At 45.0% G+C, this 72,089-nt stretch overlaps 1 protein-coding gene across 1 annotated transcript; it reads left to right on the forward strand.

Annotated features, from left to right (window-relative positions):
* The first annotated feature begins 21,063 nt into the window (after nucleotides 1-21,063).
* On the forward strand, nucleotides 21,064-51,470 carry Rhoh (ras homolog family member H). The gene is made up of 3 exons (XM_021163744.3): nucleotides 21,064-21,338; nucleotides 49,684-49,802; nucleotides 50,261-51,470. The coding sequence occupies exon 3, from the start codon at nucleotides 50,470-50,472 to the stop codon at nucleotides 51,043-51,045; it is 576 nt and encodes a 191-aa protein (XP_021019403.1). The 5' UTR covers nucleotides 21,064-21,338; nucleotides 49,684-49,802; nucleotides 50,261-50,469; the 3' UTR covers nucleotides 51,046-51,470.
* Nucleotides 51,471-72,089: the final 20,619 nt, after the last annotated feature.

Genomic DNA, 72,089 nt, shown 5'->3' on the forward strand with positions numbered 1-72,089 from the left:
ATCAGGAGGCAGATTCCTCTCATGGTGGGTGAATCTCTGTGAATTCAAGCCACCCTGATCTATATAGTGAGTTCCAGAATAGCCATGGCTGGGGGGGGGGTGGGATGAGAAGGAAAGCAAACAAACCACTAAAAACAGAAATAAAAAGAAGCCAAAACCCAAAACCATTCTCGGTGGCTGGCTAAGAGAACTTGCCGAATAACTGTTAAGGCCTGGGTTTGGATCCCGGTACCCAGCACTCTTCACTGTTGAGCCATCTCTCTAGCCCCTCAAGTAATGTGTCTTCAGGGACATGTATCACAGTAATTAATATTCACAGTGAGAAGAACTGGAAACAAGGGAAGCCCTTGACTGGGCTATGTTGTAGTCACACTATGAAATATCATACAGTCACTTGAAAGCACGAACCAATTCTGTTCCAGTTTTCTACTATATTGCCATTTAATAAAGTCCCTATAACTTACTGTCATAAAATAAAAATTTTTCTTGTGTGCGTGGATTCTGTGTGTCTGGAATTTGGATAATACAGAGCAAGATTACAAGCATGGCGGGAGCAGTTTGTCTGTTTCCATGGTGTCGGAGGCCTGTAGGCATAATGCTTAGGTGTACTGTGTGAAGATGTGTCTCTGTCCTTCCTTGCTGCCTAAGGCACCACTTGATTGGTTAAAATAAAACCTGATGGCCACTGAAACTCAAGACATGGAGGAAGTTGGATGTATGAAACTAAGGAGAAGTAACTAGCTGTGTAGCAGAACTTAGGTTAGTATAAACGGGAAAACTGAGTCCCACAAGCTAGTTGGGAACAAGCCTAGCTTAGCCTGGGCATTCATGAATAAGTCTCCATGTCCTTATTCAGGAACTAGGCTGAAATAGAAAAGACACAGGTTACAGAGGCCTCATGGGAAGAGGAAAACCGAGACCCTGACTCAAGGCAAGTTCTGGAAACATCTGAAGAGTCACGTACCAGAACGTCTAGCTGTTGTCCTAAGACCTTAGCCCAAGCCATCTTCCAGGACTCCTGTACCTGTGTACCCAGTGTAGCACCCTGGCTCCCTCACAACATAGCAGCTGGAAGAAGGTGAGAGAGAAGGCAGAAATGTTTCTTCTGTCATGGTCCCACAGTCTCTCTACAGCGATTGGGAGCGACCTCCCGGATTCCAGGAGGGCAGAGCCAGATTCCACACGTTTCCTGGAACGAGGCTGCTTCTTTCAGAATGCGGAACAGGATACTTTGTGGTTGTTCTGGACCCAGGCCCCACTGTAGGTCTGGATCAGTTCACTGGAGGACATTGCCTGCTGCGTTAGTGTTAAGGAGACAAGCACACAAAAGTCCAAAACACACACAGCCAGTGCTATGTTTGAAAAAGAGTCAGTGACAACTCTGATCCATGGGTGTATTCATGACTTTAAAGAGAGCCCAAAAGGTCTGTAGAGGTAAAAGCTGCCATTTACCTACAGGTAAGGTGGGCTAAGGGTAGTGTCTAGGGGAGGGAGCAGTGTGGAGAAGTGGGCAGTGCTGCAGTTCTAGGGGTGCTGAAGGGCTATATCTAGAGTTGTAGGAAGAAGGGGAGGGAGATGGGGAGGAAGAGGGAGAGAAGAGAGAGGAGGAGGAGAAGCAAAGGCCTTTAAAAAGTTATGAGACGTCTTTTCAAACTTTATGATAAATATCTGTGTGTGTGACTGTGTATACCCCGGCCTGTGTCTACAGACTGGAGGACAATGGTAGGTATGCAGGTCAGAGGTCAGGAGTTCTTCCTCTTTTTTTTTTTTTTTTTTCCCCTCTTTTTTTTTTTTTGGTTTTTCGAGACAGGGTTTCTCTTTGTAGCCCTGGCTGTGCTGGAACTCACTCTGTAGATCAGGCTGGCCTCGAATTCAGACATCCTCCTGCCTCTGCCTCCCAAGTGCTGGGATTAAAGGTGTGCACCACCATGCCCAGCTACTTCCTCTTTTTCTACCATGGGATCCCAGGTTGTTAGGCTTTCACTGAGATGTCCTCTTGTCCCCTTCCTTTATTTCTTGAGATAGAGTCTCATGTAGCCCAGGGTTGTCTCAAACTCGTTGTGTAGCCAAGGATAGCCTTGGACTTTTAGCCTTTACCTCCCGAGGGCTGGATTCCAGGCATGTACCACATCTGCCTTATGAGGTACTAGGGATCAAACCCAGGCCTTCATGCCTGCTAGGCAAGCACTCTGTCAGCTACATCCCCAGTCTCTAGGCTTTATTTAGCTCTTCTTAGGCTGTCATGGACCCTTGGCAAATCCCGTCAGGCCACAGGGGTAGGGCATGTTGTCATAACTCTGAGGGACAAACTACATGTAAGCTAGCCAGAAAAGGGCTTAGCTTCAGATCCTCTCTTAAATATAGCTGGGTATTAGGAGTAGAATTCCACGTCTCCCCAGATTCAGCTGTGGAAATCATAGCAGCAATTTAGAATGTTATCTAAGCTGAGGCCAGCTTCCAGCTTAGCCTAGTGCCCTGTGTGCTCGCTGGGGGGACCTTGGGCTGCCAGATACCTTGCCCATCGCCCCACACTCAGCAGTAACTGTCTCCCCTCCCATGCTTCCCTTTGGTCTTGTCTCATTTCTTCTTTCCTTTCCCAAAAGCAAGGACAAGACATACAAAGCACAGATTTGTGGTTTGGAGCCATCAGCATTTCTTCACTTACTAATAAATGCACAAGCAATGAAAGATTGTGTGTGTGTGTGTAACTCTGAAAATTACAAAAATACCAGGAGACTGCATGTGGGGGTGTATACGGAGAAGCTGAGGCAGGAGAATGTGGAGTCCAAGGCAGCTCCAAAAAGACAGGGAGCGACAGTGTTGGAGAGGATGAGGGAAAAGAAAGTCCTTGTACACCATCAATGGGGCTGTCGATCTGGCCAGTCATTATGGACAACAGTTGAAGGCATCTAGGGAAGATGAAAATATTATTCCCATAGGACCCAGCCATCCCTCTTTCTTCTGGGCATATCCCCAAAGCGGATGAGATCACTACTCTGCAAGGACATCTGAACACACACACACACACACACACACATGCACACACACACATGCACACACACACAGATGCACACACACAAACACACACACACACCCCGTGCTCACTGCAGCGCTGGCTGACACACGGAAACGATCTGAATGTCCATCAGCAAATGGAAAGGATAAGCTGTAACTATACAACAGAATATTATGCAGGGTTCTAAAAAGAGGAGCCCTGTGCCATGGTGTGGGTGAACCTGGAGGCCATTGTTCTAAATGAATTAGACCAGACTTGGGAAGAAAACCGCTGTACCATCTCAATTATGTGTGGAATTAAAATAGAGGAGGCAAGGTGAGATTTACAGAGATGGGGGAATAAAACAGTGTTAGCGTGGATGGGGTGGCGGGAAGGAAAGGAGAAATGTAGGCCAAAGCGTACAAACCACGGCAGTGCAGAGGAGCCTTACAAGCTAATGTGGAGCACGAGCCTGTGAGTAATAGTGTGAACAGAATAAAACAGTCCCCTCCCCCAGTCAGTGATTAATGTTTTGCTTCATCATATTGATGTGCATATGAAGTGTTTTATATTTTAGAGTAAATAATTCAAATTGTAATACTAACATTAAACGTGCAAGTGTCTTTACTTTTGTGGTGAGTATTAAATAGTTTAAATAGTGTGCGTATGCGTGTGTGTGTGTGTGTGTGTGTGTGTGTGTGTGTGATGTATACGTGGGCGAGTGCACTCAGAAGACAATTTTGTGAGATCAGTTCTCTTTCTTTCCACCTTTACATGATTTCTGGGTACCAAACTCCAGTCATCAGGCTTGTGTGGCGAGGGCTTTACCTGTGGAACCACTTCACATCTCACTAGTCCTAAATGGTCTTTTCTGATGTGTGTAAAAGTGATTAGATTAGTTACAAATATCCTCTTTGGGGGGTTGGGGTAGGGGTTGGGTTTCTCAGTATAGCCCTAGCTATCCTGAAACTCACTCTGAAGACCAAGCTGACCTGGAACTCAGAGATCCTCCTGCCTCTGCCTCCTAAGTGCTGAGATTAAAGGCATGCGCCGCCACCACCCAGCACAAACCTTCTCTTTAATATATAGCATCATTTGTTAATTGATGGAAAGACATGCTGACTCAAGTTCTCATCATTGTTAATGTGTTGAAAATCTGTTATTATTTCCAGAGCTGATTCTTAGGTTCCTTTTTATATCTCCATCTCCCTTTCTCTGGATCATTGTTCAGCATCTGAGCAAGGAGAAAGTGGCGTTCTGAAAACCAACATTTCCCAGGTGAATCTAAAAAGCACCACTCTCTTCTCCAACCCTGGTTACGGGCTGAAGGATTCATCAGTGAATCAGTGCGCTGGCTGATAGAAGACACAGGAAGGAGACCATCTAAAGGCTTGAGTAATTAAGACTTCTACTCCCCCTCCCCTCCCCCCGCACATGGAGTGATGTTTTCTGAGTTCCCTGTACTGGGCTTGCATCTTAAATCCCCAGTCAATGCAGATGCTACATAGTGTTTCTGCAGACCACACGGCAGGCTGGTCTTCTCCTCTGCCTCCCAGAACTTTTCTTCTGTCTACTGAGGAGGAGGGTATCTGGGTGGTCCTAGCTAGCGCTCAGTGTTGAGAGCCCTACTTCTTAGGCAGGTTGGTTATGGAAGGAGACAAACCAGTGGGGGGCTTTGGGGGAGATGGGGGAGAAGGCTGAGAAGAGCAAGGCAAGGGAGCGAGGCAAGGGGAAGAAGAAGGAGGGGCAGGCGAGCCTTTGTTGCTTTGTTTTTAAAGACTTCTTATTCAATGCAAGCAAGGCTCATGTGAGAATCTCTCTCTCTCTCTCTCTCTCTCTCTCTCTCTCTCTCTCTCTCTCTCTCTCGTGTGTGTGTGTGTGTGTGTGTGTGTGTGTGTGTGTGTATGTGTGTGTATGTGTGTGTGTGTGTGCCAGAGAACAATCTCTAATATCATTCCTCAGATGCTGCCCACCTTGGTTTTTGTTGGTTTTGTTTTGAGACAGGGTTTCTCACTGGCTTGGAGCTTGCCAAGTAGGCTAGGCTGGCTGAGCAGTGATCCTCCAGTCTCTGCCTCTCCAGCACTGAGATTACAACGCCTGGCTTTTATTGTTCTCTGTTTAATTTTTGAGACAGGGTCTGATGATGTCACCCTGGCTGTACTGAAGCTCCCTGTATAGCTCAGTATAGCCTCAAGCTCACAGAGATCCTTCCATCCACCTGCCTGTGCCTTCAGAGTCCTGGGATTAAAGGTGTGTGACACTGTGCCAGTCACTGCTCGGCTTTTGTACAGAGGTTCTGAATATCAAATTCAGGTCTTTGGGCTTGCATGGCAGGCAGTTTACTGACGGGACTGTCGCCCCGGCTCATTGTGCTGAGCAAGTGCTTGCACTTTCTAGCATTGAGTTCTCACTGTAAAGGCTAGGACAGGGTTCTCTAAGGATGCTCTTAGCTCTGTCTCTCGTTTCCTCTAGCATCTCATGCAAGAGGTTTGTGAGAGAGATCAGCTCTACTGTAGAAGCCTTACATGGCTTTGGTCTTTTCTGGGATCTTTGAAATTCAAATTAAATTGCTTCAAATAAATGTGTTTACAATGAATTAGGAGGAAAGGAAAAGAAAAAAATTAAGTATTTAATTTATGAAAATTTTAACTTAAAAAATAACATAAAATAATAAAAAGCATAGGATAAAGTAACGTGGAGGTGAACTCTTTGTTCAGAAATATGTACAACTGTTGGACCTGTTAGCAAGCCTGTAATCTCAGCTACTCAGGAGACTGAGGAGGCAGGAGGATCACCATTCTGAGGCCAAGGCTGTGTGATAAATTTAAACCCAGCCAAGGTAAACTTTGGGAGACTCTGACAAGAAGATCCAAACAAACAAACAAAGACTGGAAAAAAAAAAGCATATTTCTAAACAAAACAAAACAAAGCAAGACAAAACAACTTTACAGACCAAACCTTCCAGCTTTCTGAACTAGAAAGGTCCAATCCTCTGGAAAAGCTTGAAGAACTCTAAGGGGAATTCATGGTTCTGAAGACAGCTCGTGCTTTCTGATGAGTTTCAATGATTGTTGCCATAATACATGTTCTCAGTGTGAAAACAATGAACCATCTCCCTGTGCTAGTGTGCTCCACAAGAATCAAGCTCTTAGGGGTAACAGCACAAAGTCGGCCAAGACTAACCTGCAGAGGTCAGCAGGGGCGCCCTGAGGCTGGCTCCAGAGCTGAGCCCTCTGCCTTCTCACAGGAACATCAGATTTGGGTGGGGTGGGACCAGATGGGTTTGCCCAGTGACGGCTGGGGAGCTGCAACACTGGCAAGGTTCATAATGAAAACCCAGAATCCTTTGCTTGCGATCTTCTGTTTGCTTAGTGTCTGCAGCTGGCACTTCGGTTTGATTTCCTGTATGGTTCTCTGCCCTTCTTGTTTACAGCCTTCCGTCTGTCTTCAGCTGGGGAGTTTCATTTCGATCAAGATGAGCAGGTGATAGAAAGCTTAAGATCATTTGTAAGGGCTGTGTATGTGAGTGAGGGACTCACTTATGGGTTATTTTAAATACAAAAGCATCTTGGAAAACTGTCATTAAAATCACCAAAATAGCCGGGCATGGTGGCGCACGCCTTTAATCCCAGCACTTGGGAGGCAGAGGCAGGCGGATTTCTGAGTTCGAGACTAGCCTGGTCTTCAAAGTGAGTTCCCGGACAGCCAGGGCTATTACAGAGAAACCCTGTCTCAATAAAACCAAAAAAAAAAAAAAAAAAAAAAAAAAAAAAAATCACCAAAATAGTGGCCAAAACAGTAGCTACCATTTATTGAAATATTGAGTTGCACAGAGGTTGGCTGGTATACACTAATTCATTAATTCTCTCAATAATTTGTCAGGTACCCCATTTACCAGTTAAGGAAACCAAAGGCATATAAATAAAAACAGCTTCCTTGAGGTTTCTACAGGAATACTCCTCATGCTCAATTCTATTCAAATGTTACAGTATATATATATATATATATATATACACACACACACACATATATGTGTTTGTGTGTCTGTATGTGTAAGACTTCATAAAGCTAAAATGTGAATTGACAGGTAAACAGACTTCACCTTTCCTACCATGGGGTATCATGCAGCTCAAACGACGTGGCTATTCAGTTTTCCAGGACTAGATAGATACCTGCCCTGTGGCAGTTGGTTAAAATAAAATAAAACTAAACTGCAAAACAATGTGTGTTGTGTGGCTCTCTTCCTGGAAAAAAGAAAACACGGTATGCAAAAAACAGACGTGGCACAAGCTGTAGGAAGCTGTTCTTTTAAGTGTGATTGTGGCTTTCACTTCAAGGTCCAAGGTCCTTGTTCAAACTTGACCACCAAAGGAGGATGGTAGGAATAGGAGAACAGTTGTCATTATTGGGGACACTTCTGGCAGTCGGGCAGTGGCTTGGTGGCTTGGTGCTAGGGTGAAGGGGATGGATGGGGTGGGGGTGGGGCATATCCCTTACTACTATAATTCCAGATCTGTGTCATGTCACTGTTCCATCTTGAGCTCCGAGCACGTGGTTAAAAATGATTTTCTATGGCTCAGGAAAGGGAGTTAAACACGTGTACAGAGGTGGATAATTTCTCCTCAAGTTGCACATTTGATAAGGTGTCCATATGCTAATATGATGGATTTCACTCTTGCTCATCAGTCTACGGGGTGTCTAACATTCACAATTAAGAACAGAGAAGTGCAGCTGGTACTTAGAGCATTGCTTCCTGCACCACAGTGCTAGGCGAGCCTTTCACCCTGTGCACCTGGCCTCCTTGACTGTCCCATGAGGCCACTTTGACGATGGGCTTTTGTCAGAGTGCTCAGGAGCTCCCACTAGCACGTTACTGCTCACAGTCTTGCATGACCCATTGCGAGTCAACCTTTGGCATCTAAGTAGTTTGCAGACAGAATAAAGTCAACAGTGCCCTTGCTTGGCTTTCAGGAATTCCTGTTCCTGCAGGGGTTAGCCTCGGCTCACTTTGCTCTTGCCATCCTGAGAAGGGCAGGCCATCCCTTGGGTGGGGGCTTTCCCGAACCATCTCTTCTCTAATCGCTGCCAACTTAATACTTGGTAGGGAAACTGGGTCATCATCTCTTTCACCTTCATCTCCTTCATCTCCTCTTCATCAGGAGATCCTTTTCAGGTCACCCAACATGGTCGGTGTGGTCACGGCGTGTTTGGTTTGCATCGTTAACTGTCTCTCCGGCAGGACTCAGCAACTTAATCAAAGGCATGGCTCTTGGTTTCAAGAAGATGGAGCTGGGCGTGGTGGCGCACGCCTTTAATCCCAGCACTTGGGAGGCAGAGGCAGAATTTCTGAGTTCGGGGTCAGCCTGGTCTACAGAGTGAGTTCCAGGACAGCCAGGGCTATACAGAGAAATCCTGTCTCGAAAAACAAACAAACAAACAAACAACAAAACAAAAAAAAGAAGATGGAAGGGTGGAAGCTGATGGGAGCAGAGTAATGTCCATAGAAGAAGAGAAAGGCAGAGGATAGGTTGCTGTTAGACTGATTTTGAATTGAGACATAAATGTGCGTATTAATGTGCATATTAATGGAGACCCATGCAACACGTCAGCACATGTACACAGCTGTGCTAAATATGCTCACTAAGCACATATCGTTTCTTTATCATGAAAATGTTAAAACTCGTTAATTCTCGCTTTTTTGAATTTTGCTCAGAAGGCAAGACATTTTTAGCTGTGCCAAGAACCTGCACAGAGGCAAGAAAAAGTGTGTTCAAAGTGCAAGTGACGGGGCAGGCTGGGAGAAGACCGAGCTGAGAACACGGGCTGAGAAGTCTGGCGTTGTCTTGTAAATAGGAGGGAACAAAATATCTTATATGAGATACAAAGTCTTCCAGGGATTTAAAAAGGCAGTTCTGTCTGTTGGAGTGACTTCATTACAAACATATGTGTATGTGCGTATTTTTGTTCTACTGTTTTAGACAGGATCTCATTCTGTAGCCCCAGGACTGGCCAAGAATTCACTAGATTGTCTAGGATGGTCATGAACTTGTGGCGATCCTCCTGCCTCAGCCTCCTAAGTGTTGGAATTATAGACAGGAACACTCATGCCCAGTTATTTGATACTTTTTAATGTAAAAAAAAAAAACCCTAGTCTATGTAGCCCACCATTTCGAAAATGGGAGGATGGATGAAATAGGTAATCGGCAGTCAATCCTATGGGGGATGGATGAGATAGGTAGTTGGCAGTCAATCCTATCTCCTTAAATAGTTGCTTTAGTGGTTTCTCGAACATTCTGAACACACTGTAGTTGCAGGAGAACTCAGTCTCAGTCTTGCCTTCTCTACTGCTGTCTCTTCCATGGCGTCTCACTTCCTGAGCAACTCTTATAAAGCACATGATTTTCTTAACTGCCATGGTAGTTATCATTTATTGTTATCTGTGGTGCGGAGGGCCAAATCCAGGGGCTGTGCACATGTAAGGCAAGCTGTGGACTACTGGGATGGACTAACTGTACCACTCAGTTTCTGAATATTACTTTCAAATGCTCTTTCGTGGGTTGGGGGTGTAGTTGGTAGAGGGGTTGCCTAATATGCACAAAGTCCCGGGGTCGATCCTCAGCATGGGATAAAACCAGAAGCATGGCACATGAACGTAATCCCAGTATTAAGTGCGTAGAAGCAGGAGAATCAGAAATTTAAAGCCATCCTTGGCTATGAGCTCAAGGTCACCCGGGGTTATGTAAGATCTTGACTCAAAACAAAACAAGAGCAACCAAACCCTACCTGTACAACAACCCAATATCTACACTGTTGGTTATTTAGGTTGGGGTTTGCCTATATATTTTTTAGAAAAGATTTATTTAATGTATATGAGTACACTGTAGCTGTCTTCAGACACACCAGAAGAGGGCATTGAATCCCATTACACATGATTGTGAGCCACCATGTGGTTGCTGGGAATTGAACTCAGGACCTCTGGAAGAGCAGTCAGTGCTCTTAACCTCTGAGCCATCTCTTCAGCCCTGGTTCTTTATATTTTTACAAGATATTGGTATCATCAACTTCAAATCTTTCTCATTTGATATTTTTTTCTCCTATTTTAACTACATCATTAACAGGTCTTCAGTTTCAGTGAAGAGAACAAGGAAACATGGCTTACATAATTAAGCCATTTCACCCGAGAGGCTCAAACAAAAACCAATAAGAGGTGGTCAGCAAGGCCAGGCTTCTGCTGGTCTCTTGGCTTTCCAGCCCTTAGTACTCCACATCTAATTTAGCCCTCAAAGCAAGGAAAAAAAAAAAAAAAAGGCAGGGCCCCTGCCCACATCTCCTGGTTCTGCTGGTTAGGAAGAAAGCAAGAAGATTTTCCTCCATGTTTCATTGACTTGAACTGAGTGACATGGATGCTCTTAGCTGCAAGGGAGGCGAGGAAGCCAAGAAGTAGAAGGCTCTTTTTTATCATCTCTGACCGGACAGCATGAGTCACAACCTGGTATGGGACATTGTACACTGTTATTTTCCAAATAGAGTTTGTTTTAGCAAGAATAAGAATAAATGGCTCCTGGGCATAGCAAGGAAAATTAGAAATGACAGGTGTTATTTTGTGGTAAGCATCAAGACAACACAGAGATAATGAGAACTATAGAAGTGGGTTTGTGTGTGTGTGTGTGTGTGAGGGTTTTTTTTTTTTTTTTTTTTTTTTGACATTGAGTTCTCAAAACTACTCTTTATGCTACTTGGACTGGAATGGAAAAACACACTTTAAATACTCCACTGTGCTTATTGGTCAGTGTGTGTGTGTGTGTGTGTACACATACATAGATACCGCACCTGCCTTAAAAAAAATTCCCAGGTTGTGGGGCAGGGGACACCTCACAAAGCAAAACCAAAAAAAGAAAAAAAAGAAGTGAAATCAAACACACCAGATAATTTAATCACAGAAGAGACTGAAATAGACTTGAACATTTTTATCTTTCTTGTTATAGAGTTTGTTTTCACTGATTTACTAAAAATGTACAGAGGCCAAAAAAAACTAAAAAAATAAAGAGAGAGAGAGAGAGAGAGAGAGAGAGAGAGAGAGGAATTATTTCTAATGTCACACATTCGGCTATCTATTACTGTTCTGTATAATTGTTCTTAGCCTTTAGACATATGGAATTTTTTCCCCCACAAAGAACTGAGATTGGGGGCTAGAGAGATGGCTGAACAGTTAAGAACATATGCTGTTCTTCCAAGACTGCAGATGACCCCACTTGAGGGGGACTAATGCCTCTTCTGGCCCCTACGGGCACACACACACACCCCAAATAATTATTTAAAAATTTTTATTTTACTGAACATATAACTTCATAACATTCTAGAATGTCTATGACCTCTGTTTGAGAGATGTCAAAGGTCAGTTTGCATCTCTCTTGTCCATTCAGTATGACCTCTCATATTATACAGAGCTAATTTGGAAAAGCTGTTTGATTCTCGGAAGGTAACTTGATAGGAGTCAAGTGGTCCCAGCATTCCTCTCTCCAGCTGTGTGCCCTTGTGGAAGTGGCTCAGCCTCTCTGAGTTTCTGATTTTTCATTTACAAAATAAAAATACAGATGATGCTATTTTTTTTTATGTTTTATGGTAATCTCATGAGGTGGTCAGTTCTGGTAATATTTATAGAAGTGAACCATAAATTGAAAAATAAAGATTTTTAACTAAGCTAAAATAGAACTTTGAAATGTTAATATAATACTTTCAAAGTACTTTAAAGAAGCTTAAATTTTTATAATTAAAAGACGAAAAGACAGGAATTAGCAAAAAAAAAAGTACTATATTTTGGATGATGACCGTCATAATAACAGGTTGTTCAAATGGTAGCAAACTGCTTTGCTTTTCATACACATTTAAGAAATGACAAGTCTTATTTCATAAAACGATGTATGCAGTTAAAGAAGTAAAATGAACAGATATTTATGACTAATCTTGAAATTTTTAAATGCGATTTAAACATCAGGTGCCCAGTTCTGAGAGTTACAGGAAGACTTCTTTTTCTTCTACATGATAAAATAGGCACAGTCACAATAACTTAGGTAATAATAATACTAAGAAGACGTGGGCCTGGCTTGAAGGCCTGTCTCGCCATTGTTGGCTGCACCTGCCACAAACATGTTTTCCTTTAATAAGCATCAAGCACTTCCCACTACCGCTTTCCTTCTGAGCTCAGACACCGAATTAATTTTCCGGAAACCCCGCTCTCTTGTTTCTGAACACTTCCTCATCTTCCCAGAAGAAGATAAAGTTGGTAGATAGCCCAGATTTGTCCAGCCGTGACTCCCATTTTCAGGGAAAGCTGAGACAGGATTTCTAATAGGTTTAATCCCCCACCTCTGGAGTTTCCCACGGAGGGAGGGTCTGACTTCGAGATGCAGCTCACATCTGGTTGGAGTCGTGTAACCGTGACTCTAGAGAGGCCAAATGATGGCAGGATGACTTTGCTGGGCTCCGGTATGGTTCAGTGATTTTCCTCTGAGACTCAATGGCTATAACATCACTGGTTGTTACACAAAACATGTTGGGGATAAAGCAGCGCTAAGAGTTTATAGAAGAAACTTAGGTAGACTTGCTCAATGCGGTTACAGAGCTTAACTGGCATCTATCTGTTAACTGAGCAAATTTAAGATTTATTTGTATTTTATTTATTTATGTGTGTGTGTGTGTGTGTGCATGCCTGAAGAGGCCAGAGGGGGTGTCATATCCCCTGGAGCTGTAGCTACAGGTGGTTGTAAGCGTCCCGATACCCACCTGGTGTTGGGAATTAAACTTGGGTCCTCTTGAAGACCAGAAAGCACTCCTAACCACTGAGCCATCTCTGTAGACCACAGCTAGTGGATATTTCTAAGGCAAGAAATTAGCTGGGGCCAGGGGGTTCATATAAAACATATTTCTTCACTTAAAAGCTCTCTACTAGGTTAGATCGTGAACCATCAGTTCACTGTAGAAAAAGTAATTCAAAGTAGAAAAAAAAACTACTTTGTGTGACATTCATAAGGCAGTGGCATGCCTTATGTATGAGTGAAGGCACATCTGTAAGCCCCCAGAACCTTGTCAAGAAAGCTAATAAAAGCCATTTTCACACACGGTTCACACTGAAGCAAAACTATTTGGTCGAGGGTGAAACTGCTCTTGTTTAGTTGTACAGTGACAATAACTCATAAAAATAGCACCTAAAAATGAGTGTGTCTGAAAGCTGTACCTGTGTGCTTACAGGAAGTGAGAGGAAGAAGAGAGAGAGGGGAAAAGGGACCGAGGGGGGAGAGAAAGAGGGAGGGAGAAAGAGAGAGGGAGGAAGGCAGAGAGGGAGAGAGAGAGAGAGGAAGAAAACTATTTAAAGGGGCAAGGAAAGGAGAGAGAAAATGGAAACTCTCTCTCTCCGCGACGAGAAGAGTGGTGTTTTATGACTGAGACAGGATCTTGTTGCACAGACCATGTTGACTCCAAATTCTCCATCTTCCTGACTCAGCATCTCTAGTTTTGGGATCACAGGCACGAAGCAGGCCTATTAATAGTAGGTTTTAAAGTTTAAAATTGATCCTCACAAGCCATTTTGAATTCAGAAGACAAGTGTCAGAGGCTGAGGTACCCTGTCTGATGTGGGAGAATTAACACTATTTAAAGGATATGGCTGTATCCTGTAGTCAAGTATATCACAGACTTCAGCGAGATTCAATGGCGATCACTGTGAAACAAACAAACAGGCCCTTGGGTCGGGCTGAGTCATCGTTTATTTGTGACCCTAAGCTCTGTTCCTCAGTTTCCTCCTTTGTAAACCCAGACAACGCTGGTATGTCTGCTCTTCATAACTGTTGAGTGATTAGTAGGAAAACTCAGAGAAAGTACACAGCGTGTACAGGTTAGGTGCTCGGCCGACAGTTCAACAGCGGCCACTGATACTATCCTACAAGACAGACTGGCAAGCTGAAGAAGAAAACAGCCTTGTGACAGACAGACGCTGGGAGTTGCAGGTGCACGAGCCATTGTCTAGAGGAAAGCCAGCAGTCTGTTCATGGAAAAAGACCCGGGATTTGGAGAAGAGACACAAGAGAGGCTCAGCAATGTGAAGGGTGTACGTTGAGAAGAGGGTTAGGGTAGGGTGAAAATAAGATGGGTCCCCTATTGCTGGGGCAGGGCTGCCATTTGCAGCGAAGGGGTCAGAAGACCTGGCAGAAGAGGAGGCTGTTTCCTGTTGGCACATGGAAGACCAGGACACAGCCATGAAATTACCATTAAGGGATTGATGCTTACTGTCAAGCATCTGTGTAAACAAAAAAGGCACAAGATGGCTCCAAAAAGATTTTGTCTTCTTCCCCACAGGACTCTCCTGCCTCCCCCGCCTCTGCCACCTCCAGGCTTCCTCTTCCTCCCTTGTTTTATTTTCCTTCCGGACGCTCGCTGTTCCATAAAGCATCATTGAAACACACACACACACACACACACACACACACACACACACACACAAAACCACACACACACATATATATATGGCCAAGTGTCTCCATAGGCAAACTCAGAAGACCAAGTTGTGTTTCTTTTTTCTTTGTTGGTACTCGCTGCCTTCCTAGTGCCCAGCATAGTGTCTAGTAAATAGTAAAACAAAATGTTCAGTAGATATGTGCCCAATGAGAGAGAACACTATTCTAAGCGTTCACAGTGCGATGACATCAGGAGATATTCTTGAATGTTCCATGATGTTCATATTATGTCTAAGAGACCTCTGTTATTGCATTAATAAATTAATACATCGTTAATAATTAATAAATTAATTTGAAAGGGAACATACGACACTGCAACTTTGTCTGTGATGTGCAGGCTTCTGTGAGTTTATCCTCACCAGGATTTGGGGCTTGACAAAATGTCTTCAATCCTACAATTCAACGGTTATTATTTAAGGTGGGGTAAAGGTGACCAGGAAAGGATCCCAGGAGGCAAACGCTCACACGAGTGGCTGTAACAGCACCCATGGAGCATGTAGCCACCACATCTCACACACGGTGTAGTTTTAATTAATTAATTTGTTACGCGATGGGTCTCGCTTTGTAACCAGGGGCCTCAGACTTCTGAACTACCCACACCAACCTTTCTCTCGCTGGGATCTGGAGAGTGTAGTAGGCATTGACCACTGCACCAGACTAGGCTTTTATTTTTTATCTTTAGGTTTTTAATACAGTCCGTCCAGGTTAGATAGTAATCTACCCATTTTGCTGATGGGATGGTCAGGACCTTGTTCGTAGTCAGAAGCGAAGTTGGATTTTAGAATATGTCTGGCTCGAACCCGAACTTACCCTTTCTCCACACTTCCAAACTGCCCCGCGCATGCTTCAGGCTGCTCCCTCCCAAATGGCATTGATCAGTCTGAGATGAAGGCATGTGAGGGCTCTCCCTGCTCTGCTGGTAACCAAAACATTTGCACTCTGTGCTCTGAGCAGATGTGCTGGGTTACAGTTAGCCTGTGATGTCTGCGCTCAAACCAATGATCCCTATCAAAGCAACGAGTTCTATCAGAGCGTGAGAAGAGATAGAGGAGGCCTCCGCTCCTCCTCCTCCTCCTCCTCCTCCTCCCCTTCCCCCCCCCCCCCCCCCCCGCTCCCGTACAGACTGGCTGTGCTGGAGCCTGTGGCCTGCAGTTTGGAGCCTGTGGCCTGCAGTTTGGATCCTGTGCCCTGCAGTTTGCAGTCGCTCCTTAGGTGTTCACACACTGGACCCCCAAATTCTGCTCTCACCCCTCGTCTTTCAGTTGTCCCCTGTGGATTTGTTCTCAGGGCCTGCAGAGCCCCTTTCTGTAAAGCTGTCACTAGTGGAGCCCAGTCTTTGTCTTTATAGATGGGATTTGATTTTCTCAGTCCTGTGCTGCTATAGCCACTGAGGTGGGTGAACAGTGGGCCTCTCTGTGTAGAGAGCAGCTTCGTGTGCTTTTTATTTATTATTATTATTTTTAATCATGTTGCCCCTGAAGGGTTTTGTAAGGGCTCTAGAAACCTCCTGATTAATATCTGCCATGTGGGGAAGCACATCTGGGGTCACTTTGAGGAGTAATGGTCTTTTGACTACATGGGCTCTACCTGACTGTCACGCAGAACGAGCTGAACTCTGACTGTCACCTTCTGTGACTAGACTGCATTGCCATGAAGAGAGCTTTGCAACAAGAAGAACCATGGTGCACATATTTGCCCGATACACGCAGCTACATGATGCAAACGGACTGAAGTGAACGCAGCAGCTGAGAATTCCAGGAACGGGAAAGCAATGCTAAGCTAGGCCAGAGTCTTGGTGTAAAAACAGCCGATGAGACTGACGGGGGAGGGGCGGCCAGGCTGCAGGCAAGCGCCGGGTGGTAGGGGTGGTAGGGGTGGTGGGGGAATGACGGTTTTACAGTTATGTCTGTAAGAGGAAAGGGAGCCAGTGTTTGGTCAGGGAGCCCGTGGCTTGTCGAGTATTAGCAACTACAAAGAGGAAATCATACATGAGATTTCTAATGTTTGGAATTTTAAAGAACATTTTCTGCAAGTGTAATTTTACATGGAAAATGACATGTCATAATTAAGATCTTTTCTCTTAAGTAAAGCCAACGCTTTATAAACCCTTCATAAAAATCTCCCAACCAGAAGGAATTTCGTCTTAATATGATCACTTATGACGACGTGGAGAGTCCTATTAGAACAGTTCCAGCCTGACTAACGCCCTGACTAGAAACCCCAAGTATTAAAACAGGATTCTGCACACAGCCCCCACCTTCAGAGATCTGTTTTCTCAGGCAGCACTTCACAAACACAAGTCTGTGTCAACAAACACTCCTCACTGAACCAAAACAATTTTGGGTAATGCAGCAATGCAAAAAATAAAATAAAAAAAAAAAGAAAAGAAAGAAAAGAAGAGAAAAGAAAAGAAAAGGAAAGGAAAGAAAAGGAAAGAAAAGGAAAGAAAAGAAAAGAAAAGAAAAGAAAAGAAAAGAAAAGAAAAGAAAAGAAAAGAGGTATTATACAAACTCAGAGTAGAAACAGCTCAGTAAACATCACCTGTCTGAAGGTTTCCGAAATTTACTGTTTATCACAAACTGTGGTTATTACACTAGAGGCCTCTCGACAACAGCTGGCAGAGAACTGATGTAAGACCGGACTATGCCCGAGTGCAGAATACAGAGTCAGATGCCATATTATTAAAAACAAACAAACAAACAAAACCACTCTGGATGGAAAACCACCAAGAGCTCCTTTGACCCTATCAGGGAGCATTTAAAATCAACTGAAGGTGTTTTTGAGAAAGTCTTTGGCTTTTATTTATTTATTTATTTATTTATTTATTTATTTAGAGGGGGTGGGGAGGCTCATGTATCTCAGGCTGGTTGTGAACTCATTGTACAATGACTCTGCAATGGTTTTTTGTTTTTTGTTTTTTTTACTTAACTACTTCATTTTTACAGCCAGTTCATTTGTTTGGTGTGTGTGTGTGTGTTTGTGGTGGTGGGTTTGTGAAAGGGTCTCTCTCCTTTTACTGGGTAGGTTTCAGGGATCAAATGGAGTTGCCAGTCTTGGTGACGGGTGTCTTTATCAACTCAGCCATTTCACTGGCCCACGTCTTTGCCTCTTCACTGTTGGTGGTATTTGCCCTGGAATCTCAGGGGAGGGGTGCTGGAAACTAAGACAGTGGACCACTGGCCTTGTCTTACTGACTGTCCCTCCTTCCCCACAGCGGCCCAGCCCTGTCTGGAGTGAAAGGTTTCCTTCTTGCTTGCCATTTTGAGCCACCAGTGTTCCCCACCCCCCATCTGTCCCCAGGCTAGACTAAAGTGTGAGAAGTTATATCCAGAGAGGATGGCTATGTGTGTGCGCTTGTCTGTCCTGCTTTAAATGTAAGGTATTGGGTCCCTTCTTTTCTTACCAGCCCCATTTATCTCTGTTAAAAGAGAGAGAGAGAGAGAGAGAGAGAGAGAGAGAGAGAGAGAGAGAGAGAGAGAGAGAGAGAGAGATATTCCTCCTGGCGTGAGCAGGCTTCTCAGATAGGAAGCATGGTCAGGAAGGGAAAGAGGAACCTTGCAGCCTGATGTGGGTGCTACCTTCTCGGTTCGTTCCAGGCTGAGTGGGAGTGCTGGGGCTTGGGAAACACTCAACCCAGCCTGACCTGGGAGTGTGTGTAGCCACGCGCGTGCAGACCATTTGCAAAGGCCGAGCCTGGAGTGGCTAGATCCGGCTGTGGCATGTCTTGCTTAAGATTCAGAGCGGCAGAAGCATCTGGAGGAGGAGGTTTGGTCCATGAGGGCAGCTGCCTTTGTCCTTCTCCTCTTTCCTCCCAAGAGTAGGCCCAGCTCACCGGTTCCCTGAGGAAACGCCCCCCCACCCCCCAGCGTGCATTCCCCCACCCCCCACAGGTAGATCATTTTGAACTCTTAGGCTTCGGAGTACCAAAGCTTTCAGAAACTGGGTGAGAAAAACCGTTGGTAATGCCTTTCTCAAAGCACAGTTGACGTCAGTCTTCATCTGGATTGAACTGGAACGGCCTGGTGAAACACAGAGGGTATGTCATTGCCCTGTCACACCTGTCCCTAGGGTGTCGAGATAGTCTGGCCAAGGAGAGACTGTGGAGGATTCACCGCACAGACCTTGCTACAGGCTGCTTAAGGATGGCGGTTTGGTTTCCTTCCTCCCTGTGGAAATCCAAAGGCAAAGTGTCTATGTGGGCTTAGCACCCAGGAGCCAGAGGACCACCATCCCCAGCTAGGTAACTAGTGTTGCTTATTTGCTCCTGTGTTTGGGGAACAGCCTCCCTCTGTAGCCCAGGCTGGCCTTGAATTCTTGGTGAACTCGGGGATTACAGTATTGAGCACATGTTACCCAGTGAGTGCTGAGTTTTCTGTGTCTTTTTTTCTGCTTCGTATTGTCTGCCAGAACACTTAGAGCCTCAAGGGCACATGCTTTCCTTTTGAACCCAACCCTTGTTTGATTTTTTTTTTTCTATTCGCTTTTTCTTGACCTCATTTCGAAACACACATACATTTCTTTATTTAAATTTAAAACACAAGTCTCATAAACCAGACTGGCCTGGAAATGCTCTGTGTACCCCCAGATGGCCTCGAGTTCCTGGCCCTTTGTCTTCACCCTCCTGAGAGATTTCTTGTTTTTTTTTAACTCATTTCATCTGGCAGAGGTGTTGGTGTTTGTAGCAGCTGCCCTCACCCTTAGAAACACAAACTCAGAGGCAAAGAAAGAAGTTATCCAACAAATTATTTGTGCTTTGCCTACCTAATAATATTCCAGTAGTAATCAAACTTCCCACAGGGAATTTTCTGGAGAGAGACTGTGTGTCCATTAGAGATTAAGTTCCTACTTTATTAGTAAGTTGCTACTGGGGGGCCTCATAGAGGCTTCTGTGTGTCTATTTGTAAGCCTGATGTTGTTTCCTTTCTTCTGTCCATACCGCTTCAAGTACATTCTTCAAGTTCTTTCTTTCTTTCTTTCTTTCTTTCTTTCTTTCTTTCTTTCTTTCTTTCTTTCTTTCTTTCTTTCTCTTTCTTTCTTTCTTTCTTTCTTTCTTTCTTTCTTTCTTTCTTTCTTTTTCCTCTCTCTGTCTTTCTCTCTGTCTCTCTCTCTGTCTCTGTCTCTCTCTCTCTCTCTCTCTCTCTCTCTCTCTCTCTCTCTCTCTCTCTCCCTCCCTCCCTCCCTCCCTCTCTCTCTCTGACAGGGTTTCTCTGTGTAGCCCTGACTGTCCTGGAACTCACTCTGTAGACCAGAACTCAGAGATTTGCCTGCCTCTGCCTCCAGAGTGCTGGGATTAGAGACATATGCCATTCAATCCCATTTAAAGTACCTTCGGCCTGGCTAATCCAATCTCATGTCTGCCTTAAGGTCTTTCTGCTGTTTGCCTACTTGGCACTCTGATATTTTGAGCAAGTTACCATCCTGGTCATTTATAGTGATTCAGGACTTAGGGTGGCAGGGCATGGGAGGGGAAGGGGGAGGGGAGGTGGAGGGGAGGGGAGGGTGTTAATACTTCAGGAGAGTCAAATGGCTGGTTTAGGCAGTTTGACCATGGGGCTACATTGTGGCAGATGGTCTCTACACCTGGCTGGCACAGCGAGGAGGGACAAGTACAGTTGTGTTTTTAGTCAAATAATGAAACTCAGAGGGGTCAGAAAACAGCACAGGGTCTAGTACCTCCCGGCCCAGGTGCTGCTCTGTGGCCGTTACTTGACTTTCGCTATGCTCATCGGCCTGTTCATTTTTAAATTGTTACTAATACTGGCAGCACAACTCATTATTAATAAGGCAGAGTGATCCAGAGAACCCACCGACTGTCTCCTGCTGGGCTGGTGGTGAACTCCGTGTGCAGCTGAGTTTGATGACCTTCAATAATGTGTTTTTTTTTTTTTTTTTTTTAGACAGAGACTCTCTGTGCAGCTCTGAATGTTCTAGAATTCTCTATGTAGACCAGGCTGGCCTTGAACTCACAGAACTCCACCTGCTTTTTGCCTCTTGAGCGCTGGAATTAAAGGCAGGTGCCATCACACCTGGGTAACCTGGAACTTCTGATCCTTCTGAACATTGGGATAACAGGTGTGTGCCAGGAACTATGGTTTTTATTCAATACGGGGCACAAACACAGGGCCGGGCAAGTACTCTACCCATAGGCTCCATTCTCAGCCCGGAAGTTAAGTTCTCAGCTAAGTGCTTTTACTTAAGCTTAAATTAACCGAGACCAGCCAGGACAGTGAAACCGATTTTCCTCTCTTGTTTCATTTCCTGAAAGAATCATCCCAGTTTCACACCCTTTCCTTCCCTCACTTGTATGTAGGTGACTTTGGGGGAGGAAACGGGAGGGAATGGAGAGAGAGAAACGATCCAGAAAGGATAAAAACGGTAATCAAACAGAAATCCAGCCGTGCAGCAAAAGCCCTATTCGGCCTCTTGCTTGGGTAGGTTTCACAGGCTCATGGAGGGAAACAAACGCACATGCGCACAGGCCCCTAAACCCACACAGGCGAAACCCCTTTGTGGAGAAGCCAGCCACAGGAAACTCACTTCAGCACAGGAACTTGCTAATCGCTTTTGTCACTTTCGGAGTGTTCCTCTGCCTCGGTCACCTCTGACACCGAGGCCCACCACCTCGGGCTGGACTCTGCCAGTCCAGTGTTGCAGCTTTTCCAACAGTGACTCATTGGGAGCCTTGGGGAGGAGAAAGAGAGAGAGAGGTAGACCCCAGGAGGAACTCTCAGCAGTAACAGATTTGAGCTACATTAGCTTTTACATGGCGTGGAGAGCTACTTAGACTTCCGGAGTCAGTCATTTTGGTGTTGAGACTTGGCATTCTAGCACAGGTAAGACTTTTGCCTCTTTAAAAATGTTTTTTTTTTTTTTTTTTTTTTTTCGGTGTCTCAGGAATCTCTGTGGTTTTGTTAAGATTTTTTTTCTTTAGGCTGAACATTGTAATGACCTTGTTTAATTTGTTGCAAAGTGTAGACTAAACTCAGAGATGGGGGTGTGTTCGGCCGTCTACCCCCACTCCAGAGTCTTAACAAGACACACTTTGGTTTTCTTTCTATTTTGCTTTGTTTTTGTTTTGAGATGAGGTCTTGAATAGCTTGGGATGGCTGATAGGAAGTCAAAGATGGCCTTGAATTCCTGACCCTTCTGCTTCCACCTCCCAGATGCAGGAGTTACAGGCATGTGCCTCTGAGTCTTGGTTTCTAAGGTATTCCCATATGTTCTTGGGGCTGGCTGTGTCAGAGCTTGCTTGTGTGGGGACTTTAGACTTCATGCAGCAGTGTTTGATGAAGGAAATCTAAGGGCCCTCCAGCATCCACAGAGAGCAGCTTTAAAGTTATCTAGCTATGTAAAAAAAAAAAAATCCGAAATAAAAACCATATTCCAGAATTCCTATCTAGCTATTCTCAATCCCAATGGCCCCTTTCTGTACATTTCTAGATTAAATTTAGTTTCTCAGCAGGTTTCATGCTGTGCACTGTCAATAGATTGGCTGGGCTGTAACATCTACAGCAACAAAAGCTTGGGGGGAAATCACCGGTTTTAGGTGCTTTACTAAATTAAAGTTGTGACAGATGGGTTCAAGCGACCGGATCTAAGATGGTGCTGTGCATGAGAGAAGAGAAATATAAGGAAATCCGTCCTTTGGTGGACCTTCAAGTCTAGTAGTTACAGTGAAAGATACAGGTTAGGAAACAGTTGGAGAAGAAGCTGGGTCACAGAAGCTTTAATGGCTGTAGGGTTTCGAGAAGGGTTCTGGGAGTGAGCTGGAGTGTGCAGAAGGAAGGATGCTTAAAAAGGATGGGGGCTTAGCAGGGAGCCTTAGGAAGGATGGGTGCTTAGCAGGGAGCCTTAGGAAGGATGGGGGCTTAGTAGATGGAGAAGGGGAAGGTTGTTGTAGGCTTGGAGGGCCATGTGGACTTTCCATAAAGAGGAGACTGACTGGCCTAGTTAGAGACTGGCCCAGTGGTTTACCCTCTGCCGGAACAGGGTTAGAAAGACAGGGTGTGGGCCAGCTGGAGGGATGAATGAGAAGAGACTACATTCTGTAGTTTTAAGCCTTCTTTTAGCCATTTGTAGAGAGACTCGACCAGTTTTACATCTGTGGGCCACCTTCTGAGTGCTTAGGACTGTTTTGTGATACCCCTTGGGCCTCTAGCAGTGTTCCTTAGTCGATTGTGGATGCAGAGAAAGGCCTGGGGTGGGGGTCAGGGGGAACCTCTGTGTCTGTTTTCCTATTTAAAGACTTTCAATCATCTGTCTTTCTTCTGGGGAGGTTGACTAGGTGGATAAGCAAGTCTCTGACCTTGAAGAGCTTCCCTTTCGAAGAGAGTGAGCCCTTTGGGCCATATAACAGTTGTTTCCACGGACATTCCCTTAGAGAGATAGCATGTTATAGTGATTCCTGGACCATGAAAACTGGAATCTAAAACCATGGTAAATGAGCAAGAACCAGGAGTCCAGGGGCCCATGTTGAAGCCTGGCTCTGTTATTTCTGGGCCATGGGAACATCAGACAAGTCACTGAAATTCTTCAATGTTCCTTTTTGTGTTGTTATTATAAGAGACCTTTAAATAACAGTGGCAATAACTGGAAATTACTCCCCCAAAAGGTTGCAGTTGAGATAAAATATACAAAGTGCTTAATGTCGTATCTAGCTTACAATAAACTCTCAAAGGTCAGCCCTTAGGACTTGTAAGGATTTGGCTGTGGACAATGGGGAAAAAAATAAAGGAGCTGAGCTGACCCAGGGGCAAGCTTTCTACAAACTTACCTTTTTAAATACATTGTTCCTTTTAAGGGAAATTGGGGGTGACCGGTAAAGGGCTGGGAATGAACTATAGACCAAACACAGAGTTTAGATATTTTATAGTGTTCACATGTGAAGAAAAGAGAACAGATTTGAAAGCGATGTTTTAAGCCTTTCCATGCCAGCTCTTCCAGCTGTCTTGGAGCATCTGCAGTTGTTTGTGAGTGTCTGAAGGTGGTGGGCAGAATTATAGAGGTTCTTGGAGCCCAGGACAGAGAGAGATGCTTATTTCTTTTTTTTTTTTTTTTTTTTTTTTGGTTTTTTTTCGAGACAGGGTTTCTCTGTGTAGCCCTGGCTGTCCTGGCACTCACTTTGTAGACCAGGCTGGCCTCGAACTCAGAAATCCGCCTGCCTCTGCCTCCCGAGTGCTGGGACTAAAGGCGTGCGCCACCACGCCCGGCGAGATGCTTATTTCTTGACCCCATTTAAGTCAAGCAATATTACTTCAGTGTTTTAGTTGCAATGCTAGCATGATACAGCTGAGAATTCATCCCTGCTCCACAGTTGGAATACTTTTGACCATAAGTTCTTGAAGAAGTGGTTCGGGGTCTGGATGCTTAGGGCCATTGAAAACCTGGGTTCAAAGCTTCCTGCTCTCCCTTCCTCTAGATTGCAGGTTCATATGGATCAGAAAGCCTTTTTAGGAGTGCATTGTGTAGCTGGCATGCTAATTATGAAGCCGGTTCTCAATTATGTGTCAAGGTTGGTTGAATAGCAATAATGCTTTCCTTCTAGAGACCTTCTGAGAATGTGAAAGAGGTGGGTCCAGAGGCTCTGGTGAGAGAGGAGCAGCAGCCAGAAAGGGGGCCCTGAATGGGAATTGAGAGGCAGCATGGCAATATTAGACTGAGGTGATCAGTGAGAGAAGGAAGCCTTTGATGGAGGGGTGGGGATGGGGTACCAGAAGCACCTGGCCTCGGTCCTCACTTGCCCAGTCACCCCTGTGACTGCTTGAATGCTCTGAGCAATCTCTGGACAGTCTGCACTAGGAACTTTCGTGCTGTTCTGAGATACGGATGACTGTTGTAAGGTTGATTAGTATAGTTTTGGCTGGACACCAGAACCACATGGAGAACTTTATGTGTCTCCCCATAGCCCTGGAAAGGGCATCCAGGAATCCATGTGATTAAAAATACGAGCCCCAAAATGACACGGAACCAGTTGTTTTGCACAAGATGATCTGAGAGCCATTAAACGAAGCTCTCTCCTACCCCAACACCAAACATGTCCCCGAACACCAGGACGGTAAACAGTGCTGGGGTGCTCCTGACTGGCCTCTCCGTGTTGTGATTGATCTTTGTACACCGAAGAGGAGTCTCCTTTGTCCTGGATTTATTCCTTGAGATGAGTTTCTGGGAGTGATGTGACTGGATTAAGGGTATGAGCATTTTGAGCTCAATCCTGTTTTCATAAAGGGCCTTCTGCAATACCTCTAGAGCAGCGGTTCTCAACCTTCCTAACGCTGTGGCCCTTTCACACACTTCTGCATGTTGTGGTGACCCCCCAACCACAAAACTTTTTCGTTGCTACTTCATAACCCTAATTTTGCTACTGTTATGAATCGTAATACAAATATCTGATATGGGACCCCCAAAGGAGTCATGACTCACAGGTTGAGAACCACTGCTAAAGTGTTGTATGCATGCAGAGCGATACAGTATTCTGGGAGAGCTCAAAGGGAGAGATTTACTATCAAGGGGAAAGTGCCTGATCATTTCCCCCTCTTTCTATCCCTGTAGAATGGGGTGCTAGTGAGTTACTTGGGAAGAGATTTCCAGAGCATAACTGATGTGTGATGGCTTCTTCTAGTGTAAGCTGGGACCTTCTTGCCATTTGGTTTCTGGTAAAACTGAAGTCAGCAGTGGCTTCTTCCCCATTTCCTAGAAAAGAAAACCAAAGGTCGAGTCTGGTGAGGTACCAGGCGCCAGGCTTCTCAGTGTATCCCTGGTGAGGTAACAGGATGCGGGGTTCTCACTGTACCCCTGAGAGCTACACGTTGTCATTCATTCAGTTTATTGTTGTAGCAACTGGGTAGTGTGTGTTACATGACCTTATTCATGGAAGTAGATGTGAAATACATACATTCAGTGAGTTGGTGGTTAATCAAGTCCAAAGGGACATAGGCTTGCCCTATCTTTTTTAAATGTTTTATTGGTTATTTGCATATAAGGCTGACAGAAATCCTCCTTTGTTGAACAGACAAGAATAAGGGTGAATTTTCAGAACCTCTCATGAGAAGACAAACTGCTTTTGGGAAGTGCCAACTGAGACCCTTGCTGACGTGTGCTAGTTTGCAAGAGCAGACTGTAGTATTTGCAGAAGTTTCGGAAGCCGCTCAAGTTGCTGGCGCTGTTGATCTGTGTGATGGATGCTGTGTGACTCTATGCTGTGTGATCATCTCCTCCTCATCTTCGTGGTTCCGTGATCTTGTGTCCTTAGCTAGAAATCAGTCATGGAATGTTTATTTTTACCAAAGCAGCAAACACAGCAAGCTGCTTAGAAAAAGATGATTAAAAGTTTGACTTCTATGCTGATTTTAGGATGAATGAGAAATTTGAAATGAAGGCATTGGGGTTGGAGAGGTAGCTCAGTGGTTAAGGGTACTGGCTGTTCTTCCAGTGGACACTGGTTCAGTTCTCAGCAACTGCATGACAGTGTGTAACTCAAGTTCCGGGGGATCTGACACCCTCACAGAGACATACATGCAGACAAATCACCAGTGCACATGAAATAAAAGTAAAATAATAATAAATTATACCTGGACAATTGAAAGGAAGGAAGGAAGGAAGGCATTTTGCATGTTGGAATGGTAAAATAGAATTTATTTTTACTTCATTTATAGTAACTGTGCATGCATGTTTTTATAAACTAGAGAAAGTAAGAAGGTGTGGAAATTTCTAGTCTGGCTTTGCCTTGTCTCTGACCTGCATGGCTGGAGATAAGCCCTTTGGGCAGGACACAGTAAAGGGGGTTTGGACCCAGGCCATGCAGTGTAGTGGAAGCTGAAGGTTTCCTTTGGACATCTGAGAATGTAGGAATTACTGGGCTCTGAGGGCGTGTTAGGTATCCTGTAGGCTAGAAGACCAATGCCGCCATAAACTAAGACCCTAAACACTTTCTGGATACAGTGCTTCTTTGGGTAGACTGAGAATTAACCCACAGAGAGGCTTCAATCTAAGACCAGGGGAGCCAGAGACGCTGGTGCATGCCTGTAATCCCAGCATTCGGGAAGCTGAGGCAGGAGGTTTGAGAGTTGGAGGCAAGCTTAGCTTCTCTGCAAGACTGTCTCAGAGCAAAGCAAAACAAACAAACAAGCAAATAAACAAACAGCAACAACAGCACAAAGCAAAGCAAAGCAAAACAAAACAAAACAAAACACCTCACCCAAGAGAGCCAACTAGTCCAGGGTCCACAGTATTGAGGGGAGCACTGCAATAAGTGCTTAGAAAATCTTTGAACCCACTCCTCACTTACAGAAGAATAAAGTTCTGATGGGGAGGGAGAGAAACAGCAGGACTGGTGACGACACAATGAAAGGAGACGAGAGCATGTCCCCAGGAAAGGAAAGGGTGACGGTTCCAGAGGCCACGAGTGTATCTAGAAATAGTTCAGTTTTGATTTTAAAAAATGAGGATGGATACTGGAAAGGATAAATTCTTCTGATTTGGGGGCTGGAGAGATGGCTCAGTGGTTAAGAGTGCTGGCTGCTCTTTCAGAGGATCCGGGTTCAATCCCCATCACCTACATGGCAGCTCACAACTGTCTGTAACTTCCTGTTCCAGGGGGTCTGGCACCCTCATACAGATAGACATGCAGTCAAACCACCAACGTGCATCAAATAAATGAATTATTACAATTATTCTGAATCATGGGTTCTCAAATGAGTGAGTCCAAGAGTCACGTGTGTGTGTGTGTGTGTGTGTGTGAGAGAGAGAGAGAGAGAGAGAGGGGGGGGGTGTTAATAAGTACAGCAACCTAAGTTGTCTCCCTCCATGTTTTCTGTCGGGAAAGAGGCAGGAGGGAATACACGTATACTTTTTGATAAATCTGATGTGGATGGTCTTCAGGCAATGTTTTGTGAAATGCTATAGATTAAAGGTTATAGTTTGGTCTGGTCCGAGGAAACACATACTCTCTGGGTCTATGTGTTTGTGTCTCTGTCAGTTTCTGTCTCTGTCTGCCTGTCTCTGATGTGGGTGAGACTGAGGGCTGGAGACTCACAGTTCAAGAACTTATTGTGTAAAGGTATAGAAACAGAGAAGGTAAAGACAGAGTTATTTGCTTGTTATAGAAAGACACGAAAGCCAGGAGGCTGCACTCGCTACACTCCTTAGACAGATGCAGTGAGTACCATGGAGTTTCCCCCCACAAGCAAACAGCTTTGGGCAGGAATTTGAATCATCCAGGGAACTTTGAAAACCCATGAATACCTTGATTTTAAACGACAGGGAGGTCATCATTAGGAATAAACTGACATGAGAGTATGGTGAGGGGGTTATAGCAGAAAGTATTGGGAATCTTGGTGCACGATAATATTATGTTAAAGGAAGAGGGAAAGAATAATTTTTGATAAAATGGAGTACCATAACCAGAGACCTGTAACACTCACAATAATAATGACAGATATACATCATAAAATGAACAGGACAGGAAATGGCACCTCTGCGATAACCGTGGTCCTGAGCCCACCTGGTTCTGTTTTCCTGCCTTTAGAATGTCAGTGACTGTCATTAACTCTCACACGTTCTTCTTATGCTGGAGATGAGCTGTTCTCTCCCCATATTCCCATCTCTCAGGTCAGGACGTGATAAACCAAGAACAAACTGGGAGCTCATCCTCACAGCAGAGCCTTGGCTTAGGGTCTGTTGGCTATGAAGCATCAGAAACCTAGAGTCAGACTTGTGTGAGCACTTGCTCACCACCCCCATCGCTGTGTGACCTGTGTGTTGGTGTTGGCTTATGCCCTGGAAGAGCCTTCAGCCTCTTTCTACCCCATTATCTATCGGCCTCTTCTCCTTCATTTTAATTTTCCCTCCCTCATCCCCCTCCCCCATTCTGACAGAATCTCACTCAGTAGCCTCGGGTATTCTGGAATTCACTTTATAGTCTAGGGAGGCCTCATGGAATGCTGAGACTACAGGTGTGAGCCACCAGCCCGAGTAGGGGTGTGCTTCTTTCTCTCTTCTTCCAAAAACCGATTTATTTTATTTTATTTTTATTTTGTGTGCATTGGTGTTTTGCCGGCATGTATGTTTGTGGGAGGCTGTCAGATCCCCTGGAACTGGAGTTACAGACAGTTGTGAGCTGCCATGTGGGTTCTGGGAATTGAACTCAGAACCTCTGGAAGAGCAGCCGGTGCTCTTAACTGCTGCACCATTTCTCCAGCCCTGAGGGACATTTTTTTAATAAGTTTTGGGATTACTGAGTCTTTTGAGAAGCAAGGAGCTCTGAGAAGAAGAGCCTATATAAGAATATGGACATTTGCCGTACAGTTTGGGAATATGCACCTAGTCTTTATTTAATTTCTTTATTTTATTTAAATTCTTTAAAGTCTTCTTAAGATTCCGTAAGTTTCACATTAAGAACCCTGGCCTCAGAGGCTGTCAGTAGCACAGGGGAAGCATTATGGAATGGAGGAAATCCCGTTCTGCTCATTGTGATCTCAGGTTAAACAGACTCTCCCCTGATCCTGACCTGAGGACAAGATGGCGGCAGGCGGATGCTTTAGAGCATCAGAGCCCCAAGCTGCGCTGCGCATGCGCTCGAGCAGGTTCCTCACAAAGAGATTGTGCACACTGCCCTAAGTCCATCCTTCCGAGGCCTGTAGGGAGAGCTGCTTCCCAAAATTCCACTGAAGTATCCTATATACAACTGGGTACAACCTCAGAGAACACCAGAGACACAGCGACATTTGCATACAGAGAGGATCAACGCAGACTACAGTGTGGAGTGACCGGGTCAGGGTCAGCTGACACCCCCAGCCAGGCGGGGAAAGGTACACAGCTGGCTTGTGTGCTGTTTCTGAGTGTAAGATGTAGCTTTCCCTTTCTGTCTGTCTGTCTCTGTCATCTCTGTTTCTGTGTCTCCTCCCTTTCCTTCTCTTGTCTGTCTGTCTGTCAATGTCTATGTGTGCAGGCATGCTCAGTGTGGGAATTGAACCCATGGCTTCATGCATGCACAAGGCAAGCACTCCAGAATGGGAGCCAGATTCTCCACCTAAATAGTCTTTCTTCCCAGAAGCTGACATGGGGTCGGGCCTTGGCAGCTTTGGGGACAGCCTTTCCCCTGTACAGCCTTTTGACCACAGATGCCCCTTTGGCCATTGCGAGTTTGAGAGCCTGTAGTCTGGGGAACTGTGGGTGTTGGTTGAAAACTCAAGCCTCTTCTAGTTTTTTCTCAACAGAGAGACACTTACCCCAAATTCACATGCTTTAACCAGCCAGCTCTGCTGAAAGCCATAAGATGATGTCATAGGGTGGGTTGCAGGTGGGGGTGGGGGGTGGGGAGAGGGAATCCTTTCTCAACCCTTCAGAGACCAAATATGTGAAACTGCCTATGGATTTATGAAATATGAGTCAAGATTCTCTTTTTCTGGGGGTAGTATGAGGACTATATACCTATCTTTGAGGTAGAAGATGAAAATCTCTAACAGATGTGTTCATGTAAGGCGTGTAGCCTGCCTTCTATTACTGCTTTAATCATTGTAGCCCTGTGGTTAGGTTTGATGCCAAGTTCTGTTTGTATCAGAGTAATAGCATTGCATCCCATAATCCCCGCTTACAGCCCGCCTCAGCTTGCACTCCAGAACAGACTCCCGATGGTCAGGCTTATGCCTGGTCTGACTTTACAGTGGTGCTCATAGCCCCGTTCCACCTTTCCTTTTCAGAATAATATTCCCTACGTCACATAAGATGCTCAACACTTTACTATGAAATAGTCTTCAAGTTAGTGACTGTGCCCAGACACGTGCAGATGCTAGCGTTCTGAGCATGTCGGTATGGGTTGGATAAGCAAGGGTGTTAGCATGTTACCTAGTGGATTCTCAGTAAACAGTACTTTCAGTTGAGGAAGGCTCATCAGACCATTGTAGGCCAAGGAACAGTCTCCGTACATCACCCACTCAGCTTCATCGCTGCCCTTAGCTAGCTGGTAGAGCCCTTTGTTACTGCAGGTGAGTAGCTGGCTTCTCTCCCTCCCTCCTTTGTCTCCAACCCCCCCAGGCCTGTCTTCCTGTCTCTTGAGATACCTCTAAGGATGTATACCTCACTGTGAATCCTTTTCTACCTCCTTCTCTTGTATTTTTTTCCTCAGTTGCCACAAGACTTCCTATTAGCTTTATTCCAACTGTGTGCTGAAGGCAACGCCCACCATGGTGGGGAAGTCTAAGAACATGGTGGATCAGCCCTCCTCGCAAGGAAAGGGAAAGCAGATATTTAAAATCAAATTTAAATGACTAAAGCCATTTCTGTCAGCAACAAACCCCTTCAGGGGGTTTTGTATCATTTGCTTTTATAATATTTCTCTTCAGATAAAGGCTGACTAGGTCAGTTCTAGTATTTTTGGACAGTAACTGGCTCACTTGATGTTGGTAGCATCTCTTCCTCTGGTCATGCTGAGGGGATAGATGGCACTAGATGTCTGTACAGGAAATGGGAGGAGTTAAGCCAGAAAACCCATACACATTGGCAGTGCCACAATTTCCTCTGTCTGCTAAGACAATGTTGTTATTTCGCTCCAGTATCTCGATTCTCTGGCTGTATCAGAGAAATGTCCACAGTACTGTTGGCTTTAAGACCTAATAGTAAATGTAGATTCATAATAGTAGTGCCCATCTGCAGTAACAAATGCGACATATGCTTTTTAACACAAGGACACAAGAATATGCTTTTGTAATCTGTAAGATTTTGTTTACTGAAATCCCTATTACTCCAGGGTCTTCACTCCAAGGTGTACAGACCCCATAAGGGAGAATCCCAATGTTGCTTCCCAGTGGAAGAGACCCCCTCCCCCCATGCCCTGCTAACTCCCAGAGGGAGCATTTGAATTAAAAGGAGGCTTTGGCAGTCTGTCCAGTGCCTTTCTTCTTTTTGCTATCTGTGTCTCAGGGAAAGTAATTAAAAGGGAAGTTTAATATTAATATTAAATTCTAGAGCTGTGAACATAATGTGGATAGCGGGAAGACCTGTATAAAATTTAGATAGAAAGTTCCAAACCAGATTGATGGCTTTGGATTTCCCCAAGTTCTGCCCTCTGACTTGAGAAAGACCTCTTACCTGCTTGTCTGGGAGAAATTTCTCTTCCAAAAGGGGTGAGATGCCTATGGTTTCAATTTAAGATTAGATGGCTAGTTTTCAATATTGTAGTCAAGAAAAAAAAACCCAGAATTTTCAACTTAAGTTCATGTTTTTGTTTGTTTGAGCTGTGACAAACTAACCTTACATTTTAAGCTTTGCAGACATAGTTGTCCTTTCTTTGGATGACTGAAATTCTTGCACTGCAAATTTCTTTTCAACATGTATTGATGCTGTTTTGCAGTTGAATTTGATCATGGCTGCCTGGTCTCCTTTTTCAACAGGTGGAGAGCTCACCGTGTTCTCCACCAGTTATGGTTTCTTTTCTTTTCTTTTCTTTTCTTTTCTTTTCTTTTCTTTTCTTTTCTTTTCTTTTCTTTTCTTTCCTTTCCTTTCCTTTCCTTTTCTTTTCTTTGTCAATTTTGAGAATGATTGTTGTCTCTGAAGTACGCACTGCATTATTCAAACAACCAATGATCATAGCGAGATGCAGTTATGATGTGAAAATCACTGTGACATTTTGAAGAAAATTGATGCTTTAAAAATCTATGTATTTATATTTTATCTTTTAAAATTCTGAGGATCTTAGATTAGGGATCTACGGTTCTTGGGTCTTACACTTTGATTTGCACAGAAACCACATTTAATGAAGGGTATTGGAGTTAATAGGTTGGTGAGTCTATATTTTTAAAGTTAGAGAATTTACTGCTAGATGTAGAGCTCTGGAATTTAAGTAAAACAAAATTTTCAAATGATGAATACAGCTGAATATTTCTAATTTCATCACATGTCAGAAATTTCCCAAAGGAACCATACATATTTGATTCTGTGCATGTATGTGTATAGGCATATGGATTTGTGTGTGTGTGTGTGTGTGCTGTGCATGTGTATATAGGCATGTGGGTTTGTGTGTGTATGTATGCACATATATGTATACATTTAAGCATATGTATATGTGTGCTGTGCATGTGTGAATAGACATGTGGCCTTGTATGTATATGCACATATATGTATATGTTTAATAGTGTGTGTATATTTGTGCTGTGCATGTGTGTATAGACATGTGGCTTTGTGTGTGTGTATATGCACATATATGTATATGTTTAATCGTGTGTATATGTGTGCTGTGCGTGTGTGTATAGGCTTGGGGGTTTGTGTGTGTATGCATGTACACACATGTGTGTGTTTAGGTGTGTATGTGTATGCACATTCATGTGTGTGTTTAGGCCAGAGGTTGCTGCTGGGTGCCTTCCCCCATCACTCTTTGCCTTGTCTGTTGAGGCAGCGTCTCTTGCTTGAATCCAGAGCTCACTGATTTAGCTGGGCTAGATGTAGGGATCACTTGTCTCTATATCCCGAGGCCAAGATTACAGGCAGGTCACTATGCTTATTGACACCTATATAAGTGCTAGGATTCTAGCGCCGGCACCTGTGTGTCGTGTGCTTTACTACTGAGCCACCTGGCCATCCCAGCAGGCTGATCTTCTCTTCCTCGTTTCCTATTACTTCTTCAGCTCTAGTTTGGGGTACAGTAGAGCGATCTGCGTGGTCCCCAGACACACACTTGTTACTTCTCCAGGACTTTGCACTTTCCCCTCTTTTGGCTTTGTGAAACTCCTCTCCAGCTCGTATTCGGTGCACCTCCTGTGTGCCACTTGAGTGGTTTCAGCCATTGGCAGACTTCATTGCTTCCTCTCTAATCTTTAATATCCTTCTCTGGAGTCCAGCTTCCTCCATAAGTCCTTAATGGGGTCCTCACCTGAGCATCTCATTTCCAGTCTGGTTTCTTCTTTGATGCACCTACTAAATTGGCGCATCTCCTGTCTCCATTTGTTTCTTCCCCAGCAGCAGAATTTGTATCTTGTCTCCACAGTCAGCCAAATCCGTGACCAGTGAGTGCTGTATATAAAGCAAGTAACTAAGAAAAGTTGTTTAAACAAGATAAGATGCACAGTAAACTCAGTAGACAAAATGGAAGCCACAGGTGGTTGGAACACTACTCTACACCCTACTTTATTTATGTCTTAATATAGTTACATCTACCATCATGGGTATAGCTCACGGCTACATAAAACTCTAAAGCTCTAAGCTGGGTGTGGTGGTTCACATTTATAATCTCAGCATTTGAGAAGCTGAGACCGGAGGATTGTTGTGAGTTCAAGGCTATAGAGAACACACACACACACACACACACACACACACACACACACACGGGAGTGCTAGACAGCCTGGCTAGAGTAAAAACCCATTCACCTGCCCTGTCCTGCTTCCCGGTTCTTGGCCCTCTATGTAGGAAGAGATGGTGGGATGGTGAGATGACATAATGCTCAAGACTGTAGCTTTGGTCCAATTAACAGTGAATGTAATCAGAGGCTATACATTTTCCTCTTTGCCTTGGCCAGTAGGTCTATAAATTTGGGGTATTTTCTACCATATGAGACTATTGTGAAGAGAAAATGAGCTAACATGAAAGTGCCTGCATCGTGGTCTAGAACTTTCTTTTTTTTTTTTTTTAATTTTTTTTTTTTTAAGATTTATTTATTTATTTTTATGTAAGTACACTGCAGCTGTCTTCAGATGCACCAGAAGAGGGCATCAGATCTCATTATGGGTGGTTGTGAGCCACCATGTGGTTGCTGGGATTTGAACTTTGGACCTTCAGAAGAGCAGTCGGGTGCTCTTACCCACTGAGCCATCTCACCAGCCCGGTCTAGAACTTTCTAGACACTGAATAAATAGTGTAGTGTGTAACAGCTGGGCTTATGGACTTGGATGTTTAAATGGGCTGAAATTCCTTGTTTTACTGTGTCTGCTTCTAAAAGAATAGTTATCTCTGAGGAGTGCTTGTTTGAAAGAAATGTCACATGTCATTTAATGCCATAGGCAGGTTCTAGAAAATGTTTCCTTAATTTAGTCACTGTGTAGACTTCATAAAGTGTACTGACATAAATCAAGTCAGCTACTAAACTGGACATGGTGACATAGCTTGTAATGGCAGGAGACCGCGGTGGGAGAACTTTAAGTCAAGACCTGTCTGGGCTAGAGTGAGTTCAAAGCCAGCCTGGACAGCTTAGATTAAATCGCTGGGTTCAAAAATAAAAATAAAAATAAAATAAAATAAAATAAAATGAGATGAAAACAAAGAGAGCGGAGGGCAAAGCTCAGTGGTAGAATACCTGCCTCGCTTGTTTAGATCTCTAGGTTCCATCTTCAGTACTGGGTAGGAGTGGGGGCAACGATGGCATCAGAGATGCTATAATGTGATGGAGCCATTGTTGGGTACGCAGCCCATTACAGACAGACGTGCAGGGCATAGCTGTATTTCTAGGTACTGAAGTAAATAGCACATACCCCTCCTAGGTCCTCCTGGCATTTTGACCTGGGATGAAATCCTCTTGTTTCACACCATGATAAAACTAAGTCCAGAGGATGATAACTTGCTCCTGGTGAGCACGCAGAATGTAATCCATTTGTTCTCTGTATGTGGGCAGGCCTTGACGTTGCCCCAGCAGCCCAGCCTCAGCCGGCTGGTGGTCTGGGCTCTAGATTAGGTTCCCCTTTCTAACTTAACTAGAGGTGTTAGAGCTTGCAAATAAAATACCAGGGACCAGCTAAAACTCTGAATTTCAGATCGAGAACTAGTGATATCTTTACTAAACAAGTATCCCATGACCACTAATTAAAAAAATAAATTGTTTTGGAGGAAAAATAATAGAAAAATGAATAGGTAAGGGAGTATCAGATGTTAATTATGCTGTCGCCACGCTGTTTCTGTTGGCCTTGCGAATGTGCCTTTAAAGGGAGGAAAAGGACTCTGGAAGAGTGAGGATAATGTTGTCGTCATTGTTTTTTTTTAAGTTGTATTATTCCAAAACTGTTAGTACAGCTAAAGACAAGCAACTGGTGAAGTGAGGCTGGAGTGGAAGAGAATGACGGATAAGGGCACGCAGATATTTGAAGATGCCACAAGGAAGCTCTTTCCTGTGTGTGCTAAACTGAAAAATCAATACGAAATATGGGGCTGGCAAGATGGCTCCGTGGGTAAAAAGGCACCTGACAAAAAGTCTGATGATCTGAGTTCAGTCCCCAGGACCCACGTGGTGTGAGTGGGGAATTGGCCACAAGATAAAAAACAAATAAATAAATGTAATTAAAAATTCATTACTAGATTACCATGAAAAATCTGTCCTTGATTTTTCATTTTTAAAATTTCTAGGCTAAGCCGGGCAGTGGTGGTACACAACTTTAAGCCCAGCACTTGGAAGGCAGAGGCAGGCAGATTTCTGAGTTTGAAGCCAGCCTGGTCTACAAAGTGAGTTCCAGGACAGCCAGGGCTATACAGAGAAACACTGCCTCAAAAAAACAACAACAGCAACCAAACTAAATCAACCAAAGCAAACTAAACCAAAGAAACAAAAAAATCCTTCTAGGCTAATAAAGTTTCAACAGGCCCTTTAAACATTTAAAATATAAAAATATGTCTAAATGTAAGAGTTATACTTAGATTAAAATATTAGAATGCTGAGAAAAGTCATATATATATATATATATATATATATACAGGTAGTGGAACTGGGTATATATATATATATATATATATATATATATATATACCCACCCAGTTCCACTATATATATATATATATATATATATATATATATATATATACCCACCCAGTTCCACTACCTGTCAAGATATGTCAAGTCCCCCCAGCCCTTGACGTTTTGGAGACACTTTAAGGGTCAGGCTGTGACTGGTTTGCTATAGGGGTACTCAAATGGGCAGTGTTCAGAAATGGAATCAGGAAGCGGTCTCCTGGTGCCCCATTCTGGTGTACAAGTGAATTTATTTGTGTGGTTCACGTGGGTAATTTTTTTCTTCCAGTGAGATTGGCTTTGAGGAGAGCATGGGACCAGAAGTACAGTGGACTGTGAAAAAGACTTGACCCTGTACCTCATTAATGGAGGGCCACCTAGGCAGGCAGGTACCTTCTTGTAAGGTGGTTCCCTCCTGGATACTTGATGCGACCTCTTTTTCTCCTCCTCTTTGGGGTATCTGATTAGATTCTGGTCTGTAATCCTTAAAAAAAAAAACCCGAGGGGCCCAGAATATTCTGGTCTGTGCACAAAATAGCAGTGATAAGGCAGCCAAGGAGACCCTGGAATTCATCCAGGAGAGGACACATAAAGAAGGAAGATGATAACAGGCTTTCATGTGATGGAGAGAGGAAGCCCCTGAATCATGTGTCTCGTGGGGCACAGAGGAGAGAAAGGACTCTGCCTGCTCAAGATGAAACCCAGATAGCAGGGATGCTTTGGACCTTGTTTCTGAAAAAATGCCATGTGTGGTTCTCACTGTTCTAGTACCTGAACACAAATAAACACGCACACGCTCACACACACACACACACACACACACACACATATGCACACACGCACCCTCATTTAACTTGGACCAGGTTAAAAATGAAACAGAAGGGGCTGGTGAGATGGCTCAGTGGGTAAGAGCACCCGACTACTCTTCCGAAGGTCCAGAGTTCAAATCCCAGCAACCACATGGTGGCTCACAACCATCCGTAACGAGATCTGACTCCCTCTTCTAGAGTGTCTGAAGACAGCTACAGTGTACTTACATATAATAAATAAATAAATATTAAAAAAAGAGAGAGAGGTTGCCATGAACAAGTTAAAAAAAAAATGAAACAGAAGATCCCGTTGAAAAGGTTTTAGGTTTACTCTTTGGGTAAGACTTATTCATACAAAACAGCAACAACAACAACAACAACGTCTCTGAAATAAATAAGCCCGTCATGGGATGTGCTTGGGTGGGCCTGGAGCAATATGTTCCGGGGCATAGTGTACTGTAGCATCCTGATCAGAGGTGATAGAGGCAAGAATTCCACGTGGTTCCTAAGAGCAGTGACTGCTCTTAGCAGCGCAGCCCTGTGTTTCTCTGTTGGGATAGTCTCTCTTCAGTTCCTCTGTGTTAGAAGCCTCAGTGCACAAATCACAGAATACTGGGGAGACTGCTTGATTCGTCACTGTAGCAATATTGCAGTAATGCAAATTATTGAATATCCTCAGTGGATATGGGGTGAATGGGTAGGGTGGCATTTTTTGTATAGTCTGTAGTCTGTCTGGTACTATAATAAAATACCTGAGGTTGGGTAAGGCTGCCCGCTTTCTCTCAAACTGAAGCATGGATAATCGGGAAGGTTCTCCTTACATAGCAGGAGTGTCAGAAATGGGGGAACAGGACATCACTAATTTGTACAGCAAAGCCACCTCTCTTCAACTTTTGTCACTCCTGCTTTCAGTGGCAGCACATACACTGGTATGATTTTTAAATGATTTTGTGTGCTCCGTATTGCCTTCGAAAAGTGATTTGCCTGGATTTTCCAGCGGATGGGGCAGTGCTGAAGAGGATGGGAGATGGTCATGTCCCTGTGATCATGTCCCTGGGCTTGTCCAAAGCCATTTTTCTAGCCCATCGCACCCTGACTCAAGTCTCCTGTGCCATACATCCTTGAAAGTGACTGTCCAGCTGGGCGAGGTGGCAGTGTCTTTAATGCCTGCAGAAGAGGAAGGAGAGCAGCATAGTCAAGGATACTAAGGTGGGGAAGGGTAGGAGGGTTTGGGGATAGCCAGTCAATGCTGTAGACACAGATCAGAAGAGACTGGAATGCAGAGAGAAGGCACCTGCAATGCTAAAAGCAGGCCAGGAATCTCCTGTGCCACCCCCAGCCTCTGCTTCAGACACTGTCTCCACCCACCTATGCAGGCTTTCCCTTATGCTAGCCTGAACTTAGGGCTACTCCCTCTGTTTGGATATGGTCCACTCTCCTCTTTTCCTTTCTACTCCAGGATCTAGTTCAAATGGTACCCTCAGGATCTCACACATTGACATTTTCTTTGTTACCTTCTGTCCCCATTAGGCCAAGTTTAGGTTAAAGTCAATTAAAGGTAGATGGTCCTAATTTTTCAGACTTCTGTGAATGTTTAAGTTAATGTTAATCGAGCATTATATATGTATAAGCAATAAATTAAGCCGTTAAAAGAAGAAAAGAAGAGTCCTACACAGAGGTGCCCCAGTGTCTTTACGGGTGCTACAACTTCGTATCTCAGTTTCCTGACCTTTCAGCTGAGCATCTAGGGAGACATTTAATTGCATAGCTGTGGACTATGTCTGTGATGCAATCCATATAAAAAGGACTTGTGTCTGTGTTCCAGAGGAAGGTATAAAACTCTTAAGAGAGCGTCAGGATCTCGTGTTCTCACCTGACTCTTCTCTTAGAGGATTTAAGGATCAGGCAAGTTAAGGTTTGGCAGCCATGCACCTATCAGGTTTGCTCTCCAGAGGAGCAAGGGTAAGGTGAGATAAGGACCTCCAGCAGGCTGTAGTGGCCACTTACTGATGAGAGCAAGGGCTTTTACCTACATATGCCTTTTGCTCTGCCTGGCTCAGTGTTCTTTTGGACAAGGGAAGCTGGCTCTCATTAGGGCCACTGGGTTGTATCTACACATTTAGTTTTATATGAATGGGAAGGAAGAATCCTTTACCAAGCCAAGAACTTGCTTCTTCGTGTATAGTGTTTACTGCTGGGCAGTGTACAAAGAGTGATTTGACTTTCTCTCTCTCTGTGTGTGTGTGCCCCTGCCCTGTGACAGTCCATTGTGTGGGTATGGCATTGTTAGTCTAATCACTCCCTCTTCATGGACCATTCACTTTAGTGTACTTATTGTGTTGCTGTTACAAGTGCTGCCGTAATGAACATTCTCACCTGCCTCTACTACATGCGTGAATATTCCAGCACAGTGTGTTCAGAGAATGGAGCTTCTGGTTAGAAGGTGTTTGCATTTAAACGTTTGGTAGATATAGAAAGAGTGGGGTGAACAAGGTAATAAGGTAAAGAGTCCTCTTGGCTGATCACTGTGCTCTGGCAGTGATGAAGTCAGACTGAGTTCTTTTCTTTCTTGCTCCTCTCTTCTCTTTTCTCCTTTATCTCTTGACTTCCCCCACACACATATACACTCTCCCTTCCTCCCTTCCTCCCTCCCTCCTCCTTGCCCCCTCCCACTCCCCTTCCCTTTCATTTCTTTTCCTTCCTCTTTACTGAGGTAAGGTCTTGCTATGTAGCCTAGTTCATAAGTAGTAGACCAGGCAGGTCCCAAACTCATGTCAATCCTCCTGCCTCAGACCCTCAAGTGTTGGCATTACCATGCCTGTCTGAGTAAGTTCTTTATAGTGTGTGCAGATTCAGATTTCCCTGATGAGAACAGGGCAGCTGTAGTGACAAAGCGGATCTAGAGTTACCTGAGTCCTGGTCTTCCAGAGGACCTCTTGAAATTTTGTATTTTAATTAATTCTGACTGATAAGTGTGCCACCCCTTTCTCCTTGGATGCTAGTGGCCACCATCCTGAGAGGACAAAGCGAACAGGGTTTGGAAGGCTGAGTGTGGCAGAGTGACCTCCAGAGACATTGCAACGAAGTGAGTCTACTTTATTGTTTCAGAAATAGGGTGTATAAAGGGTCAGTTAGGGGTGTGGGTGGAAAGGGCCAATTGGGCATAGCTTCAAGCAAACAGGAAGGGATGATTGGTTATTATACAGCAGCTAATTATCATGCGGGTGGGAAGCAGGCTGTGTATGCCGGGCTATACAGCATTGTAGAGAGCTTTGTACAAGGTCACTTCTCAGCCAAAGCCCAGCCAAGGCCAGCCACCTGTATTCAGGGACTCTCCAGACAAAGGTAGAGACAGGGAAGAAGGAAGTTGAGAGAGGAAGTCCCCCATTTTACACGGAGCTCAGAAAGCCATCCAGTCATAGGGGGGGACTGACAACTTAATAACAGGTTCTCCAACAGAGAAGAGCAAGTCTTAATGCATATATAAACTATGTTACTGAATGTAAGTAACATAGTAATTTTGGAACTGGAGTGTATTTTATAACTTACTGGCAATGAGATTGAATCAAGAGCATGATTGTCCTTAGAAATGGTTTTGTCACATAGAGGAGGAGTGTTCAGCCCTGTCTAATACACATCCACTGAGTTTTGTCCAACAACATTTATCAAAAACAACAGATCTTTTGTTTTTGTTGTTTCTCTCTACTGGGGATTGAACCCAGGGCCTTATGCTGACAAGAGGTTATATTACTGAGCCCCCACTGCTGCCAACAACAACAACAACAACAACAAACAACAAGAAAGAAAGAAAACAGAAATCTGTTTTGTGTTTGGAATAAGGAAGAAATCACTCACACACTGCAGAATGTCACTCTGTTACTCCCTCTCCACACTGCTGTTATTTTTTTATCTTAGTCTTATTAAGGTTTTAGGGGGTAGGCAGGCCTAACCCAAGGGAGCACAGGAAACTGGAGGGGACAGAGAGACTGATGTTGGTCTTCTCAGCTCACTGCCAGTGTCTAGACCCCAGCGGTGTACCTCACTAGCGTGTCATCTTGGGCAATGCTCATTACATCTCTGTGTCTTATTTACTGTCCCCTTTGTAAACTGCAGAGACAGTGGAGCTGACAGCAGGGTACAGTTGCCATCAAATGAGGCAGTTTTTGTAAAGTGCTTAAAACAGCATCTGGCAAGTGCTGGTGTTTTATAATTCTTTGCCAAAGGTCGAGCATTCAGCTTGGTGTGGGATAATAGCATCCTCTCGGATGACTCAGAAGTCATGTAGGCTCCCAGTTATCCTCCATGCTTTGTGGCTCCAGTTCTGTGACTCACCTAAGGTTATGTTATTAATCAGCAGGGGGGGGGGGGAATGAGGATCTAACCAGGCCTTCAGATTCGTGATGTTAGATGTTCTTTCTCACTTACCAAAATCACTGCTCTCTTCTCAGGGCGAAGAGGCCCGCCTTCTTCATCATTTAAATATGCCAAGAGTTAAGGGTTTATCCTAATTCTAAAGGACTTATGGTAACTACTACCTGAAAAATAAATGATCTGTCTAAAAAGTATGTCAACAAGAAAGAGAATAGCTGTTTGGAGAAATAATTTCATATTAGAATCGGGAGCAACTTTCTGAGTGAAAAAAGGTCCCTTTTGTGAGGTAGAATCTTTCCCCTGGAGAGATGCGGGGGAATTGGTTAATTTAGAATGAATGATTTGGAGGCATTAGCTAGCTTTATGAGCTCTGCACTTAACTATGAAAGAAAAGTCAGGGAGCATTTGAAACATGCCCAGCCGATGGAAAATGTGCTGACTCAGCAGGTTCCATTCTGGGCGTGGAAGTCGGTCGCAGCTGAGCTGCTTTCTGTAACTCTTGGCTTCCTTGTGGGGGAAGTGAGTGGGTTGACGCTGATGACCTTTTGGTCCTTTCAACACACTGAATTTGTTTCCACAGTGGGGGGACTTGTTACCCTACAGACTAGCGGCTGTTCAGTATGAGGGAGTACCGGTAATCAGGGGAATTTCCTAAAACATATGGGCACACCATATGTATTAAACAAATATTGGTGATGCATTTAATCAAGAAAAGAGTTAATATCCTCCCATCCCTAAGAAGAATTTTTAAACGTCTTTAAGAAACTATGACCATCTCGTTTGGCTGGGAAAAGCTGAAGACTTAGGAAATTTTAAAAAGGGCCTGGATACAGTTGGCTCACATTTCATGGAGACACAAAGCAGGTTGGACTGGAATCACAGGTTTTTATTTTAGTATCCTTAACCGGGGTGGTGGCTTCCACCTGGAGGGCACATGCTCTGAGCTTCTGCCTGTTTGTCTCAGTCACTTGTCACCTGATGTCCCAACAGCATTCCTCCAAACCCTTTACGAAGTCATTAGAGCAGTCAGGCAGTGTAACACAGGCCTGTAATCACAGTACTTGGGAGGCCGAGACAAGAGGATCGTGGGCTTAAGGCAAATTATTATTGGTGATGCTTACAAGAAAAGATCCCGCTGTTTAAAACCTTACAACTTATTTTTTTTTTAATCTATTTGTTGGGGACAGGAAGTCACTGCACATGCTACGCTAGGTTGTGTGTGTGTAGAGGCCTGAGGACATCTTATGGGAGTGGGTTCTCTCCTCTGGACATGTGGATTCCCGGATCAAACTCAGGTTGTCAGACCTGATGGCAGATGTCTTCACTCACTAAGCCACCTCACCAATCTGTTTTTAAAATAATGTTTAATTTAAAAATTTTGAACTAAACACAAAAAACAGAAAGGAAACTTACATTCTTTCACATATCCAATACTCAACTTCAATATGTCTTCAGTTGTTTAAAAATCTTTCTTTATTCCATGTGTACTGATGCTTGTGGCCTGTATGTATGCGTGAACATCTGTGCTGAGAGTGTCGAATCCTCTGGAGAGGGAGGCATTTGGTGAGCTGCCACATGGGTGCTGAGAATTGAACCTGGGTCCTCTGGAAGAATAGACCCAGAGTTCTTAACCACGGAGCCATCTCTCCAGCTTGCTTTCCAGTCTTATTCATTCACCACCCTCTTTTCTCACTTGCTGTCACTGTTTTCTAGAGAGAGATAAGCATTTGTATTTATTTCACTTACAAATGGGTCACCATCTCTGTTAGATAAGGATACACACATGTGCCTGCACATGCAAGAACATGTGTGTGCATGTGCACTGAACATCCCTTGTCTAAATTGCTTGGAACAAAAATATTTTAAATAGTGAATATTTTAGACTGGAATATTTGCATAGGTATGATGATAAATGTTGGTAATAGGACCCAAGTTTAAATATGAAAGTCATTAACATTTCACATATAATTCATATACACATAACAGAAGGTAATAATAGACGGTATTTTAAATAATTTTGTGCATGGACAGAATTTCCCTGGTGTGAAATCTTCAATGTAAGATTCTGTTGATACAAAGTTTCAGACTCTGGACCACCCAGATGGCTCAGCCGGGTGACCTGAGTTCAGTGCCTGGAACCCACAAGATGGGAGGAGAGACTCAGCTTGGGCAAGTCTTCCTCTGACCTCCATAAACAGCACACACCATGCATTCTGCCTCTCTACAAGTAAATACATGTGAGAAGCTAAGCACGGTTTCTGATTTTGTATTTTCATCTTGGCGATGAAAACAACAAGATTGTCACCCAACAAAGCCAGCAACGGCTTCTTTGTGCCGCTTAATACACAGGTGCGATTCCAATTTCTTTGACTATCAAAAAACAGCCAGCAAGCAAACAAACAAAACCAAGCTCTGTGTAAGCAGGAAGGGCGAGGGAGGCTGGGTAGAAGGCACCTGTGATAATCTGTCACTGGAGGCAGCGGCTCACTTTCCAATGTCTTCTTCCAAAAGGAGAAAGTAAGACTGATATTTTAAAAAGGAACCAAAAATTAGAGTGAGTGTTTCCAGGAGACTTAAGCAAATCTCGTTGTCCAGAGCTAGATTATTTTAAGATCAAAGACACTGGTATACCTCTCATAAATTTATTTTTGGGGTGGGGTGGGGGGATTAAATCTAGAGACACACATGCTACGTGAGTGATGCACCACTAGGCTATATCCTCAACCCAGAAACTTTGTTTCTTTCAAGGGTCCAGTTCAGCCTTTCCTTTCCTTTCAAAGCCCAAACTAAAGGAACAGTGACCCATATAGAGCACTTCTTCGGAACTGCACAGGTTGGTGGTTAGGGATGTAGCTCAGCAGGTGATGTTTGGCTCACAAGTGCAAGACTCTGGGGTTTGATCCCCAGCAACACACACACACACACACACACACAGACAAATCGCACAAGTCAAGCATGCCTATTTTAGTAATTGTATCTTAAATACACATAAACAAAATGAAGGAAAGGAGATTCACCTACAATCACAGGTCCCAGGAACAACCTACCATGGCACCTTCAAGCAACACGTCGGAAAGCTACACGGTGCAGCGTAGATAACGTAGACTAGAGGAGCCTGCTCTCCTTTGTAGAGAACTCTGCAGAGGGTCCTCCCCATCTGGGGCCGGCCTTATAAAAGATTCTCAAGGGAGAAACCACAGCTAATTGCTAGTGTTCCAGTGATTTCTCCAGCTTTAATGCAAATTTCCGAATAAACCAAGGATGAAGGAAATTACATATAATATTCATTGCTTATTAATTTCTTTCCCTTCCACACCTTTGGGATCATTACTATCTTCAATTGTACTTTTGCTGTTTCAATTTAACACCTTCTAACTGTTATTTATTTTATTTTATTTTATTTTATTTTATTTGAGACAGGGTTTCTCTGTGTCTAGCCCTGGCTGTCCTGGAACTCACTCTGTAGACCAGTCTGACCTCGAACTCAGAGACCCGCCTGCCACTGTTTCCTAAGTGCGGGGACTAAAGGTGTTTGCCACCACTGCCCGGCTCTCCACTGTTATTTTAAAGGATCTCAATTACAGGAAGAAACTAGTTTATCTAATAGCTCACTATTCTTAGATGAAGCCTGTTATTTTAAACAGCATAAAAAAAAAAAAAAGAGTGCAATCCTAGTTAGAAATTGAATGTCACAAAGTTCCTGCGAAGGTCCTTGCTGCCACGTGTCTTCCCCCGTGTTGGGTAAAGGATAACTTCACACCTGTAATTTCTCCAGCTCATTGGTGGAGACCAGACCGAAGTGCCCACCTCTTCCTGGGTGTGGCTTGGTCTAGGGATAGTATAAGAACTCATGACTCAGAGACTTGGAGACTCTGGATGCAGACATGTGGGAAGCCTTGGGTTTGGAAGGTGATGCTCTGTTTTAGTGTTGCTGTGATGAGGTTAAATGCACCTTGGGTTTAGGAATGCAAAACTTGCTTAGACCCTTAGCCCTGGAGAACACATTAACAGTTGCAGCAGGTATCTTGCCAAGGTAAGTCCTGAGCAGGATCTGATTGGAACAGAAGCAATCTGTGTATAGAAAATAAACTGACAAATGAATATATAGTCTTTTTTATTTTGAAAGGGAATTTCATGACTGTTTGTAGCATTTAGCAGCATAGTAGGGTTGAACCACTCAAGTAGGATTGAGAATTAGTGAAATTAAATAGGATAAAATAGAATTTAAGGTAAAGACCTTGCTGGGCAGTGGTGGCCCACGCCTTTGATCCCATCGCTTGGGAGGCAGAGTCAGGTGCATCTCTGAGTTCAAGGCCAGCCTGGTCTACAGAGTGAGTTCCAGGATAGCCAGGGCTACAAGTTTGGGGCGGGGCAGTGGGGGTGGGGACCAAATACCAAACAAACAACAACAAAAGAAAATTAAAAAAAAAGAGAGAAGAGAAAAAGCAAGATAAAGACATATTTATTTACATTTTTCGTCATTTTTCATGCACACGGTGCATCCTGTCCATGCACGCCCTGCCAGGTCCCTACCACCTCTGTCTACCCCACCCCCACAAAAGTTTCTTTCCTGTTCATGTCTACTTATTTTGTTTTGTGACCCACGGAGTTTCACCAGGACTATCTGTGTGACCATGAATCGGGAGTTGTCTCCTGAAGCCCAGGGGGCTTAGCAGTGGGTGCACAACTGAAGAAGACAACTGTCTCCTCTCCAGAGGCAACCAATCGCCAACAGTTCAGCAGTGACGGTTAGCGTCCTGGGGACCCCTTCTATTTCTATGACTGATTGTTAGTAGAGAGGCCTGAACTGCCGAACTGTTGTGGTCTCATCTTTTTGGGAGGTCAGAGGGGGAGCACATGCTCCCATGCCTCTGTAGCCCAGGCCTGCCTGGAACTCACAGCAACCCTCCTGCCTCAGCCTCATCATAGCGCTAGGCTTACAAGCACAAACTGCTGTACACGGAGGGGGCAGTGCTTGTGTAAAATTACCTCCACCAAAGCCATCTACCCAAAACCCTCCACACAGTTACATTCAAGGTTTGTTTTTAAATAGGATGTACTCTGAAGGGGCTTTGCTTTACAGGGCAAAATGAGAGCAGTTCTCTATGTCAACGTGTGGTTAAATGCAGCAGGAACTAGCAGCCACCTTTGCATCTAGAGCTGGTCCTCACTCGAAGTAGCGATCTGGTTCCATTTTACAAATGGGGCTAACTGTTTCAGCTGCGTCCCGATTCTGGCATCAAGTAAACACAGCGGGAACTATGGGGACAACGCAGAGCAACTGAGAGAGCATGTAGAAGTGGCAATGGGAGATGCAGGGTCAAGAAAGATGTTTGAAAAGGGGTGAGTGAGGGACGGGTTCCCGGCCACTAGAGAATCAGTTTGTCTATGGAAGGGTCGTAGTGAGAATGACTGTCTGTCCGTGCCAGCTGAGAGTTGTGTGGTAAATGTTAGTCCTCGGAGGAAGTGGACGAAGATACCTCATGCCCCAAGTTCTCTCTCTGCCTCCTTTTGTTCCATTGTCAGAGTAGACCGAAGGACCAGCTTGTCCCTTGGAGCTCTCTCTCATGTGACTCTGTGTCTGAACTGTGGAGGCCTGCAGAAGGTGCCGTGCCTCCTTTCACAGAAACAGTAGGAACAGAGCAAAGGGAAATCAAGCTACGAGATGAGACTCAGACACGCTGGGACTGGAGGTTCATTCATTCCAGACTGAAGAGCCAGAGAGGCAGCTTAACTGCCTAACACTAAGGGTGTTCCTTAAAACATCACCAGCGGACGATTAAAGTAACTCTTCCCAATGGAAAGCCCCGCAGAGGACACCTGGCTGGTTAGACACACTGCTCAAAATTCACTTTTATTTTCCTCCCACAAACCGTAGAAGGGATAATGTCCTTCTTTAGGAGAAATTTCACTGAAAGTCCGTCAGCCTACATGCTGCCTGTGTGGGCCACAGTGGCTCTCCCGAGGGTGCATGTGACATGTGCTGGGCACTGAAGATCATGTCTATATAGGGTGTTGCTCTAGCCTGGACTGCTGTGTTCTCTGCCACTCCTCCAGCTCCATATATGGCCATCTGCCGAGGCCACTTCACCTTTCAGAACTGTACAAGGGGGTTGGTTCTTGTGCTACCACCAGGTCAGGCAATAAAGGCTTTCCTTTGCCTTCAGTCTCAGGGAGGCCACCAAGAAAGTCTGCCACGCCTCACTGTTTACAGCATGGGCAATTGAAGCCCTGGTTGTGTCACTCATTGACAATGGGCTGCTGTGGGAAGGCCACTGCACTCAGAACAGTCTTTTTCTCCTGTCTGGCATTTCTTTTGATCTCTATAGGGGACACGTCTCAGCATTTCTTTATTCCGGTACTATCTTATTTTTATGCTATAAGAAGAAATTTCTTGTCTTTTTTTTTTAAATCTCATTTCTATGAGCTCTCTTTAGCAAGGTTTCAAGTTCCTCGTGTGAATGAGTAACCGCTTGTCATTGTATTTAGTAATGACTGCTCGCCAGTGCTGCTGATCATGCGTGCTTTGTGTTTATATACATATATACGCACAGTTTGTTCATGGGATGTGTTAAGCCAAGGGTTTAAGCCCACAGGGGACTCTCAACAACCATGTGAGACAGGTATTAGGACCTTGGTTTTTACTAGGAAGAAACTGAGATATTGTGAGGCTAAGGAACTGTTTGAATATGCCCATACAGGTTGCTAATTAGACACTTCGGATTCCATCCCAACGCTACCTGCCCTTTTCTCCCAGTCCTTTTTTCCTTTGCTCTTTTCTTTCTTTCTTTCTTTCTTTCTTTCTTTCTTTCTTTCTTTCTTTCTTTCTTTCTTTTTTTTTTGAGACAGGGTTTCTCTGTGTAGCCCTGGCTGTCCTGGAACTCACTCTATAGACCAGGCTGGCCTTGAATTCAGAGATCAGCTGCCTCTGCCTCCTGAGTGCTAGGATTAAAGGTGTGCGACGCCACCACCAGGCTGCTTTTTCTCCCATTCTTAGCATGCCATCTCAGGGATGTTTTTTTATAGGTATTCACTTAGGAACCCTGGCCATAAATCCGTTAGAAATAACCCACAAGTCTGATCCATGAACCACTTTACTAATTCTGTCCTGCTACACTGGCAGGAAAAATTAAAGAATGCGGTGTCATCTGTAAACAAGGTCACACATTCATGTTTAGGCTGTGTATAGGTCTAAGGAGCTTATGTCTAACTGAAATATTATGGAGCCCTTCTGTCAAAGATCTGGTGACAAATGGGTGTCCAGGCCATCCTGCGTGAGCGTGTCCCACATGTGTGGCATTGCAGCCGCTATGCCAGGGACATTCAAGGTTGGGCATCTTTAGTATAAAAGCAGAGAACATGATGGATCTCCATACAACTCATTTTTAGAGGAAACCAAGATTCGGACATGTTAAGTAACTTGGCCTCGGCCACATAGCTTATGTGTAAGATGACAGAATTCATAAAAATCATGTGTTATTTATTTAACTCATTTGCAAAGGCTATCACGTCAAATTAAACAGAAACTGCAAGTTGGCAAGGGTATAAAGACTTTGGAGGAATCCTTAGGGTTAAGAAGGGTGATTTGAACCCTTGCCCTTCACAGGAATCTGCCTCAGGTGTGCTTTATGTGGGATAAGCTTGACAATTGCTGTCGGGAGGTGAAGAAAGCCAATTACACTGACCACCTTTACTCTAAACGTTTCGTTTGACTGAAGTGAGGCTGGCCTTGAGAGAATGTACGCATCGGAGAGCATACTGTGTGCAAGTCTGAACTCTTCGCTTGGCGCTCTCAAACCCACAAACAATTGAGAATCTATTCTCCCCTTCAAAAATTCGGGTCCTGCCATCTTTGGGCAGTCCTGTTTAAAAGTTAGTGTTGAACATAATTGCTTCCAAGCAAGTAGTTTTGTTTAACTAGGGTCCCGCTCTGCAGATGACTGTCCCATATTGTTGAAGAGAGAAATAACTTAGTCTCCACATCTTTAAATGCATTACAGGCTTACATGCTTGTAAACCGAGTATTAGAGTTTAAGCAACATGTCAGTGCCTACACACAGCAGCATAGGTCACAGACCCGCTTTCAGCTGTGGAGAACAAGAACTCCACAGAGCATCTTCCCCATCTGCAGCCAACCTTAACAAAGACTCTCGAGGGAGAAACCACGGCACTTGTTATGCCGGTCCAGTGATTTCTCCTGCTTCGGTGCCAATTCCTACGAAAACCAAGGACTGGATGATTACTCAATGAGAGAAGGAAATTATATATGCCATTTGTCGCTCATTAATTTGTCTTCCTTGCAGCTCTCAAAGTGGCTGAGATCTACGAGAACCTGAGGCCACGCACGCCCAGCTGCCTTTGCCAGGCTGCCTGCCCGCTTCTTGGCCAGTCAAGAGCTGTTCACGAGTCATTCGCACACCAGGTAGGCATCTGAGGCCTTTTCCATGTGGCAGTCAGAGCGGTTCCTTGTGTTATTATCAGACTTGTCCTTTCTGCCTCCACCTCTCCCCTCCCCTCCCTTCCCCTTCCCTCTCTGTGGTCTCTTGCTATGTAGCCTGAGCTGGCCTCTAACTGAGGCTCCTCCCACTTCAGCCTCCTGGATCCTGGGATTAGAGATGGGTACTGCTATACTCTCCATTCAAAGGAGGATTTTTAAGAATAAACTCTCCTCCTGCCTTTTGGCTGGGAGATGTGTTCCAGTGCTAAGTGTTGGGTGACAGGTTCTAACTTTATTTTGCTAAGGGGAGGGATGGGACTAGACAAATAGGATTGAACAGCTACCCTGAGATGGGACCTCCATTCTTAATTAGTTTGTCAACAAGGATGCTTCTTGTCATCGGAAAGGAGAACCTCAGTTTCCCCCGTCTCTTTCTGTTCCAGTTGGCACCCAAGCTTCAGAGGTTTCCCAAGCGGTCACTGTTTCTCACCTGGGCAGACTGGAGAAGAACGATCTGTAACTGGTGTCTGAGGTTCTGAGCACATAAACCCTGACTGCTGTCTCCTTACTCTATGGAACTGCTACAGTAGCCCATTGAGCCCTTGAGGGTTCTTTCCCTTGGGAGTCTTCAGTAGGACCTGAGACAAGGAAGATGCTGAGCTCAATCAAGTGCGTGCTGGTAGGGGACAGTGCTGTGGGGAAAACCTCACTGTTGGTGCGCTTCACCTCTGAGACCTTCCCGGAGGCCTACAAACCCACAGTGTACGAGAATACGGGTGTAGATGTCTTCATGGATGGCATCCAGATCAGCCTGGGTCTCTGGGACACTGCTGGCAACGATGCCTTCAGAAGCATCCGGCCCCTGTCCTACCAGCAGGCAGATGTGGTACTAATGTGCTACTCTGTGGCCAACCATAGCTCATTTCTGAACTTGAAGAACAAATGGATTAGTGAGATCAGGAGCAACCTACCCTGTACCCCGGTGCTGGTTGTGGCCACACAGACGGACCAGAGAGAGGTGGGACCTCACAGGGCTTCCTGCATCAATGCCATAGAAGGGAAGAGACTTGCCCAGGATGTGAGAGCCAAGGGCTACCTGGAGTGCTCAGCCCTTAGCAACCGGGGAGTACAGCAGGTATTTGAATGTGCTGTCCGAACAGCTGTCAACCAGGCCAGGAGGCGAAACAGAAGGAAGCTGTTCTCCATCAATGAATGCAAGATCTTCTAAACCCCCAAGGTCCTGTGCCCAACATTCATGAATGTACCTCAAAGACTCATGGGAGAGGGGAAGGGGCAAGCCAAGAGGACTGATGCTCTGTCTTGAAACATCTGAACAATTTTTCTGCATGGGGTTATGGGGGAGTCTGCCGCTGATGCGTCCACTAACTCGACTCTGCAGAAGAACTCTGTGCCCAGCACAACCAGAGAGATTCCTTGGGAAGCCATATGAATAGTCCATCTTCAATGAGAGACTAAAACAACCATCCTAATTTAGACAATGAAGTGCATTTCCCAACTATGCCATATTTAAACCCACATCTTATTTAAATAATAACCAAGTATCGATCTCTTGTTTTCTTGCTTTGGAAGTCTTTTCTTCGAAAAGGCAAACTGCTGTATGAGGAGAAAATAACCTTGTGGGGTTCAACCATATGTCTGTGGCGTTATCGTTTACTCCTGAATTTAATTTGGTTGGAACTACTTTGCGTGCTGTGTTTTTTTTCTAGCTCATCAGACTTTCCAATGACCGTAAACTGATCTCTGTAATTCATCTTCCATTTCCCTGTTATTCAGAGTTCTGTATAAAATACAGCTCCGGCCCAGAAGGTATTTTAACACTGCCAAATGACTTTCTCTGTAATTACAAAAGAGCAGTTCTTCTTTACGATATTACCTGTCACTCAGAGAACTCCAGTTGCACACCAAGTGTTCCTTTCTCACTCATTAAGACAGAGATGGAAAGAAAAAAAAATCTTTCATCTAGAGAGTCACATGGATGCTGTTGGGGGACCCCTTCTCCTTGCCTGCGTTGTCTGACATGTACTTCCTGATTGGTTACAGGTCTCCAGAAAAGAGGGCAGGCAAGTGTTATAAATAATAGTTAATTGGCTGGCACAACCCCATCATTTATTAATTTTAAGACTGAATCAAAGTAATTAGAAAGGCGCCTATATAGCATGCCTGCGTATATGTATAAGGGAAAAGGCAGTGTTTATGGCTTTTACTGTTTCATGAATAGATACGCACTTGTGAAAAACATTACAGATCTCAGGTTCAGAGAATGAGAAATTCTCCCTACTCAGATAATAAAGAGTCGTTGGGAAATACTAACTCAATAGGGAGGTGTGCATATATGCAATCCTCCTTCCTGATTGTATGAAAGTGATGGTGTTGATCACCTTTTCTTTTCTTTTCTTTTTTTGGTTTTTCAAGACAGGGTTTCTCTGTGTAGCCCTGGCTGTCCTGGAACTCACTTTGTAGACCAGGCTGGCCTGGAGCTCAGAAATCTGCCTGCCTCTACCTCCCGAGTGCTGGGATTAAAGGCATGTGCCACCACACCCAGCTTCGATGACATTTTCTACACCCTGATGTATCATTTGTAGTTCCAATCTGATAACTGGGAACACTTGAAGCGCCTTTCTTGGAGCCCAGCACTGTAGAGGGGTTGTATGGCTGTCACCATGAAGGGTGAGGAGCCTGCAGGAGCAACCCTACTGTGGATTATACTGGCATAAGCAAGTCAGCTTGTCACATGGATTCTCTGGCTGACTCTCTGTGGCTACAGTCTGTTAAACATATCCTAGGATGCCTCCCCTACCCCCCATGCTGCTTTCTCCTCTGTCTGTCTCTCTCCCAAGCTCAGTCACAAGTCTGGGACCTGGGTCTTGGTCTAGGTAGAAGAAGTACTTGCCATTTCCCAGGGCTAATAGGTTTGCTGTCCGCTAATCTTTCAGCCTTCTGGTTCTGCAGCTGGACCACCTACGTCCCTTGACTTGAGAGCCCGTGTCTTCCGTTCATGGCACTGGGCAACCTGAAGGCTGGAATGTTTGTTGGAGGACTGAGTAGACAGAGGAGGAGACAGGGACTATGTCTTCCAGGTCCCTCATGTTCCTCTGATTCTCTCCTAATTCTCCAACACACAAAGGATTTTGTGTTTATTTTTCTTTTGGAGTGTGTGTATACACTCTTATTGCTGTAAATTGAAACATTTTTTTTCTCCTCACATTGTCGCCCAGGATGACCTCAAACTTGCAATAGTGCTCCTGTCTCAGCCTCTCCAGTGCTATGACGATAGGTGTGAGCTACTAGGCCTACAAAAGGTCTTTCATAACAAACCCGGCTTCAAGTTTAATCTGTGGAATAGTTTAAAACACACTGAAGAAATGAATTTCTACACACTCAGTTCTACACACTCAGTAGGCTGTCCCTTAATGCTTTTCTTTCTATTGAAGGGAGGTAGGGTTGGGGATCATCTAAACGTGGGAAGGCCCCAGGGAGGAAGAGGAAGTTTCATGGTGGAGACAGGAGGGGAGGCCATCGAGGCTGCTGATAGACCTGAGTGAGGTTTGCCTGTTGACAGGAGCCGGTGGTAAAGCTCCTTTTAGGAAGGAAGCCTCACACTGGAGGGCAGAAATTCACGTGTGAAGCCTCCTCCATGTGCACCTGGTGGAAACTGAACCAGGCAGGGCCTTTCTTCTCTGTGTCCCTGAGGCTATGCTGCCTCGTAGTTCACTCCGTGTCCTCAGGGCCCAGGGCAGGGAAGAAACCATAGCTAGATGAAGTTGTGTGAGAGGAAGGAAGAGATTGGGCCTCAAAGCAGTTCTGAGAAAGAAGCAGACCTGGGCAGGCCTGCAGGAGGACGAGGTAAGTACTGAAGACAGGACTCTGTGGAGGGAAGCATACTTCACGGGACTGTAGGTTTAGCTTTGTACGCATCCATGAAGGTGTAGGAGACTTCCCCTTCAATAGGTGGTGCTTTTTGTATGCTTCACCTTCAGTGTCCCAAGTAGCAAAATTACATATGCTCATATTTTCATAAAAAAGTGGATTTAAGTGGTTAAGTTCATTTGTTCTGGCCTAAGCAGAATCCCAGAGGCTGGGAAGTCTGGAATCAGGTGTCAGCACAGTCAAGCTCAGTGGAAGGACCTCTTCATCTGATTGGTGGCTTCTTGCTATGTCCTCATGTGTTTGGTGGGGGTTTGATCTATTCTCATAAGAGCCTTCGTGCCATCTGTGAAGGTCCCGCCTTTCTGACCACGTTATCTCTTAATCCTATCACAGTTGATCAGGCCTCAGAAGAGCAGTTTGAGGGGGAAGGGACCCACATTCCCTCACGCCAGTGCTCTTCTGTCTTTATTCAGCCTAGCTAAATAGGGCAACAGAATAGTCTGGCCCCATACAATGGGTTAGGTGACAAGATGACAAAAAAAGCATCCCGGTGGTTGAAGTATGTCGAGCACTTCAGATAGCTGGGCACTGTGTTAAGCTCTTGTGTGTCATTATCACAACACGTGGTATGTAAGTGGCTCACATGAGCAACTTGGCCCTCAGCATGTTAATGGGACAAGCCTGAGCCACAGAGTGGGTGAGAATCGGAACTCCTAAGTCTGGAGCAGGTCTGTGTGGCTCCAAAGCTCTACTCAAAACCACCATGGCCCACTTCCTCCCTGAGCAGTTGTTACCTGCATGGCTTTGCCACATCTGATCTCCCATAGCTGCAGGCCTCTCCCCCTACTAGTCAAAGGGCTTGTATTTAAAAGATGGTGGTGGTGATGATGATGGTGGTGGTGATGATGATGGTGATGATGATTTTGGCTTGTTCATTTGTTGTTGTTGTTGCTGTTTTGAGAAAAGATCTTGCTATGACCTCAAACTCACAGTGTTCTTTCTGTCATATTATCCAGTGCTGGCATTACAGGCACACATCACCACACCCAACTTAAAAGGTTATTTTTATTTATTGTTTTGCATTTTACTGGTTATCAAAACCAAGGCCTCTTTAATACCAGGCAAGTGCCCCACCCTGAGCTATGCCCCCCCCAGCCCCAAAAGATTGTTTTTAAATAAAATATTCCAAGTCTAATCTCCATCTTCCCCTTTTGCGGTTATTTCTGGTAATGAGGCTGTGCTCCAGTAACTCACCCAGTATCATCTATTGCAAAGATCCCTATTTCTACCCTGGGATTTTCAGTGTAATTTCCTAGACTGCTTGTGTGAGAAGAGGCAGACACGAAATTCAACTCAACTTCATGCTTTCAACAGCTTGGACAAAATTCTGATTTCTTTTTTTTTTTTTTTTTAAAGATTTATTTATTTATTATATGTAAGTACACTGTAGCTGTCTTCAGATATTCCAGAAGAGGGCGCCAGATCTCGTTGTGGATGGTTGTGAGCCACCATGTGGTTGCTGGGATTTGAACTCTGGACCTTCGGAAGAGCAGTCGGGTGCTCTTACCCACTGAGCCATCTCACCAGCCCAAATTCTGATTTCTTAACTTGTTATCTCACTCTTAAGGTCTCACATATTCCCTGAATGAGCAACAGGGGAGAGGAGAGCCTGACTCTGCCCTTTTGAGGATTTGATACCCAGTAAGGGCACTTTATGCAGCCTGAGATGTGGTAGAAGCATTCCAGTTTGGCAGATCTGTGGTGTTATAAAGAGACGGGTGTGTGTGTGTGTGTGTGTGTGTGTGTGTGTGTAGCTGCAGACCTCTGTGAGTGTCGGTCCCCAGGGTTAGAAGGCAGTCCTTTGGGGTTGAGTAACTTCAACATAGCTCTGTGACAGGACTTACCAATCCTCAGATGCTGTCTCTTTGGATGAGGTAAAGAAATACAATCTCCAGCCAAGATCTCCAACAGCTTTTGACAAGATAACAACAAGGCATAGTAGCTACATGTGCTGGGAGCTCATGAAGGCCCATGATTAGACCCACTGTCTGAATTATATATTGATATAAAACTCAGTGCTATGTAAAAAGTCATAAACAATGAAAGAGTAAGAAGTTAGACAGTGAAACACTTTGGAGTCAGGAAATCTGAGTTGAATGTCTTACATCCCGAATTCCCTTTTCTTAAAACATAGGTCCTATGTTTCTAGAACATTTTATAGAGGGATTCAATAATCATTGTGGGAGAACTTTATGCCTGCAAACTTTTGTTCAGTCACATTATTGTGTGTCTGCTGGATCCCTGGGCTGAAATCTCTAATCAGATCAGAATTTTCTAGAGGTTTCATCATGTGGGCAACATGATGGGAAACCCACACAGAAGCAGATTCTGCTTATAATATTGTCAACTAAAGCAAGGTGGATAATGACACATAGAGTAATAAAAATAGCAACAAACTCCATCTGAATGCCTACTGTCTCCAGGCCTGTGTCAGCACATTAGATACCTCAGCACACATTACACACACACACACACACACACATACACACACACACCAGGATGTGGCGGGTTAGTATTATTTTGCTGAGGTCCAGATATCTACATAGAGATGTTTCTTTTCACAGTCACTTTTCAAATGTCCCAGTTGACCATCTAATTTCCATACCCATAAACTTGGCCTGCTAAGTTATATGACCAATGATGTTCAGTGGCCACTATGGTTGCTAGTTTAGACAACATGACCGTTCCCTGTCACACCCTGGAGTGCATGCTGCCAGTTAGTGCTTGGCAGTCTTCCCGAGTGACCTGCCTTCTGTCACTTTCTCTAATGTTCTCAGGTGAGCATACCCTGCCCTGACAGGCTCTGTTTGCTCTCTTTGTTTCTGTTGTCCACTGTTTCTACCTTCCAGGCTTGTCTGTGCACCCAGCATCCCAGGTTTCTTCCTAGCTGTTTCTGCTCTCGCAGGAAGTCAGAAGGAAGAAGGGAGGATATTGGGGCTCTCTCCTTTTACTCATCATCCTTTGGTGCTATCTATCTACAATGGCCAATTCCCCTACCCCATGGTTGGGGCTCCAGCTGTAGCTTCCTCTGGTCTCTGAGACGGCATTTCCTCTCCTGGTCTTCAGCCCTAAAGAAGGCTGAGGTCAGCACCCCAGTGGGGTCTGTTTATGGAGGTCTCTCAAGCATTGTTTTCATTCACATCTTTTCGTTGAACCACACAGAATGAATTTGACTTCTTGCTGGACTCTGGATGGCATGCACACTAAATAGTGACCTATCTGTATGTTCTGGTGTTTGCTGTTCAAATCCCCACTGGTAGGTGAGGGTGGGCGGTGTGGGTAACTAACTGCCCTTCCCTGAGCCACAAAATACAAAAGAAAACCACGCACCTCACCCATCAGCCATGACTAGAAAGGAGGACCTGATTAACTAGTACGATGGCTCTGGGGGAGAAATGTTACACAGGGTGAGTTTTCCATGACACAGTCAATGCTGAAGAAACTGTCAGTCTGCATGGTGCATCAAGAGGTTCTACAGCCAACCAGAGAAGCATTTCAACTTAGAGATATTTGACCTCAACACCTCGGTGCTTACCTAGGATCCTGTGCTGAGGCAGAAGGATCAAAAGTCTGAGCTGAGGCTGGGTAATATATCCAGACCCTGTCTAAAGAAATAAAAGGCTATTTCTTAGTTGAGAAACTACATTTAGCCAATGAGCAAGAGAAAATATGCTAATCATATACCTACTTATCAGAGACCTGTTGCAAAACCCATCCATGACCTTTTTCAAACCACCCTATCAGCAAAAGAATTTAAAGGTATGATAATGCCGAGCATCGGTGGGGGCGTGAGGCAGTGGGAGAGCCTGCGTGCTGCCGATGGAGTGTGATTGGTATAGCCTCTGTCTTTGCTTAGTACATCAGGGTATCTTATCCTGGTGAACCCTTGCCCCCAAATCCAGGCCCAGAGATACGTTTACATAGATTTCCAGGAAGATACAAGTAAGAACACTTAGTAGCATGGCAGGTAATGACGAAGCTGGAGACAAGACAATGTCACGAAGGCCAATTAAGTTTTGGGGAACTCACACATAGACCACAAGGAAGCACAGGAAAGGAATGACCTATAGCTACATATTGCAACATGGATGAGTGTAGACAAGTGTGAGGGAGAAAAATGTGAATAAAAAGTGACGTAGACTTATTCCATCTCTATGACATTCAAATGTGAGCAAAACTTAACATTTAGGGTTAAAGGCATTTTAAAGAATAGCATAGAATAGAACTCAAGTAAGTGGTTACCTCTTTTTTATGAGACCACGGAGTATGAGTGGACAAGGCCACCAGAAGTGTGACATATATTGGTCACCTTCTTAAATTTGGAAAGTCAGTAACTGAGTGTTCATTGGGATTTTTCTTTTATTATTTAGCCTTCAAAATTTCTTACAATTTTATCTGCATACACACACACACACACACACACACTGTCACTGTTTTCAGACACACCAGAAGGGCATCAGATTACAGATGGTTGTGAACCACCATGGTTAATGTGAATTGAACACGGGATCTCTAGAAGAGCAGTCAATGCTCTTAGCCAGTGAACCGTCTCTCCAGCTTCTTTATCTGCTTTTTAAAGTATGGTATAATTAATAACTTAAAATATTATTGAGAAGTTGGAGTCTAAGGTCAAATCCCCATATCTGAAGCCCGGCTCTGCCACCCCTGAGCTCCCCAGCCTTGTGGGAGTGGACTAACCTCTTTGTGTGTCGTGTTCCTCATGGCGTGGAGCAGGTAAAATGAAATCATAGACTTGTGAGCGCTATCAGCTAAGACAGCAAGGCCGTACTAAGCCTGGTACCCAGTAAATGCCCAAGAAACAGCATGTGTGGCATCTGGTTATCATGTCCCCAGGGCTGGGGGACCTTAGGTCTTTTGTGGGTGAGGACACCAAGCCTTTGGCAGATCCCAGACTCACGAGCTGGCAAGCCTGGACCCTCTCAGTCTCCCAACCAACTTGAGGGGTTGACTACTGTGCTCTATGCACAGACAAAGACCCTGAGGGGCTTACCATATCATGTGCCTATCATTATCTATCTCCATTTCATGGTGGCCTTCCTAGCCCCAGACTATGTAAATAGCCAATGTTCCTGATTTTGAGGCATTCACCTCTAGTTAGGAATGGGTGGGCAGACAGTATTTGTATGAAGAAGTAAGATCAAGAGAGGAGAGTGACCCATGGAAGGAGTTACAGAGACAAAGTTTGGAGCTGTGATGAAAGAATGGACCATCTAGAGCCTGCCATATCCAGGGTTCCATCCCATAATCAGCTTCCAAACGCTAACACCATTGCATATACTAGCAAGATTTTGCTGAAAGGACTCAGATATAGCTGTCTCTTGTGAGACTAGGCCGGGGCCTAGCAAACACAGAAGTGGATGCTCACAGTCAGCTATTGGATGGATCATAGGGCCCCCAATGGAGGAGCTAGAGAAAGTACCCAAGGAGCTAAAGGGATCTGCAACCCTATAGGTGGAACAACATTATGAACTAACCAGTACCCCTGAGCTCTTGACTCTAGCTGCATATGTATCAAAAGATGGCCTAGTCGGCCATCACTGGAAAGAGAGGCCCATTGGACTTGCAAACTTTATATGCCCCAGTACAGGGGAACACCAGGGCCAAAGAGTGGGAGTGGGTGGGTAGGGGAGTTGGGGGGGAGGGTATGGGGGACTTTTGGGATAGCATTGGAAATGTAAATGAGGAAAATACCTAATAAAAAGTATATATATAAAAAGAGAAGGGAGTGATCTGTGCAAAGAATAGAACAAACTGGGAGAAGGGAGAGAGCCTTCCCTTGGTGTCTGGGTTGTGCAAACAGGCCTAACTGAAGAGGAGGTCAGCGACCAGGCATACCTGTGTCGCCATTTTGAAATAAACAGCCCCTGTCTGGAAGAGAAAGCCTGCTGGAGAAGGATGCACAGGTGTTACGTTAATTAGTGTTCGATGCTGCAGAGCCTTTCACAGGAGGGAAGGATTTTCCTGGGGTCTGCTGCGGTCTGCCCACCTGTGAGGAAGCCCTGATTGGGGCTGTCTGCGGTGACGGGTAGCAAACAGCCTAAAGTAGCACAGTTCGCAGAAGCAGAACACAGCCTAGAGCTCCTGCCAGCCGGTCTTCTCTAACGGATTCTGAACAAAAGGAAGGAAATGACTAGAACTCAGGATGGAGGAGATAGGGCTCAGAACCAAGACCACAGAGTAATGCTGAGAAGCAGCGAGGCCACACCCTCCAGAGCCCACCCCATGAAGCAGCTGAACACGTTCACCCTTTTGGCAGGGCTGTGATAGACAGGCATATAGTAAGGTCTGGAACTTTCACACGGACCGAAACAGACCGGGAGTTAATTCAAGTGCATAACTGGCATTAACTTCAGGGCAGCTGGGCCTGTCATCTTGGGAATTTCCTGAGGAGAGCCTTATATTAATCGCTGTACATGTGTCGTGTACTTGTGTCTCAATTCCATCTTGTCCCACTCCCATTTTTATCTCCTCCTCTCATCATTCCTATCCGAAACCAGGTACCCATCTTAGCCATCTGAAACAGTAGATGCTGGCCTCTGTGGTGTGTGTGTGGGGGGGGGGGGTCTCAAGGGAGGAGGGAGGATTGAAAAAAGAAGAAAAACAATTAGACAACCTTATAACATGACTCTAATCAGTGCTGAGGCAGAGAAAGGCTTATTTTTCTCTAGCCTGCTTTTATATCATTCTAGGTACATCCAAAAAACATGGTCAGTTCTTAGATCAAAGACAAAGAAATCAAGCAAAGTAGTAAACAAAAAGATCACACAAGATAGTAATTAAGTAGCCGGGCAGTGGAGTGGTGGCACACGCCTTTAATCCCAGCACTCGGGAGGCAGAGGCAGGCGGATTTCTGAGTTCGAGGCCAGCCTGGTCTACAGAGTGAGTTTCAGGACAGCCAGGGCTACACAGAGAAACCCTGTCTCGAAAAACAAAAGATAGTAAAGTAGTGAGCAAAAGGATCACACAAGGTAATAAGTAAAACAGTAAAGCCCCACGCTCGTGGTTTCTGATATTCTTATCTGAACCTACTTCCTTGTCCGAGCCCAGTAGCAAATGCCAAATTCCTAGAAGCAGCACCAAATCTCTCAGCGGGTGTGCGGTCTGCCGCAGCACCTGCTTGCTTCGTTTCTGCCTAAGTGGTACCCATGGAAAGGTCAGCACACAAGGTTTGGGAGTCCTTTTGGCTTTCTACCATGCTTGAGGCAGGATCTTTTAGAATACTACAAGTTAGCAGGCCCTTGGGCTTCCAGAGATTCTCCTGCCCTGTCTCTGGTCTTGCTGTAGGAGCCCCAGGATTACAAACACACTCTATTGCATCCGTACTGGCTGGTTTTGTGTTAACTTGACACAAGCTAGACTCATCAGAGGGGAAGGAGCCTTGGTTGAGAAAATAACCTCTATTACAGCTAGCTGAATCCAATGAGACCCAGCTGTAAGGCATCTTCTAAGTTTGTGATCCATTTGTGGTTGGGGACATCCCTGGGCTGGTGGTTCTGGGTCGTCTAAGAAAGCAGGCTGAGCAAGACATGGGAAGCAAGCCATTAAGCAGCACCCCTCCATGGCCTCTGCATCAACTCCTACCTCCAGGGTCCTGCCCTGCTTGAGTTCCTGTCCTGACTTCCTCTGGTGATGAACAGCAGTGTGGAAGTGTCAGCTTTCCTCCCCAGCTTGCTTTTGGTCGTGGTGTTTTGTCTCCGCAATAGGAACCCTGACTAAAACAGCATCTGACTTTATTATGCGGGTCCAAGAGATCCAATCTCAAGTTGTCAGCCATCTCCTTGGCCAGAAGCCTGTCTCTTAAAGAGAATCTCTCCCTGTAATCATTGCCTTTCCACAACAACTCCTGGGATGCTCCTAGATGCCTCTGAAGTGCTTTTCCAGGTCTTATCTTAAGGACGGCAGGATTGGCCAGCACCCAGGACTGGGTGCACAGTCTCCCGTGACCTCAGCACAGCCCTGCAGCTAGTCTTACTGTGTCATTTGCAGGCAAGCACTAGGGCTCAGGAAGCTTGAATGACTCATTCATGCGCTGTAACTCATGCTCACAGAAGCAGAGTTTGTGCTTGTTTCTCTCGACCCCAATTCCCCTCCTCCACTCTCTGCCAGCACACTAAAGATGCTCTGGGAGTGGGGTGAGGTGACATGACTTGGCCAGGTGGGACTCATAATTCTTGACCAGAAACAAGGTGTGCTAACTCGAATAAGCTGGGAGACGGGACCCTCAGCTGAAGCACTGCTTCTGTCTCATTGGCTTGTGGGCATGCCTGCCTGCAGGGCAGTTTATTGATTGTTGATTGATGTGCAAGAGTCCTATCCAGCGTGGGTGGTACTACCCCTGGGCAGGCAATTCTGGGAAATTTAAGAAAGGTCACGAAATGTGAATCTAACAGTAAGCAGCATTCTTCGAGGTCTCTGTTTCAGTTCCTGCCTCTGGTTCCTGCCTGTCGCTGTTGCTCTGACTTCCCTCAATGATGTAAGCTGAAGTAAACCCCTTCTTCCCTCACTTTGTGTTTTAGCATAGCAACAGGAAGCAAACTGGGACATGAGGTCTCCTGTCCTAACCTTGGCTTTACTCTTATAATGGGAATTTGCTTTTTGATTGGATCTACAACTCATCTGCCGAGGAAGTAGCTTCTGTGCTTTTGTGGTACCCGCCCCCACCGCATCTCGTGTTTTACATCATGATGGGGCCATTGTACTGGAAGGGGCTTCCAGGAGGTGAACAGGGTTAGAGTTCCTATCAATAAGAAGAATTGTTCACCGTGACACCCAGGAGCTAGCATGGTGCCGTGCGGTAGAGTGTTTACGTACCACCAATGAGGCGCTGGGTTTGATTACCCACAAGAGGGTAAAGGTGTGAACCAGTGTTCACTAAATCTTGGTCTTCTCAATCTCTAGTACAACGAGAAATACCTTTTTGTGTCTACCATCACCCACTCTGGCCCGTCTAGTTCCACTAGCTTGCCTCCATTGACTTGAGAGCACTTACTAGGTAAGTTAGGTACAGATCATATGTGTGTCTGACAAACGTGAAAAATGCAAAGGAAGAAAATTATTTAAAATTTAGGACCCAAATTAACTATCTTTATTTTCTGGGTACTTTAGGCAAACCGTTCTAGTTTCTCAGTCCTTCTGTGAGCATAGATACATCTTCTCATGAGGGTTTAATGTTCCGAGCAGCCTGGCCTGCACCCATTGAGACATCTTGCTGGCCCTCTAACTCCATAATTGTATAAACTGTAAGAACCTGAGGGGAATATCTGGGCCCAGAAAGAAAACAATTAGTTTGACAAATACCTTGATCAAATGACCTCTAAGTTTCTTGAAGTTTCTTTGCTCCTTTATTTTTCTTGTCCCCACCTATGGGATGAAGCTCCAGCTGCAAAGAAATCCATGTCAATCCTTTGGTCCTCAGAGGAGACCCAAGCCCTTCCCTTCAAACTCACCTAAGTTTCATTGGTTTCTCGAGGTCAAACTCTAGCTGCTAGGCTTAGAATACCTGACTCCATCTTGCCAGACTTCCTCCCAGGAAGGGTTGGGAGGAGGACTGGGGAGGAAGGAAAGGAGGGGGCCTGGGGCAAAGAAAACCCCCATCCTGCCACAACACAGGGTTTCGATTGTCTCTGCTTTGATGCTACCTTCTTTGATTCTCCCTGGTTGTTTTCAAGTTGGGGTGGGGTAAGGAGAGCTTGTGAATGGCCTGTACTGAGACCTAACTTGGAGCAGTCTACCTAAGGTGAGGAAGCTTGGCCCTACATACAAGCGTTATTATACAGCAAGCAGGGTATATTTAGGAATTTGTTGTATGTATGCAATAACAATTAATGAAAGAAAAAAAAGACACCATAACATTGAAGGATAGGAGGAAAGGGCACATGGGAGGGGTTGGAGAGAGGAAAGGGAGGAAAGAGAAGCTATTATGTCATAATCTCAAAAGAAAAGAAAAAAAGGCTACAGCTACTCACAGGACAGAAGTTTAGGTTTTCCAGTGGTTCTGTGATCATCTGGTCAAACTGTGGCGGTGAGAGACCAATAGTGGCAGGTGGATGCTGTTGAAAACCACACTGACTGCTGGGAGCCTCCGGGGCTTTGAAAGGGTAGTAGCGGGGCACAGAATAGGACTCTGGCGGGGCTTTAAAGTCCCCATGTTCTAGCTCTCTAAGTGTACCGAAAGGCTGATGATAACGTCTAAAAAGTCCTAAAAACTTTCTTGCTCTTTCTGAGGGTAAAAAGCTGCTGGCTTAGGTGACTGACACCTGCCTGACAGCAGGGGCTGGGGATGGGGGGCGGGGGGGAGGGAAAGAGATGGGAATTAAGTAATGTGACCTTTGTTCTAAATTGGCAGGAACTTTGAGGCTCTAATTTTTGGCCTGCTAGTCAGATGTCACAGGAAGAAAAAGGGACCCTTTGAGAAGTGATTATAGTGTATATTACTAAATTGTAAAAAATATCCTGTGATAGCTATCTAAGGGGAAAAGCAGAAAGATCCTAAGTGGGGAATGGAGAAAATTCTACTCTAAGTGAGGAAAGGGAAAAAATTTCTTTTTTCTCATCTCTCTGTCCTCAGTATTTATACATCTTTCGGAATACATGATTACATGTTAAAAAGTTCATACAAAAATTAAATCATGAATTGAAATAGAAATTTACAACAGAGAATGTCTACATGCATATCCACTAGGAATAATTATCTGGCTAAACATCCATCACCTGTCTCAGCTCCACAGGTTCACTGAAAGTCGAAAACCATAACTAAGTTATCAGTGAAGTTTTGTATTGACAAGTGCAGTCAAGATTTTGTTTTCTGTCCTAGCACCTATATTAATTCGTTAGTTCCCTTTTAATTGTTTTACAACCTCTTAGAATGTGTTGAGTAGGAGAAAGTCTGGTTACTATCTAAGAGCAATTAACTGGTGACACACGAGAGGCTGACAGAGTTCTCATTGCAGTTTTGACTATCAGAACCTAATAGCAGTCTCACTATAAAAGAGCTTAATAATCACTGGTATAACTTTAGGAATTCTTATAGGATCACCATTAAGACTTAAGTCATCTATTTGTTTATATAGAATCACTATGAGACAGTACATCTTCATAGATATGCAGAGATATGCTCAAAGGGGATGGGCTAATTCCTAGTGATTGTTATATATGTTTAATAATAAAAGAACAAGCATATTAATAGTAGGAGTCTTCCCTAAATTGAGTTTTCTCGGGCCTTGGCCATAAGAGCAAATCTGTCATGGATTTATTTTAATCCCAAGAGGGCCATCTCAGGAAGATCACCTACTAATTATTAGCTTGTTCTTTTATGGCTCCTGACAACTGACATGCAAAAGGAAAAGAAAACAAAGAATTAATAGGAAAATTCCAAATTGAAAAAAAAAAAGGATGGGAAAAATAGATTCAATACACGTCATATTGTTGCTACTAATCATTTGAAATGCACTGGGTTCTCCCTGTCTTGAGCTCCATGCACACTCTACCATATTCCTCATTTGCAGACTGTTGTACAGGACCATCTTCTGGAGTCTAGCTAGACCTGCTCACCAAATTGTCACAGCTGGGCTTATTGACTCAACAGTTTCCTCTTGGACAGAAGCATGGAGTGTGTATGTGTCCTGGGACCCTCATATGAGTATCCAGCCATCCCTCCCTACCAATCACTTATAAGTAGTTCTGCCCTAACTGCAGTTGGTCTTCTGTGGTAAAGAATGGAGGGCTCCATTCAGCCATCATCCCTGGTGGTATGGAGCTACCAGTATGGCTACCTTAGGGTCACCCATATCCCTCATCAGTTGCTTCCTAAGAATGCCCAATAAACCTATTTATTTCCTGGTTGGGGGAGGGGAGGAGAGAACTTTGGTGTAACTATGTCTTGGTTTGTTGATGGGACAGTAGATATTGTTTATATCTGTTCAAGGGAAGGGATTTTTAGCAAAACAGACTTGCACTGGACTACAGACTATTTGAGCAGCACCGAACAAGGTTATTCACTTCTCTAATAGTAAAGTTCGTTCATTCAGTAGATAAACATTCATTGATTGGCTGTTACAAGCCAAGCATTTAGGTGATCCTCTTGCTAGAGTTAAAGTTAGAGCCTCTAACAAGCTAGGCTCAGCCTCCATCCTTTGTTGGCCAACTAAAAAGACAAGTAATAGTGAAAAGTAGAGAAAGAAGACTTCAATGTGGCCACATTGGTAAGAGAAAGGAATAACTATGCCCCATGACCCTCTAAGGTCTGACCTGAGGTTTAGGTTTAAATAGACACTGAGAGCTGTGGAGACAAGAAAGCGTAGGGAGTAGTTTGTCAACTTGGAACTCTACTTGGCTTGGACTCTACACAAACCCCTCTTCTAAAAGTGTATTTGGCAACCTAAGACTCTCATCTGGGTTTGCTATGCATGCATACCTCTCTCTGAACAATGTACATAGCAACCGAGGACCTTCACCTGCACTGAGCTGCATGTGTGGCTTTCTCTAAACAATGGAATAACTTTCTCCTTCCCTTAACAACCATCAAACTTGGACAGATTCTATTCACTCTCCTCAGCTTATACCTGGATACTGAATATTATAGTGTGGTGGTTAGAATGACTATGGCCCCCATAGACTCATATGGTGGTGAAAGTGTTGGGGTAGGATTAGGAGGTGTGGCCTTGTTGGAGGAGGTATGTCACCGGAGGTGGGCTTTGAAGTTTCAAAAGCCCATACCATCCCAGTTAGTTCTCTCTCCCTCTCTTCCTTCTCTCCCCCTCTCCCCCTCTTCCTTCTCTCCCCCTGTCCCCCTCTTCCTTCTCTCCCCCTCTCCCCCTCTCCCCCTCTCCCCCTCTCCCCCTCTCCCCCTCTCCCCCTCTGCCCCTCTCCCCCTCTCCCCCTCTGCCTCTCTCCCTCTCTCTCTGCCTCTCTCTGCCTCATTGCTGACAGTGTCTCAACATGTACACTCTTGGCTACTGTTCCAGAACCATGCCTACCTGCCCACTGCCATATTCTGCACCATGATGGTCATGAACTCTACTCCCCTCTGGAAGTGAGCCCTAGCTAAATGGTTTCTTCCGTAAGTTGTCTTGGTCAGGGTGTCACTTCACAGGAAAAGAAGAGTCACTAACACAAGTAGAAGGGTTGATCTAGCCTGAACTGATTTGGGGTCCATGAACGATAAAACGAACTGTGTCCTCAAAGGGGACTTCTAGGAAGAATTCCCAATTTACCATCTTATGTCTATAAATAACTGGGCGTGCATATAATTAAAACTGGATATGTATGGGAAAGGACATTCACAGTGGAGAAATGATTGTATAACTTAGCCCATCAATCAGCACAGAGAACCACCTAAACTTCCAGTAACCAAACTCCTCCTTCCTTCCCAACCCCTAAAAAGATGCCCAGGCAATAACCTGGAGCCCTTAAGTATTCCCACTTACTATCAATCTTGATAGTGTATTCTTTTTTTCTAATCCCTACTATAACTTTGATTTGAATAAGCTTTCTCTGCTGCTTTGCAATCTTTGGGTGCCTTTGCATGTTTTGGGTTTTTGTTTTGTTGGGTTTTTGTTTGCTTTGTTTGTTTTCTGAGGCAAGGTTTGTCTGTGTAGCCTTGACTGTCTTAGAATTCCATCTATAGACCAAACAGGCCTTGGACTCACAGAGATCTGCCTGCCTCTGACTCCCAAGTGCTGGGATTAAAGGCATGCATCATCACTGTCTGGCCTCTGTGCCTTTAGTTCATACTTGAATAAGAGGCTAAGAACCTGGAAACACTGGTCCAGACCATCAGGGACAGAATGAATGCTGAAGCCTTGAATGACCAAGGTGCCATGTTGCCTATAGTTGATCCATCATTGCCTCTGTGTAAACTCCCTTTCCAAGAGACAAGGTCTCCTTCTGACTAGCACCAGAGTCCCAGTCTTTTCCATCCCCAACACAGGACTCAGTGCGTGGTGAATTCCAATTCCTTGGTGGTCCATTGGTACCATAGTCTGAGAGCCAAAGGGGTTAGGATGGGGGATACACATATCTTTTTAGAAGATTGTTGTTCCAGCCACAGGCAGGTTACAATCCCTACTTTCTTTGCCTTGAGCGATTATGACATCATGTTATGTGTTATGATTACATAATGAAATACCAATAGCTGAATAACTCATTAATCAAGTGTGATAGTTACTGCAATAGCATTGAAAAGAAAAATTGTTGCAGTATGAGCCTGGGAGATCCCCTGTTTTGTGAGGAATGTAATTGATGACTTTCTTCTGGGAAGGAAACCCTTGCTCCCAATGAAATGCCTGACTATTTTCTGACAGAGAGCAATGGCATGAAGCCTTGTTCTGGGAAGCCCATTGTACCAGGCAGACTGCCAGACCATAGTCCATGCTGCCTGGCCTTCCCTTCTCCTACAATACGCTCTTGCAAAGTGTAAATCTTTGAATTGGATTCCCAGAGGCCCTCTCCCTGCACAATGACTGCAACACAGTGATGGTCACCAGAAAGGAGGGAGAGCTCGTTCTGATGGGCTGGTGGAGTGAGTGAGCCAGGGACCCTGAGAAAGCATTGTGTGATATTCATAACTCAGAGTCTCCATCATAAGACCTTGAGAAACATCAGGCATGCTGGCACATGTCTTTAACCCAACTACTTGGGAGTCAAAGGCAGGTGGAGCTCTGTGAGTTCAAGACCAGCTTGGCCTATGTTGTAAGTTCCAGGCCAGCCATGACTACATAGTGAGACTGTTGAGAGAGAGAGAGAGAGAGACAGAGAGAGAGAGAGAGAGAGAGAGAGAGAGAGAGAGAGAGAGAGAGAAGAAGAAGAAGAAGAAGAAGAAGAAGAAGAAGAAGGAGGAGGAGGAGGAGGAGGAGGAGGAGGAAAAGCAGACCAATAACAGGAACCCAAAATCTCAGGAAGAGACCCAATTAAATGTTGGGTGAGAACGGCTTGGTGCTGTGCCCAGTTCCATCAGTGTACCATCGATGGTCACTATGACAACCTGGACTCTGGAGTCAAATGCATGCCTCCCAAGATCTGCTACTCTCGGTAGGTTGACTGCTTAAGAAAAAGGTTTCTTGGAAAACAGCCGAGGCATGAGGACAGCTCGTCCCCGGATGCCTTTTCTAAAAGCAAGAGGTAAAGTTCCTGCATGGAAAATGCAAAGACCCAGTCTAGCCGTGAGAAGTTAGGTCTGGGGAGCGCTGACAGACTTTAAGTGGGTTTTGTTTTGTTGCTGTTATTTTCCTTCCCACAGAAGCTAGCCGTTTCTTTACAGCTCACTACTTCTGTTGTTTCTTAACCCAGCTCAGTGGATACATGACTAACCCCAACTGCTAACGCCAACGTCATGTGCTGATGGGGACTCTAGGGCCTCATAACTCACAATAAATGCATTTGTATGCTTTGCTCCTGTAAACCTCTCCTAGGTTAGCTTAGCTCCAGGGCTCAGCTGAGACCCTAAGGGGATAGAATAGGAGGCATGCCAACCTGTGTTTCCTTGCCCATGGGAGTCTGGAAGTCTTAGGATGGCAGTTGCTCTCCATCAAGTTCTTGGCCCTAGTTTACCCTCTGACCAGCCGATAGAAGCACCCTGGCCAGGTAGTGGTGGCGCATGCCTTTAATCCCAGCACTTGGGAGGCAGAGGCAGGCGGATTTATGAGTTTGAAGCCAGCCTGGTCTACAGAGTGAGTTCCAGGACAGCCATGGCTAGACAGAGAAAAAGAAGGGGAGAGGGGGAAAGGAGCACCCTGTGGCAGGATCCAGGGGAGGGCATCTGTAGCTTCAGGTGCTCATTCTTAGGGATAAGGATGGGGTTTCCTCCCCCAGCTCCAGGCTTGATGTGGAGATGGCATCCACATTTTTTTGTTTTCAAAGTCCTTCCTGTGGACTGTGGAGGGATAGCTAAGTCATAGAGCAGGCCGCAGCAGGAATATGTTCTAGAGGCCCACCAAGTCTGCCCGCCACCTGCTACAGCGGAGAAGTCAGAACCCACTTGTGGCTTTGACTGTGCAGCTGTGGCTCAGGTATAGTTCTGGGCTGTCCTTTGAGCTCGTGGTTGGGGCTGAAGAGGGGAGGGAGGCTGCTACACTCCACTTGAACCTGTCTCTTCTCTTTGCCTTGAGTGAGAAGTGTATGAGGCACTCTCACTTACAGAGCAGAGTGAGTGTGTGAGAGGCTATGAGGGGAGGAGATGCAGGAGGTGGCTGTTTCTCAGCTGTGTCCCTACTGTGGTGAACGGAATAAGAAAACAACAACAACCAAAAACATCAGGCCCATAGCAAGCTTCGCTGGCTTATGGGGCACCTTCAGGAGAATTAGAAAATGTCAAGGTACCTACTCTGGGTACCTTGCTTGGCCAGTGAAGGTGCCCAGAGCTTGGCAGGCTCAGTACAGGCATGGCTTCAGTCTGCACTGTCTTTTTCTACCTCTTGTCTTGTTCCGTGAGCAGCCCACACAGTGGTGACTGGCAGTCCTGATGACCGATCTCAAACACTAAGGAAGAAAAAGGCATAAGTGAAGAACTAAGTCGAGGGGGTGTCTCCTCTTGGTTATGGCTGCAGTGCCCGATGGATAAAGGTAAAGAGAACTCTAGAAAGTGTTGCTGTTAGAAGACGACTTTTATTTTATTTTATTATTTTTTTTCAGCTTGCTTTCTCTACTTACTCTAGGACCCAAACCCGAGGGGCTGGTGTGTCTTCCCACCTCAAGGGCATCATCAAGCCAGGTGGTGGTGGCGCATGCCTTTAATCCCAGCACTTGGGAGGCAGAGGCAGGCAGATTTCTGAGTTGAGGCCAGCCTGGTCTACAGAGTGAGTTCCAGGACAGCCAGGGCTACACAGAGAAACCCTGTTTCGCAAAATTAAAAAAAAAAAACAACAACAACAACAAAAAAAACCCAAACCCAAAGTGCGCAAATGTTTCAGAATACTGGGCCACCAAACTTCCTTCAGTCCACAAAGAGGAGGCCTGAGGAAATGGAAATGAGCAGAAAAGGCAGCTAGGAAATGCTCACCAAGTGGCCGATGGGCAGTCTGCCTGAGGCAATCAAGGGTCAGGCCTGCTGTAATTCATCCTGTCCTGGGAGGGGACTATGGTCCTCGGTGGGCATCTTGGGTTGAAGTACCACTGGCTACAGGTGAGGGTGCCCTGTGCCTTTTCCCAGACTTCCTGGTTTGTCAGACCTGCGGCTTTACTGGCCTGGGAGGAAAGTTCCACCGCCTGGCTGACAAGCCTGCGGAACTCCAGGTCTTTCTCAGGGACCAAGCTCTTCAGTTCCTGCAGCAAACGGTTCAGCTGTGCCCTGGCTCCAGGCTCCTGTGCCCTGGCGTCCTGCACTTGTGCACTGGCATCCAGGGAGCAGATGCTCAGCTCACCCAGAAGCTGCAGGGTGGTCCTCAGGGCTGGCTCTTGCCCACTTCCTTCCATGTGGACAGCCTGCACGGGCAGCTTGTGTCACGTGGTGTCCAGGACTCTGGCCAGTGTCTTGTATCGCTCTTTGAAGCACTCTAACACAGGATGAAAGGGTTCAGTCCAAAGTGGAAGAATGGTGGATTCCTCAGAGCAGGGAGTAGCGAAGCCTGCAGCCTCCGATGCTGGTGCTGTCCCCAAGACAAAGGGAAGGAGAGAGCAAGGAGAAAGAGTAGTCCAGTCCTGGTACCTGCAATATGACAAGAAAACAGAAAAGATTTCTGTAGCAGCCAAAGGAGAGAAGCCACCTGAGGGAGGGAAGGCCAGCACATTGCCTAGGAGCAGAGAGGGCAACCTGCAGTCCGCCATGCTGGAAGGGCATGGATCTGCCAGACCTACACCTCTCCACCATCGACAACAAAAGAGGGTGTATCTTCCTACTCTTGGTGCTTCCTTCCTGTAAAGGGAACCTAATTAACATCCCCTCCTCTCCCACTGCACCCCACCCTGTACACACATTCTAACCCTAGCAGAGGATGTACTTCATTCGTAAATGTGGAGAAGCAGCTGTGAATGGTTAGCCCCACTGTTCTGTTTCCCGTCGCGGGCTAGGGCCAGCCAAGGCTAGCACAGGCTCACCATTGCTCCAAGGTGCTGTAGTGTCTTCTTTATAGCAGGAGATTAAGGGTTGAGCTCTCTCACCTCTACTTCTGCCGAGCACTGCTGAGCATGGTGGGAAACCTCCTGGTTCTAGGGTTCAGGCAGCAAGTTCATTTAGCCCTTACCAAGTGTTGTAAGGAAGAGAGGATGCTTATAGAGACCTGATATATGTTCTTTCTCTGTTCTGTCTTTGTCTGTGTGTGTGTGTGTGTGTGTGTGAGAGAGAGAGAGAGAGAGACAGAGAGAGAGAGAGAC

Source organism: Mus caroli, unplaced genomic scaffold, assembly GCF_978045245.1.
Source record: "Mus caroli unplaced genomic scaffold, Mus_caroli_1 scaffold_4, whole genome shotgun sequence".
Taxonomy (NCBI): domain Eukaryota; kingdom Metazoa; phylum Chordata; class Mammalia; order Rodentia; family Muridae; genus Mus; species Mus caroli.

What these genes read in the sequence shown, in the direction of transcription:
- Rhoh (XM_021163744.3), top strand. Translation starts at nt 50,470, where the DNA reads ATGCTGAGCTCAATCAAGTGCGTGCTGGTAGGGGACAGTGCTGTGGGG.